A 60,948-nucleotide genomic window follows, 5' to 3' on the forward strand; every position below is an offset into this window, starting at 1 on the left:
TGGGCATGGGTGAGCTGGAGAGCCTGCTGGGCCATCTGGAAGCCATGTAATTGGGTAGGGCTCTCACACCCGTGTGACACAACTCTGAAAAAAGATTCAAACGGCAGGACACAGGAATAAGAGGGAGAGACAATGGCATCTGGAGGAATAGTGAACGGAAAATTACAGAAGAAACGATCTGGTTTCAAAATCTTATTTTTTTCTTTTTTGTTTTCTGCTTTATCCGACCGATCTTTGAATTTGGGTTGTTGATTTGGAGATTTAACGGGTTGCGACCTGACATTTTAGCTGAGCTCATATCGCCCACAGTTGAAAGGCTGGATACATTTGATGTGGCGCTTTCCCACTGGAGCGTGGAGGACGTGTTGGTGCATGGTTGCGTGAGCCAGTGCTCCGAATAACAAAATGGCTGCATTGTGTTGAAATGGCAGCATTCTGTATTTTTACGGCATGCATTGGCAAACCGATGTGATGCATTATTTAGAGCTGGTTTGAAATCAGTTCCTAATGAATGGGGGATAAAAAGGCACGTATTGACTTTGTGTTAACAGAGATATGATTGCTATGGTGATGATGGACCATGGATAAAGGGGTAAAAGTTCAACACAACGTTCATGCTTCCATGAAAGCAAATTAGCTCACATCTTGCCTTAATGGTACTTTCTGTTTGAGAGGCCTCACAATGGGATGCCCACTCAGAGTCGAAAAGATACGGAAGAGGTGATTATTAAAGACTCGTAGACAAGTAGTCATTAGGATGGAAATACCGCTTGACATGGAATGACAAGATGTGTGTGTGAATGAGCCTTGAAATGACAGACTCGGTTGGAGGTCTGCTGCTTGGTCAAAAAAAATCTAATCAAATCAAAATGTATTTGTATAGCCCCTTTCAAAAGCATAGTAGTTAGTACAATAGTAGTTACAGTACCTTTGGACAACTTCTCATAGTTATTTTCACTTGACCAAGGCAAGCAACAGGGGGGAGCAACTGAACATCAGAATTTATGTTAAGTTTTTTCAGTTGAAACTCAAACTTATTTTGTTGGCAGAATTGTTATTTGACCCGCTCCGAGAGTTTAATGATCTCATTTTATACCTTTGTTCCCAGCGTTGACTCACCACCGCCTGCATGAGCGTTGAAACAACCAGGTGTGCATTACTCATTAGACCCGGAGCTGCACAGGAACAGTGAGCCAGCATGTTCCCTCCCTCTCTCCTGACCTGGTCCATGCAGTTACCACAGAAGAAGGAAGAAAACATCCTCCCACGTATTTCCAGAAGTGATGCGTCAGAACAGGAAAAAAAATCCTGTCTGCTGCGCTGAAGCATCTCTCTCATGGTCTGTCGTGTCTATCCAGTGGTTCGGCGCCCACAGTGACCTTGTGGGGTTTCAATCGTAGACCGGGAAGGGGGAGAGACCTTGTTTAGATGAGAACTGATCAAAACATTTATAGGAATAAAGCCTGAGGGGGTGTTCAGGGCCCCATCCCAGCATTCTGTAGTAACAAGTGTTTTGTAAGCTTAGCTTTTCTGTCGTCATGTTGTGACTCGTTCACAGCCGGGTTGTTGATGTCCAGCAATGGTTTTCAGTTAAACATTTCCCTCTCTCTTTGTCTATGACAGCTACAAAGGTCTTATTGTAGAGCTGTGGATTGAATTGACATGTGCGATTCTGCGCTGGCTTTCACTGGCTTGTTAACTACATAGCATGTCTTTGTCATTTCAACTGGGAGCCAAGGAGGCTGTTAGGTGAGTGTTAAGTAACTGTTAGAAGCACAGCTGGGCACACCAGGATATAGCAGGCATTGACAGCACGACCTGCTAGGACAGCTGACGAACAAGAGCGTGTTGGCAGATGCCACTTCACGTGAACAACGGGCATGTGCATGTCTGAGAAGCGCTCCAGCAGCATCTGACACTCAGACACAGGACCTGTGAATGCTCTGGTCTCTCTATTAGACTGATGAGATGGGGGGAGAAGCAAGGATAATCTGTCCTCTGACGGAAATAAAACTTGTGGGAATCACTTTTTGTCCGTTTTGTTGAATACTTAATATAAAGGTGATATTCGGTTTTAGCCAGATGAACTGACTCCATAATAAACCAAAGCTAGGCCAGCCAGGGACAGGGGAAGCAGACCACTGTAAAGTAGAACAAGACAGCGTGGTTCTGAACATCTTAAAAAGAAGACAGGAACAATACTTTTTCATTTCACTGGGCATCGTTTTAAACCGGGCCATGGAAATAAGAATATTCGAAACAAGCAGAATGAACGTCAAATTGTAAAAAAAAAAAAATCTCCAATAATGTTATCTTTTCCAATGATTGGTTCTGTCTGGTTCTGACTTCACAGCCTTTCTCATTATGTTTGCAGTGTCAGAGTCAGTCCATCTGCGGTGCCTTATTTGATGAATAATGGCTGAGATGAGCTTGTAATCTCTGTCAGTACAATAGCAGAACCGATAGAAGGAGTAGTGAACCTTGTGTCGCTGAAATTATGTACGGATGCAGTTTCAGTAAAAAAACAACAACTTTAAACTTCCTTAAGCCATTAACCCCATAATTGCTACAGTAATATGGATGATGCTGCATTGATTAAGGTACAGACAGGACATACATCCCTACAGTGTCCCTCTTGACAAAGACATGCATCGAAAGTAAAACACATACATCACCTTCGGCTGCTTGCTTATATATGGGGTTTAACACAGTGTGAAGGGATAATGGAGGCTACTGTGCTACAGACTTATTTGTTCACAATCCAATTGTAGCCCCCTGCAGGAAATTGTGTTGCGCTACTACTGGTGATAAATGGAGGAATAATAGATAATATTCTGTTGGGTTTACCGTAGGTGTGTGTAATAGAGAAAGGGAGAGAACGTGATTAGAGGAAGAAATGGTGAGCCAGACAATAGAGATGGAGAATGAGAGAAGGGAGAGGGAGAGAGAGAGAGAGACAAAGAGGGGGGGGGGAGAGAGAGACAAAGAGAGTAAGAGAAAAAGAGGGAGAGAGAGAGGGAGAGAGTAGCATGTGCCTGGAGCTGTTGGTAGTCGTTAGGAGGTTGCAGGATCATTACGGACTCCAGGTGAGGTTTACTCAGGCTCAGCCAGCAGCTGCTCTCTCTGGCTCACTCATCTCTCTCTTTGTCTCTGTTTCTCTTTCTCTCACTCCATCTATCTCTGTGTCTGCTTTTCTCGTTCTGTTTCTCTCTCTCTCTCTCGTTTGTTCCCTCCGTCACTACCTTTCTCTCTATAAGTGTTTACCACGCAACAAAGTCCCATTGTTCAACCTATAACGTCCCCTTCTCTGTCTCCCCCCTCCTCCTTGTCTCTGCTGCAGCGTCTGCCTGGCTGGCCGGCACTCCCAACATGACTGAGAGTCGAAGGGAAGCCTTAGCGGCGGCCCCCATGCCCACCAGCGCCACCGCCGCCGGCGGCAACACCACCGAACTGACAGGGTTGGGCCCGGGCGAGAAGGACGAGGCCTTCTCCAAACTTAAGGACAAGTTCATGAACCAGCTTCAAACGATCCCACGTGAGTCACTGTGCCGACCCATTCTTCCAAGCCACAACAGCGCGGTGACTCAGCATCAGGTGCTTTGAACTATAGTGGAGAATAGCCCTTGGACATGTTCGTTGGCATAGAGTTGAGGACAAAAGGGGCAAGGCCATTGAACGGTACTGTTGAATATCAACTGTAGCTGTTTGAAGAGCGGGAATGAATAAATGCTCAGGGTCATTTCTCTTTATCCTTTACTTCTTTCTCACTCCCTCTCCCTCTCTCTGCCTTTTAATGTATAAACGAGAAAGCTAATGGATTTGCTTTCAGCTTTCTGTTTATGTGGACACTCAGAGCACTATCTTTCAATCAACACCCATCTTCCTCAGAGACGGTACAGTCCTGCCCAGCTGTCGACCTATCACTAATGTTCTGCCCTGCTGGATGGAGCATCTCTTTCGCCCGCAGCATCTGCGCCATACAAAAGAACACGAGTGTTCTCCCCTCTTTTGGAATAATGCTCGTCGCCCTTATCCAGTGACTGTGCCACTCAGCTGAGTCCTAAATATAGATGTATCCGTTGGTTCATGTGGAAGTAATTCCCATGTCAGGAAATGGCTTCTGTGAAAAGAGAGGCCCTGTTATTTATGTATTTTTTTTATTCCAATGACACCAGTTGTCAAATGACTGCTGTGCTAAGATTTATAAGCCAGCTAGTCTGATAAGTGATTTCAGTTTCTCCATCTGGGGAGGATCACTGACGGCAACAGTTTATTGTCTCTGGGAAATCAATCCCAAATTTCAGCTTCGATAGCCCATGGCTAGTGAGAGTGAACGATGCCCTTTGCTGCTCTGGCACCGGATCCACCCAGTACTCTGGACAAACCAGAGCAGTGTTGCAGAATGGCACTGGAGTCATCCTGGGTTGAGGTGGAATTAGCTGTGAGGAACAGACAGTATGGAAGTAACGATGTTGCTTTTGTGGAGGTGGAGTTGACTCGTGTTCCCGCTTTGAGTAATGAACCTGACTCTATATAGGGAGCCAGCAAGACTCACCCCCCCATCGCCCGTTGACAACCCCTTTCCCCTCCCCTCCCCACCCCCTCCTCTCCTCCCTTAGACACTGGATCTCACAGTATTGAGCTTTCCCCTCCCAAATGCCCACCCCACTGATCCAATGTCTGTGTTTGACGATTGCACACTAACAACCAAGTAATTAGGCTTTTACCATGTTTCACCTCTCTCCCTAATTATCACATTGTGTGATGTGGACAGCGGCTAAATAAGGGGTTGCTGGGTACGCCTCAGACAAAAATGCACACGGAGTGCGTCCCGAAAAAGCCGGTCCATTACAGTGGGGCTTAAATTACTGTTTTTGCTCAGGCTCTCAGTCAAAGGCAGTGAGTCTCACCCTGCACTGCTGCCAAGCTCGCAATGATGATGAATGCCTGAAGGACTGTCTTTGTGAGACTCCGAAAAAGCCATCGATCCTCCCTGTGAGTGCCGGGACAGAGCGTTGATGAAGGATGCGCGAGAGGGGGTGGGGACGTGCTCGCCCGAGACGGCCTGTCAGACCGTGGCAAATGATCCCCGCTGCGTTTATGCACTGCAGTCTGTCCTTACCTCGGTTGGTGTTGGGTGCGATGCATGGGTCTGTCATATCACGCCATCTTGTTTGAGGGTCTCTGGTGGGGTGTGATAATAAGGATCTAGAGATAAAGCTCTGAAGGCAAGATCGCTCCCTCTGCTCCGTCTGCAGGCTAAGGGCTCCTGAAGAGAAGATCACTTTAACAGAGTCTGGAAAACTGCTGGAGCTTCATTTTAGCTTCGACAAACTCCATTACCTTACCTCGTACTTCTTATGAATTTATGTCAGATATTTTGCCTCTGTGTATCATTTCTCATTTAGCTTATTCAGAACCCATTTCATCCCAGCAAGAGCCTATCAAAGTAAACATTTCATCTGAAAGCTCAGGACCATGAATCCCCTGACTTAATTATGACAAATCACATTCTGGCACGCACGCACGCACACACGGATACAGAGGACTGTGGTCTTGACTGCCTGGTCACTCCCCACTGTGACGTTGCCCTATTTCAAAGAGGTGTCCTCTCACAGAGGGATGGCATAATGAATTTGTCAGCACCCTTACTGAGCACCCCAGGACTCTACTTTCAATGACAATTAACCTCTCAGCACTGAGTCAGTTTAATCCATAACTCCAGGCCCACGCTAGTCATTACTCGAAATAACACTGACCTTATATTGACATTTTCAAAAAATGTGTTCTTGGAGTTTAATTTAGGCTTGTTGTTACAGAAACATACTTTGGTATTTCCAATTCTGTCGATTTTCCAGTGTGCTGCATTTTTCAGCTGTTTTTTATTTATTTTATTTCATGGTTGCACCACCCCTAAAGTTCAGCCAAAGATAGTAATCCTCCTTTTATTTGGTTATGTTTGATAGTGCTCACAAGAAGAAGGCAAACCTCATTAGTGAGGATTATTCTGGTAGATCGCTGGAGCCAAACTCAATCTCCCATATCTCCCTTTGGCTTCAGTTCCTCTTCCTCTCCCTTGCTTTGGGCTGAGAGAGAGTGCTTCCCATGATGCAACAGGAGGGACTGAAGAGACCCAAGCCAGCTCTCACATAGAGCCAACATCTGACAGACTGGAAGTGTGGACCTTAGAGGGAGTCCCATAGCTCCAGTCCCCCATACCCTGGCTCCCCTGCCCCATTATCCCTGCCCCATGCCCCACCCAACCCCCAGCCCAGGCTGGGCAGAGAGGTTCATGGCCGTAGGATGTGGATGCAAACAAACATCTCCAGTCCCCTCTCTGATCACATATGCATTGTACAAACGCCCTTCACAGCAGGATCAATATTCTTCACAGCTAGCAACAAGATGTTTGTTACATCCACCATTTCAGTGGGTTGATATCTAGTGGTTTCGCAAATGGTTATCAAAGCCCTAATGGAAGCCATTGTCCCATACAGTACCACGGGACCCACTGCTAGGGTTGTTGTTGTCTTTGCTTGAACACACCACAGCAGGAAAGGGCAAGGATGAGGTTCTACTCCCACTGGCATAACAAGATCTAAAGCAGAGGTTAATTGACCAACAGGGTGCTGTCACATTCTATTAGTGTGTTTTCCTCAGTATGGTGGACGTTACCTCACATCACAATCACACAGAACCCTCCTCTTTGAATTCTAACTGTGAATTTGAACTACAGCTCCCCAGTCGTGTAGCCTGCCATTTTCCCTCAAATTGTACCCCCAAAACAAAAACAAGATGGCCTTTTTCAACCTTACTCATTCTGATTGTTTTTCTTTTTCAAAAGCATTTGAGTATCTCTCTCGGGTTCTCTGTAGTAGGTAGAGTTGAAATTTTCAAGGCCCAGTCCACAACATACTGGAGAGTTTATTCTGCTAGAGGGCATTCTGTTTTAGGTAGCAAAGACAAGAACATATTCTCTTAAGTCTCTCTGTTACCCAGACCAGTGGATTTGGTGAAAGGAATATTGAGAATACAAGAAGACAAGGTGTTTGGTGCAAAAACCAAAGTCCTCCCTCACCCTCTCCATGTTGTGAGACTGTCTGGAAGGGATGCCTGGAAGGGATTTGGGGGATGCCAAAAATACCTCACTAGCCACCTTCCATCTTCAAATCAAATGGCTGCTCCCTGGCAAAGCTGGCTAGTTTCACCGGCGAGCAGAAGGACCCTGCTGTGTCCTTGAAGACAGCGGGACAAAGATGGCTGATCAGGCGCTCGTTGGTATGCACGAGTCAGCCTAGTAGGTGTCCCATTGTGTGCCTGATCGCTTTGGCTCCTTTTAACGCACCACACCGGAAAGCTTCACCGACGCTATAGAAGACGGTGTGATTAGGGGCTTTCGCAACCACGTGAACATGGGTTTCAGCAGCTACTGCAGAGAAACTTCCCTTTTTACGTTTGCCGTCGCGCGTGGCTGAACGAGAGATAACCACCGCTTAAAGTTGAAGTGCGACATGCTTGAGAGAGAGAGAGAGAGAGAGAGAGAGAGAGAGAGAGAGAGAGAGAGAGAGAGAGAGAGAGAGAGGAGAGAGAGAGAGAGAGAGAGAGAGAGAGAGAGAGAAGAGAGAGAGAGAGAGAGAGAGGGAGAGAGAGAGAGAGAGAGAGAGAGAGAGAAGAGAGAGAGAGAGAGAGAGAGAGAGAGAGAGGAGAGAGAGAGAGAGAGAGAGAGAGAGAGAGAGAGAGAGAGAGAGAGAGAGAGAGAGAGGAGAGAGAGAGAGAGAGAGAGAAGAGAGAAGAGAGAGAGAGAGAGAGAGAGAGGACAGTTACACAAGAACGTTACATTAGATGATGCTTTCATTGCTTTCTGGGACTCAGGATCTTTTAATTAAAGGGACACAAAACTGTCTCGTAGTCTCAGACCCATGCTTGATGGAGAAGATTAGGTTTGCAATATTTACAATTACATTCCACAGCATCAGGCTAAGCATCACTGCAATAGTTTTTTTCTAGAGTTGAGTTAAGAAGTTGAGTCACTGTGGCAAAATTGTATTTCATGACGCACCAAAGGGTTCTATCAGAGTGCAGTCTGCAGCACTCCAATAATGCCAGATTTGGCTAATATAAATCGGTCCATTTACTTAGACTTAAGCTGGGCCATCATCACGTTAGATAAATATCCCTTATCCAAGCTTTTATTTGGAAAAAATGTCAATGCCTCCCAGTTCCTTCAGTTGGACCGGTTGCTTATCGGCGCGGCTTTCAGGCAGCTTGAAATAAGAACCTGCCACATTTCCGACACTTCCATTAAAAGATAGTCTTCTCGCCAGTGTGTGGTAAAAATGGGCAGTCAAACAGGTGGAGTTATGGTGTGTGTGAAATGATGCTGTCTCAGCCCATTTCCTCTGCTGTGGCCAAGGTGAAAAGTTCAAACCAGTGACCTTGGGGTCAGCCTAGGATGTCAGGATCAAATAGGGACGTGGATGACCACCGGAGTATAATATGGTCAGAGAACATGGAGTTGTCAGTGTCTGGATATGCCTGAGGAAATATAGTTTTACTAGTTTTCAACTAGCTACCGTACATTTAATGAATGTTGCATGATCAAACAAAAAATGCAACTTTTTGACACTGTAAACTTTGTGCTGAAGCCCTGGATCTTTCAACACAGTGTCTATTCAAGCAAAAACCACGGTTCTCTGTGGCCAAGGCGAGCTCAAACCTTTCCAGGGGGACCACATCTAATTCCACACCAACCGGGCAAGGCCGAGGCTGGTACATCCTAAAGTTGTTTCAGAGCATCACTCATAGTTTTTCCTTGAAGGAGAGTGCTTATTGATAGAGTGCTTATTGATTTTGTCAACAGACCATTGATTTTCACCCTCCATCTCCGTGTAGATCTCGCAGAAGGAAGGGCCCCAGTCTAGTCTTGGCCCGCTAAAGCCCAGAGGACAAAAAAAACCACACTAATATACTTCTTCTTTGATGGTTCATTCTAGTGGCCCGTAGATATGAAGTCTTCAAAGCTGTACTGAAAGGAAGCAAAAATAAATGTGGATTTTAAAACAGAGCCACTAACCCTCAGTCTGCTGTTTTTTTTCTTCTCCATCTTTCTATACTATAGACAGATTCTTTGGCATTGTTAAGAGTGATTGCGGTTGGGTGAAATGTGGTTTGAGAGATCCCAGATTTCCTCTCAAAGTTGTACCTAACCCTAACCTCCATCCCACCTGTTGGGGAGACTGCTCCTCCGTCTCATCACAACATGGCAGATAATGGGAGCCCAAAAAGCCCCCGTCCACCAGGCTGTCTCACCGTTGCTCGTGGTAAATATTGACAAAACCAAACACGGTCCCAAAATTGGCTTGTTTGCAGATACGTCTGTGTCGCGTTCCGTCGCAAGAAGGTGTGGCTCACCAGGTGTTTGATGTTTTACGAGCAGAAGCTGTAATTAGAGCTTGTGAGTGGCGGAGGTGTCTGAGGTGGTGTTGCTCTCATTATGGACAGCACATCTGGGCTGCAGAACATCCCTCCTGATACTTACTTCTGGAGCCCAAATAGAGCTGACAGGCCCACTTTTGTGTGGTGTGGTGTGTATATATGCGCACATGTCCGTGTGTCTTCTTGTCCCGCATATACACACACGTACTGCCCGAGTCCTTTGTTTAGATAGGCGTCTCCACGTTTGGCAGCAGGCTGTTAGTGCCATGGCTGTGCTGGGGAGTGGAGCGCCTTCCTGTCTGATAGTGACAGTGTTAACTTCTGCTCCGAGCCGTCCTATTTAGTCCTGTCAGACCGTTACAGGACCTACAGTAAAACACTGTATTCTGAAGTCTCAGTAAGCCTCACCAGAAGATGATAGAATGAACGGGAGGAAAGGATTTGAGAGAAACCCGAGGCAAGCATGCATGGGGGAAATAAGCCTTGTACCTTTGGTGCAACACCAAATGTATAATTAGGGATGAATCTTAGGCTGCTATAGTGTAAGCCAGAGCACTTCAGAGAGGTGTGTCAAACCAATTAACACAGTCACTGGTGGTGAATCATTGACTCGACACAGTCATGGTACAGTTGATACCCTTCCAAACAGACCCTCCAAATGACTGCACCTCTCAAACCCAACGAGTGCCGTGTGCCAGTGATTGGCGTGAAAGTGTCAGTTGTCTGAGAATCTTTTGTTTAAATGGCAAGTGGAAAATGCCAGCATCTGTTATTTCCACTAAATTGGCTGAATGTGTTTGCTCAGACATCCAGACGTTCCTCCCAGCGTCGCTGCTTGTGTTCGAAGGCCAGTCGTAAGAGAGGCCTGGTTTGGACTGTCTAGAGTTACCCTAACGTTGATCAGAGCTGCATGCGTGCTGATCCTCAGTGGCAGTCCTCCAACCATGTCTGCGCTTGGTCTTTCACACCAATTAGAATCGATACAGCACATGGAGGGAGATTTTTTTGGCTGTTTTTCAGACCCCATCAGGGTCTTGTTCTGCAGCCTCTTGAGTACGGGAGTCAGTTGGCTGAGCGGTTAGAGAATCAGGCTAGTAATCAGAAGGTCGCTGGTTCGATTCCCGGCTGTGTCAAATTATGTTTGTCCTTGGGCTTACTGTAAGTCGCTCTGGATAAGAGCGTCTGCTAAATGACTAAATGTAAATGTAAGTGGTTGACCTCTAACCCCTGTTCCCTGTATGTCCCCTGTTTCCAGTGCCATCATGGGCCATAGTTTCCATCGCCTTTGTGGCGGTCATCCTGGTCCTCACCTGTTGTTTCTGTGTCTGCAAAAAGTGGATATTCAAGAAGAAGAACAAAAAGAAGGGCAAAGACAAGGGCAAGAACGCCATCAACATGATGGATGTCACCGACGGGGCAAAGACCGAGGTACTGTCTTTGAACTTCTGCCAACGAGCACCTTTAAGACACATTTACAGTTTTTGAGTTTAAAATGATGTTACTTGTTGAATACTGCAATGTTACGTATATCTTGATGGTACTATTTATAGTTTTTGTAGATTCAAGTATAGTGCTAGGATTGACAGGAATGTACACATTTTTAACATGTAGGCAAATGTAATTGACTGACACATACACTTACAGTGCAGTCCTTGGCATTACCAGTTGCTGCAAACACTTTATTACTGCGTATTTCCCAATGATCACATTTATACACGCACACACACACAACTTTGGTTGACACTGTCACGTCTAAGATGACACCTCACCATTTACTCTAATTACAGGACTGTGTGAGGAAGCCTGGTTTTTAGCATCGCAGAGAGACATTTTAAATCTCTCTCTCTTCCTTCTTTCATTTTTTTTTCTGTTATTAGTTCCTTTTTACTCAGTCTACTCTTTTAAAGATTACTAAGTATGGAATTCTATGGTATATTATGAAGTGGTATCAACCCAGAGAAATGACGTTGGCTAATCACAAGTGAAGGGGAGCATTTTTCGAGACCTCCCTTTCAATTTCTCAAAGATGATATGGCACACGAACACTTTAACCTCGGTTAGTAAACTAATTGCATAAACAACGATTCTCACTTCATCCCCCCCCTTAACGGAATAATTGACAATGTCTGTTTAATTTCCAGTCTGTCCACGCCAGCATCACTTACATTATGAAACACTAATGTTAAGTGAGAGAAGGTAGGCTGATTCAGTGGAATTTAGCAGCAGCAATAACTGTCTCACAATAACAAATATGTCCCCAGGTGTCTTTACATTTGACAGCTCTGAAAGGTTAATATGTGGACTTAACATATACTATTACCAATTATCAATTATCAATGTCAACTTTGTTGACACGTAATTGGTTAAGGTAGCTTCTTGTTCGGTTCAAGTGTTCACAAGGGATATCTAGACCTTAAAGAAGGTAAACCAGAGTTCTGACTAACCAGAGCCACCCAGTGAGGCTCTTGATGATTCAAAATTACTAAGACTACCTAAACAATAGCATAAGAAACGTTATAATGAAAAGTCCAGTGCTCGACAATATACACATTATCTATCTGGCAATTTAGCTATCCTTCAAAGGAAGCCATACAACAAAATACTTCCGTTTAATAAAATCACACCTCTTCTATTGGTCGTAGTCCCTGAAGGCAGAGCCAGCAGCTCCACAGGCAAGCAGTCATTTCTCCTGGTGTGCCCAGACTCTGGTGTTAACTCCTGTGTGTGGTTGTTTTAATTTGTTTCTCTTCCTTCTATGTCCTCCTTATCTGTGTTGTGTCTGATGACTGTTCGGGACTGTCATTGGCGGTAGGTTCCCAATTGCTGTTGGATCTTTATAAGCCTGCTACTCTGACGTTTCCTAGCCTCTTGACAACAACTTACTCCCGTAGAACCAAATATATGTAACTATGCATACAGTTCATGTATATCTACTGTATATATGTGTGTATTCCTGCATATGCACATATATATGTACGAAGGAAGCACTGGGTGCGCTTTGACAAGGTTGAACTACATTGATTTTTCACTCGATTGAGAGTCTTTGATGCCTTTCAATTCATCAATTTGCATTTTCGAAAGAGTGCCCATAAGCGAATGTAAAATGATTAAGCAGCTAGCTTCTACTAAATATTCTTTAATAACGCTCCAATAAGAGTACGCCTCAGTCTGAGCTTTGCACTTATTTATATCGACCTTGAGGCAAAGGCCTTATGCCATTTCCACCACGTAGAGCACAGTGTTTTGAATTAAGCTATAAAACATACTGATCAGACTTTCCATTCCAACATTTACCAAGACATGTAGGAACAGTAATTGCAGGCACCGTTCACGGTGCACTGCACCGTTCACTGCTTTTTACTTAATCATTTTACTCGCTGTCCTCTCCTTCTCTCTGTGTCCAAGCAACACTGATCATTAGAGCTAAGACAGGAATATGTCTGGGTGCACTTTCAGTGTGCTCACCCTTGCACAAGGAGACAGATGGGACAAAGCCAAAATGTACTTCAAAACAAATCAATGTTGTTCATCCTTTTTGCTTTTTTACACCAGCAACCTTACAAACTAATAGGGCAGGTTCCCATTGTCCTCCACCCCCTCCCCACAGCACCGACACCTAGTGTAACGCTGGCATGTTTGCTTATAGCTACCATCATCATGGGGGTTACACATGCAGCTGAAAGTTATGGTGGCAATGTGACTGTGTCTCCTAAAAGGGATGTGGAGACTTGAGAATGGGGGTTTACACAAAAGCACTGTTCTGTATCTACTGAGAATGCCCTGCATGCATAATGAAAAGAGAAAGTTTGAGAGTTTGGAAAGGCAACCGTTGACACTTGAATGATGAACCTTGAGAAGCTAGTTGTCTGCCTCTTCAATCGCATGCTTTATAATGACCAACTGACCCCGCCCCACTGAGGTCATGATCCACCGCCACCCTCCTCCTCCTAACCAGCCAGCGAAGGGCTACTTCTCTCTTCTTCTTCTTCTTCTCTACGCTCTTTTCTCACACCATTTTCTCTCCAGACATTTCCCAGTTGATTTGTTTCTTCCAGAAACTCAATCTGCTTGAAATAACATCACGGGAATAGTCTTGCAATGATCTCTCTCTCTCTCCCCTCTCTCTCTCTCTTTCTCTTGTCACTGTCCCTCTGTCGCTTTCCCCTCACCCTGTCTTACTTTCTCCAGCTCGTGCACTCCCTTTCTCTCCCTCCTATTTCTCATATTCTTCAAATGACTCCACTTTACTCTCCTGGTTTACTCTCCTTTTTTTCTCTCTGCTCAGTTTTTCAGAACCACATCATCAAGGGTCTTGACCTGAGCATAGTGCATTTCAGAGCATGTACTAGTCTTAACTGCTTTTGTGGTTTAGTGCTTGCTCCCCCCCCCCCCCCTCCTCCCAAACTAAAAAAGAAAGGCAGCTTTTCAGGAGCGGGGTTCTGCCAGCAAGCCTGCTGGCAGGCCGTGGGTCTGGGCCACAGTCGGGCGGGGCCCGGGCACTGACGCCTCCCGGAGACACTGACTCTTGGTGGGTGTGTCCTTCAGGCCTTGAAGGATGAGGATGATGCCGAGACAGGGCTGACCGATACGGAGAAAGAGGCGGAGCCCAAGGAGGACGAGAAACTGGGCAAATTACAATACTCGCTGGATTACAATTTCACTGAGAATACGGTAAGGGTCCGCTCTCCGAATCGCCCTGTGTGTGTCGTTGTTGAGAAAGGTCCTCCTTCGTAAGTATGGTCACCCGCCCCTCCTCTGTGGTGGTCCATCCCTTCTTCTGCCCCCTCCTCTGTGGTGGTCCATCCCTTCTTCTGCCCCCTCCTCTGTGGTGGTCCATCCCTTCTTATGCCCCCTCCTCTGTGGTGGTCCATCCCTTCTTCTGCCCCCTCCTCTGTGGTGGTCCATCCATTCATCTGCCCCCTCCTGAGACGGTTCTGGAGAGCAGGTTATGCATAACCCTGTTACAACATTGCTGCACACCACAAGAGGTTCACGGTAGGCGACTTTGTGTTCCTGTTCATCACTTCCTGTCCTCTTTTTGTAAGGACTAACTTGGGATTTGCAGATCTCTCCCCCCAAAAAATCGAATGTGCTCTTTCAGCCTCAACCAATCGCAGTCCCTGCTGAAACCCATCTGGGTTTTTTCACAGAGGCTGAGTTTTAAAAGTAGAGAGTCTACAGGAGCAGAACAACTTCCTGTTGGCAGATGTTCAGTGACAGATAATAGAGGCTGGGCATGAGCACGGGACTGGATCTCACTGGGCTAGCTAACTCTCTGCCATAAACAAACCTGACAGACTGGGATTACCTACTAACATGCTTCACGGACCCACAAACACAAACAAACAAACACACGCGCGCACACATACTCAAACAGACACAGACATATACAAACAAATATGCTCACGTGGTATCCTTCTCAAATCTGTTTCCTCAGTGGTGATGATAGCAATAATGATGATTACTGTGATAATTGTGAGTATGCTAGTAATCACAATATTATCATAAGATAATCATCACCAATCATAAAAGGCACCAAACATGGGACATTTTTCACAAGCTGACGTTCGCTGTCAAGCGATGGGAGAAACTAGTCGTTTTGTGTGTGTGTGTGTGGGGGGGGGGGGGGGGGGGGGGGACTGTCCAATCACATGTGAAGGACACCTGGAATGTCAGGCCCACCTCGCCCAGTCAGTGGACAGATTAATTCTAGCTGGAGAAGCGAACACATCGAACCTTCTTCCAGTCTGACGTACCTCCAGCTCAGTGACAGGATGAGAGTCAAATAAGAGCTCAAATGGTTTCGTAACACTTGATCAGGTTGCACAGGTTTTTAAATCACAGAGAAACGGAAGTGGGTCCACTTGAGGGAAATTGGCATAAGTGATTGTTTCACTCTAACAGTCTAGAGTGTGTGCATGTATTTGTGTGCGAGTGTGCATGCGTATGGATTTTGTTGTAACGTAATCTGCCCTCTTTAGCTGAATAGAGTAAAGTCTTGCTTGAATGATGAAGTGAGAGGGAGAGGGAGAGAGAGAGAGGAAAAATGAGGTGCAAGGTGAAAATTCAGTTTGTTTACTTTGGTTAACCAGCAGTGATGGGTGATGCGGCCAGTGACTCTTGAGACCAGGCTTTTAGTGCTAATGAGAGCTTGGGAAGGGAGCTCGCTACTGAGAGAGAGACAGAGAGAGACAGAGAGAGACAGAGAGAGAGAGAGAGAGAGAGAGAGAGAGAGAGAGAGAGAGAGAGAGAGAGAGAGAGAGAGAGAGAGAGAGAGAGAGAGAGAGAGAGAGAGAGAGAGAGAGAGAGAGAGAGAGAGAGAGAGAGAGAGAGAGAGAGAGAGAGAGAGAGGCAGAGGCAGAGGCAGAGGCAGAGGCAGAGGCAGAGGCAGAGGCAGAGGCAGAGGCAGAGGCAGAGGCAGAGGCAGAGGCAGAGGCAGAGGCAGAGGCAGAGGCAGAGGCAGAGGCAGAGGCAGAGGCAGAGGCAGAGGCAGAGGCAGAGGCAGAGGCAGAGGCAGAGGCAGAGGCAGAGGCAGAGGCAGAGGCAGAGGCAGAGGCAGAGCATTGGCCAATAACCCTCAGAGGAGTCTTCACGTGCCACACAAACACAAGCATAACACCGCTCCCTCTTCACCATTCCCCATCACGCCATTCATCAGCCTTTTAACAAGTCTAACGGGAGACTTTAAGCTTTCAGAAACAAGAGTCAATGGTCTGCATAACCATTTTAAACAGAAATAAATAACCCTCATATGATACTCTCAGAAAATCCTCTCTTCTCTACCTGAGCCTTTCTGTCATAGCCCAGCCATACAGGTGACCTCCAAAACAGGACCAGTATTAGGAAACCGTAAGAAAGATTACAGGAAAAGGGGAGGTGAGAGTTAGTTTTACATCCCCCTAAGGCATGGCAGCCACTTCTTTGAAGTGTGAGGTTTGTGTGCATGCATGCGTGTGTGTGTGACAGAGAGAGAGAGCGCGCTGTTGGAGTGGGGCCCATTGCAATAGGACAGGACAATGTGCCAGCGGCTGAATCACCAGCATGTCCACGCTGCCTGGTTCTCTGCCCCCCGGACCTCCCGTCTGTGTCCAATATCCCACAAACACAGCGGGGTCACGACCTGGTGCAGGCTGTGCTGTGCTCCCGCTCGTCTGTGAAACACACTTCATGTGTCGTCACTGTTTGTCCGCTGGCGAGCCTCTTGACGATTGGCTCAATTGCCTTTTTAGAGCCTATCCTGTTTTAATTGCGATAGTGTTCATAATTGTTCGGCACGCACATTTATTTGAAGTGTGTTCATTTTAAGATAAACGTTTTGTTTTTTGACAAACCGCCAATCGACACCCACCCGAGGACGATAAAGTTGAAGGTCGTCCTCCAACAAGCGAAAACAACGTTGACCTCCACTGTCCTCCTCTCTGTGATGATGAGGCATTATGGGTAATGCGGTTCACTGTAAATACACTGTGACACAACGCTGTAGCAAGACATGACACTGAGCCTCTGTTTATGGCTATGCTACAATCGAAGGGACATCACGCCAGGATGAATAGTCACACAGTCACAGATGTGAGTGCTGTCCCCCATCTGAGCTGGGCCAAACAAAACTCCAGTATCCCTTCACTGAGAATCAGAAATCAGAATCAGAATCAGAAAGGGATTTATTCGCCATGAAAGTTTGCACAGACAAGGAATTTGCTTTGGCAGGAAGGTGCATACAATAAACATATACCTAAAATTTAAATATGTGGACTAACTATACTAAGGGTACATAAACTAGCAGTACTAAGTGGGATAAATATAAGTTGCCGTACTAAGTGGGATAAATATAAGTTGCCGTGAGGACAGTGAAGGGATAGCCAGGGTAATTGTACATATTCTCATCGCTTGTTGGGCTATTTTACATGTTTTGGTGAGACCATTTTAGAGTTTTTATATCTGTCTGTGTACAGAATCTCTTAAAAGTATAGTGTCAGTGCAACCGTTTTGTGACAATGTTATGCATTCCCTGACAGTGCATTTTCGCACGAGACAGTCATAATCGAGAACGGTCCATGCTTTTCCCATGGTGCTCCCTGTGTGTGGCGTACTTGTGTGTAAACCGTGGGCAGAATGTGTGTGTGTGTGTGGAGTATTCAGCGTGGTCGTCTGTACCGTCCATCAACCCCCATCTCCGCCCTAACCCATCTCTTCAAGAAGACCTTTCTCTGCTGGACTCCCACCACCATCTCTCCTCTGTCAGGTTCCAGCATCTGTCAGTGCACCAAATCCACCCCTTTCCTTTATTGTGCCACATGGTCCACACAGGTCTCTGACAGCTGGAGGGCTCCATGGCTGAGTGGCCCTGTCGCCCTCCAGATTGCCAATTGATGGCAGCCTGATAGGATGTTGATTGACTGACTAGGCGGACCCCTAAGAGGCCTTGAAGGAGGCGTCCCCTGACTGGCAGGTCAATCAGCCTTCCAGGGCCTCCGCTGTGGTTATCAATTATCAGCCCTATGTGGGGGAGAGAGAGAGAAAGAGAAAGGTGGGGGAGAGAGAGAGAGACGCGCAGCTAGGTTGGACTCTCACTCTGAGTGACTCTCACATTCGCAAAAAGCCCGGGGAGTGTTATGGCGTGATGGAACATTAATATCACCCACACAACCATCAATTATTCATCATCTGAAGACTTATCTGGTGCCTAAAACGGTTTCTACAGAGACTCGAAACACGATACACTAGACAGATATCCAGTTTAAAGACGGATTCTTGTGCCACACACGCTCGCGCCAGTGACAGGACGGCATATACTATGACTCTCATAGCAAGAGTCCCTCAGTTCAGATGCTCGTCTCAAGATGGTGGTGGAATGACAGTGCAGGCTTTGCTGGCTGCTGTTAGCTGGGCTGGAGTGGTACTGACTCGTGTCTCCGCTCTCCCTCTTTTCATCTCCCACGCTCCTCTCAGCTCATGGTAGGGATCATCCAGGCTGCCGAGCTGCCTGCTATGGACATGGGAGGCACCTCTGACCCCTACGTCAAGGTCTACCTGCTACCGGACAAGAAGAAGAAGTTTGAGACCAAGGTCCACAGGAAGACCCTTAACCCTACCTTCAACGAGCAGTTTACCTTTAAGGTACAGTACAGTCTGAACACAAATACGGTGTGAATTATGTGTAGAGACATCTTGTATGCTAGGTATGTACAGTATACATATGTAGTACAGATTGTAGTTGCAATAGACTGTTTGTTAGTTCCACAGACAAACTAATTTGCATGCAGTGGTGGATTCTGTGAAGGTGTAGAGACAGCGACCAGCTGGCACATTAACAAGCTCCTGACAGACTGCCTCACATACAAACACACACAGACACACACACACCAAAGTGGTGTGATTTGGATTAACATAGGCAGATGCACCTTTCCGGCCTTGGCCTAGATTTGAGCAAACATTTCCCAGTCTTGAATGTGTGAATGTTACCCTGTGGTGGAAAAGTTTAGTCACTCAACCAGCGGGGGTAGAAATCCACAGATGTCTGTCTGCTGTGAGAAATAAGCAGCTTGTGGCAAGTTTTCTTTACGGTGCCAACTTTTCTTCTATTCCCGTCTCTGGAATACATTAAACGTGTAGACTATGAAGATGAAGGAATCCCAGTCCCACAGTTCCACAACCAGCCTGTAATTCCAAGTGTGCAGGTTATTGAAATGAAGGAGTCAGTAGAGTGGCTGTGAGATAGCGTCAAGGACAAACCCTGGGCGCTTATCTCTTCTCCAGCCAATCAAGCAGTTTGTCGCTGTGTTGTGACAAGTCCACATTGTATAATGAGTTTTGTCTTGAAAAATGTCTCAATTGGAGGCAATCAGGAAATCAAAATCCCAGACAGCATGCTCACAATCCCCCCAGCACACTCACACACACGCACATATCTTTTTCACCTTGCCCCGCAACACCAACACTCCAGAACATAAATACAGACCGAGGCACACACACCTGCTGGATCGTAATACACATGAACACACACACACTCACTGTCCCTGAATCTGCTCCAGATAAGGCAGTCTGTCAGTGACAGGGATGGAGGAAGCGTGTGTGATTGATTAGCTAGGCTCTACATTCTCAACCTCCCCAACACACTCTTCCTGCTCCCAAGTCCTTGACATGTAATTACCAGCACCTAGCAGGACTGCTCCGATTCACTGAGTCTATAAGGCTGGACACCCATTTGAACTACATGCTTACCAGTACAACTACCATTCGTCAGTATCAATAGTTAGTGTTTTATGCAGATTTATATTATATTATAAACTCATCAATTGATATCGGTTTATTCAGACACCGTGCACTCTCCTGTTTATTCCAGACCTGGACTTGAAACGTTTCAGCCAACCAGCCCTCTTCAGTGGTGTGACCAGTATGGCTTTTAACTCCCTCAGGTGCCCTATGTGGAGCTGGGAGGCAAGACTCTGGTGATGACCGTGTACGACTTTGACCGCTTCTCCAAGCACGACGCCATCGGCGACATCAAGGTGACCATGAACAAGGTGGACTTCAGCCATGTGACGGAGGAATGGAGGGATCTGCAGAGTGCTGAGAAGGAGGAGGTAAGGCCAGAGTGCTGAGAAGGAGGAGGTAAACGCACCATTTCAGATGCAATTGTTGTTGTTTTTCTGACAATAATCACATTATTGTGTTAAACACATGTTGTTGAGATGCCATTGCAGGTTGAGGGGCCATAGCCTGGGTAATCTCTCTCTTATGGAAATGTCATGTAATCAACCCTCCATGTGTTCCCTTCCACTAATAAGAGTATGGCTTCCAGCCTGCAGTTGGGGATATTCAATTTTCATGGTAAATGTCATGGCGTTATAGCATTTAAACATTGGTTGCTAGGAGAACTTGTTTTTTGTGCTCAGTTTATGTAAAGGTTAATTCTAACCCTTTCTGAGGCCTGATGCTGCCAGTTAGTTGAAGGGCAACAGTGAAGGTTGAGGCCTGTCCGTGTTGCGCTATACGCTGACTCCGTGTCAGACAGCATCCCTGTACAATTTCATGCAAGGCTTGAGACGTTGTAATACTGCCTTTAAAGCTAGAAAGTGCAATTGACTGTCTTTCGGTGAAATTGCCACTTTCACTGAAGAGTCGAGCCAGTGTTTCAACTTGCCGTGGTCAACTCTGAAATGTGGTCATTATGTAAGGACTTTATGTGTCACAGAATCCTTGCGCCATACCTAGGTGACCGTAAGGGACAGTAGTGCATGTGATATGGGAAAATCTTTGCTAAAAGTTGTGCTTGTTGATTCAGAGTCTTGGATAAAAGTGGGTAGGGTGATAGACAGACATACTTAACAACTTCGACCTGCTTCAATAGCTGCAAATTACAACCAACAAAGGTCATGCCAAACGCAGGCTCTCTCTGGGATGGCTAACAACAACTGAGACTCTATATCCATTCTGTAAATAGTCGTTGCAGTGGGTTCAGCTATTTCAAACACAGTCATATTTTCATGAAGCCAGTCCTTTGTAAACCTCAAAAGAGCTTGTACGCTTTGAGTTACTGGTATTTCCCTGACAAACTGTCCTCAAAATGGCATATTCTGTCAAGAATGGGGGGAAAAAAGATTCCACAGCAATGTCCCTTCAGTAAATGTGCTTTTCATCCTCGCAAAAGGAATTAAAATAATGGATATGTTATTCACCTGCGAACAACCTGTCTCTGTCATTCATCACGTCAGCCAAGCTCACCTCAGAGTATACATACAAACTGTGTTTACACAGTGAAGTCTACATCCTCAACCTGTCATACCAAACATGAACAGTTCAGCAGAGAAGAGGTTCTCCCAACTCAAAAGGCTGTGGTTGGCCTTTTTTAGTTATTCATGGAATATATTAGAGTGTGATTGGCGCTCCAGACATGCGTGATTAATATCGCAGTCTCTCTCTAGCTCTCAAGCCAGTCTCCCAGGAGTGTGTATTTATGTTGATTAAACTGAAGTTGCAGTCATTAAGGTGAGAGTCTATTTAGGCATTGTGAGGTTTTGTAGAGAGGTCTAGCTGCTGGACAGAATGGTGAAATGAATGGGACTTAATGATGACAGTCCTGGGTTGAAACACAGCCACTGACTGCCCCCTTCTACTACACACAATCCTGGCAACCCTATTACAATCCCCCCACATGCTATTAAGCTGCAGTGGGAAAATGGGATGTGATTATAACTGGATGAAAATCCTTACATATAAAACAAAAGTCGATATGCAGGCCTATTTAGGCAAAAGGTGATTTATAATGGTTGTTGTTAATGGCTGTTTTCAGTCAGTGGTAATGCTATTATATGAGAGAGTTATTGAGTGCTCGTCTGTTCCCCTTGTTACACTGAGTAATGCTAGAAATAGGTATCAGGTTCTGTTCCCAGTATGATTACTATCATTTATTTTGTTGCTGATGTGTGTGACACAATAGAATGATTGAAGTACTTGGTAATGGCTCTTTAGCGAGAAACAAACCTTATAACCTTGGCAAATTTCCAACCTCCATGTTGTCAAACTAAACAGTTCTAAGCTCACAGCATGTAGTGAAAGTTTCTGGAGACAGCATTGTATAAGTCCCTTGACAAAACACTTCAAAGTGATAATGGGTACTGGTCTTGATAATGCAGTTGATTTGAATTGAAAAAAATGATTTTTCAATCTATGATTAACCGGTCTGAAACCGTCATCTTCCTCTTTCTCTCACACAGCAAGAGAAACTTGGAGATATCTGTTTCTCTCTGCGATACGTCCCTACTGCTGGAAAGCTGACCGTGGTCATCCTGGAGGCTAAGAACCTGAAGAAGATGGATGTGGGAGGCTTGTCAGGTGAGCCAAGATGCTCCCAAGCCCCCCCCCCCCCCCCCCAACCTGTTTCAGCCCTTGAAGTCATTGGAGTCCTTTCTGTGTCTGTTGTTTCATTATAACAGAGCGTACTGCAGTTTAAACTATCGGTTTTATGTGGTACACATTGATGTACATTGTTTTCAATTGCTATCTTCACGACAGCCTCATATGTTGTGTCACAAAATGTACCTTTGGCTCCAAATCTCTCTGTCTTTCTCTGAGTTTCCCTATCCCTACCCAACCTGCAAAACATTGCAAAAGCAAGCCAACTTTGGGACTGGGTACATTGATAGGAAGAAGGCTTTTTCTCTTAGAACAACTCTATTGTATTGTCTTGCACAATTCCCTGTGGAGACACCAACACAACTAGGCTAGAGCCAGGCTCCCAGAAAGGATCATTTGTGTGGGAGGAAACAGACCACCACCTAGCAGACCTGCTGTTGTGTGGGAGAAAACACACATATGACCGCTAATGATCGCTGTGGGCCGTAATGATCACGCTGAGGCTTCTACGTCGAAGGAGGTCCCAGAGCTATCACTGAAAGAGCTTTGAAATTCCAGTGTCCCCATCTAGACTGACCCTATTTTTATTTTCAATTTTCAACACACAGGTCCCCTCTGGAAATTGAGCCAAGCACCATGGTAACCGAATGTGTCACTTGTTAGAGGGGTACAACTCACATGCATGTGTGTGTGTGAGTCTGCGTGTGTGTATGAATCTATCCAGCACTGCCTCAAATCAATGAGCACAGACTCAGGTCACTAGGGGGCTCAGGGGCTGACGATGACATGATGGACATCAGACCCCCCCCCTCAATGCTTCATCCGAAATCCTACACCGCCATTCAGGTTTCCCATGAAGCAACTCATTTTCTGTTGCGCAGGAAGCTTTTCATAGAACGTCAGGTCCAAATTGCAGTTCATTTCCTGTGGTTGAGAGTGAGACCCAATTCCTTAGCCAGTTGTGTGCGTGTCATTTCCTGTTGTGGAGAGAGGCTCAGCTCTATAGCTGGCTATGTGCGTGTCATTTCCTTGTACATTTGACTACTCCATTCATGCACCATGAATAGGATTGCACGTTAGTGATTCCTCTCTCCACCCATACACAGTTGCGCACACACATCAAAACACATACAACCATGTTCACGTGCTCACCAACTCACCCACCATGCACCCTCCAGTCCATTTCTCTGCCCGTCTCTAAGTACCCCCCCTCTACCCCCCCTCTCTTCCCCCTCTCTCTCCTCTTTTCTCCCTCTCCTGTTCTATTTCCCTCTCCGCCTCCTCTTTCCTCCTCTCCTCCTGTTCTCTCCCCTTCTCTTCTTTCCCTCCCCCCCCTCCTTCTCTCCCTTTATTTCCACTTCACCGCTTCAGACTTTCTCCACTGTAATTATCATGCACCTGGCTCCCTTCTCCCCACTCCTGAGAAGCCGGACCAGGCCCATCAGAGCCTGACCACCCCACGATAGCACTCTGCACATTAAGAGCCCAGGGTTTTCTCTCATCTGTCAGACAACCGCGGGTAGCCATTAGGCCTCCAAAAAACACTCATTTGCTGCTTTTTTATGCCGCTACCAGTAGCTTTCACCTGTGTCCATTTGCATGGCAGGATTGGCCACATCCTGAGCTGTCAGTCAAACTGACGAGCTAATACGAAGGCAGGCGGGGAGGTGGTTTGAGGACAAGACATTGACTTTGGAGCTAAAGGGGAAATAGACAGAAATAGAAACATGGATTGACATTTAGTGCTTGTGTGTGTGATAATCCATACTCCCTACTAATTTGAGCATGTTTGATGTATACAGTAGTGTGTGCTTAACAGGTCAGAGTTGAGTGATGTCAGGGATTTCAGCTTGACTGTATGGTAATAGTGGCGTGGGTTTCCAACACGTTTGCCTGGGAATTCTGATTACCATAGTAATAACATGGGGTGTACTGACTTACTAGGTGGATGTTTGGGGGTTCGTGTGAGAGAATGTGAATGTTGTATCAGACCTTGTGATGGTCATAGAATAAATTAATATTCATGTTTTGTGGTGAAATGTAAATTCTGACATTTCTCATGATTACCTTTGATACTTCTGATTTGATTGAAAAATCCATTGTTTTCTCTGTAGAGGCCATGTGGATTTTACTCTGTAGCTCTGTTTTAAAAGAAAGCCCAAAAATATATATTTTTATAATTTCTCAAAAGACGTTTATTTTACTTTACTTTACTTCTATGTTAATTAGATATATGTTTTTAGATATTTTATAATTTGGTAAATGGTCGTATAGTCTCGTTTGTCAAAAATCTAAACATACCAAAAATCCAAAAACTCACTAAGAAAACAAGTCGAAGAAGTCTGATTTATAGTGTGAGGACAAGGAAGTTATCCTGAAGTGCACAGTATGTGGTTTCTGGAGTCAACTTCAAAGCCCTAACAGATGGATGAACTAATAGGCATGTGTGTAATAACAACCATTTGAAACTATCTCTTCTCATGCCACAGACGGAGCTTGAAAGAGATTAATTGATGGACTGTGATGAGTAGTTTATATGGAGTTCCAGAAGGTCTGCATGAGTTAACTTCTAGAATCTTCCCTCTCCTGTTTGACTAGTGTAATTACAGCTCTGCTGATGAAACATACAGTAGGTGTTCTCATTAACAGAAGTATCATTTGTAATAATTTTTGTTTGGCCTTTAAAATATGTGCTGCAGTGTTGTTACTAAAACAACTAGAGCAATACTATAAATTCAAGCTTAAGCTTTGCTAACCATTCAGACCGTTACACAAACATACATATTATTTAATTGGACAGGCAGTCTCATTCTCAGTGTTGCATTGCACAGCACAAGATTGGTGCTAGTTCTGGTTAATGAGAGACTATCATGATAAACTATTAGACCATTGTTTCAAAGTCACCACTGCCTTGCAACTGCACAATTCATACTTTTCCTTAGTTTCTATAAACTCCGTTGAAAGTGACTCAGTGGATTAACTCCTATGTGACCATCACTACAGTGAGTTGCTTCAGGTTGAATGGAAACTTTACTTCACAAAGCCTCTTGAAAGGTTTACATGCAGCATTGTGATAGTAGTTTACCATTAAATGTATGGTATGGGCCTTAAAGGTACATAGGGGGCCTATAGAAAATATCCCTTTAAATAAGAACATAACAAAGCTAATGTATATGACAACCCTTGACTCTTAACTCACTCTCGCTCTGACATGTACTGTTGTCAACCCACATTATGGGTTGTGAGGTCCATTAAGGCAGTACCACATAGTACCTGTATTATCAAAGGCAAGTACTGTATCAGTCCTGTACTCCTGCAGTAGTACTCTAAGCTCTAAGTGTAAGATAAAGAGGTGTAGTGGTGGGGCTTTGGATGAGGACAGGGACACTAATGGGGATATTGTCTGTGGCGTGGCAGCCTCTCGGATATGGAGGCTGCTTATAGCAGGGTAATGGCCCTCGGTGGGGAGGTTATCATATCACACAGGCCTGGGTCAGTAATGAAGCCGAACTACTGCTCGCTCACACACAGGCGCACGTGCGCAAACAAACACACCCATGGAAGCACAAACACACGCACACCATCAGCATGCTTCTCATCTGTGGCATTTTTTGTTGTTTTTGTTTGGCAGGCTTTGCTCCTGCCTGGCTGGTTAAAAGAGAGCTTCTGGACTCTGAGCTATTACAGATAACATTACTGGACATAGTGAAGGGCAAGGGGTCTGTTGGGCCATTACACCACAGGACTAATGAGTAGGAAAGCTATTTGGAGGTGATTAGTGGATGTCAAACTTTGTTGTTCTGTGTGGGCAATGCGTGGGTGCACATCGTCTTTGTCAATGACTCTTTTTTTTTCTTCAAGTGTGTGTGTGTGTACGTGGCCTTTTGTATGAGCGTTTGTGTGTGTCATGTCGGATCCAAAGCAGTGAGACTGAGATGACAGTTGGGCTTGGGTGCCCCTCCTCCATAGCTCATCTAAGATGCTGGGATGGGAAACTAAGATGACAGCTGAGCTATATATAACCTGGTTGTGTTGATGTTCATTCAGACTCAGCCAGATCCTTCACCCTCGACTCTGGAGTAGACACAGTTAACACTCTTCCTTTACCAAGAAGGCTTTTGGTTTGTATGATGATAAATCGCTCAAAAGATTTTATTATGACTGACATTGATAGCCTGTCCCGTCATTCACTGTCCTTATAAGCAGTAATTAGCGATCAATAATTAGCAACAACCTTCAAAACTATTTTTGGTGAGATTTGAGGTGGATGTGTCAGACAGGCTTGGTTTGAAATACAGGAACTGTTTGTCTGGAAATGTGTTACATTATATGTTTGTAGAGAGGCTCTGCTTTAGGCCGCTACACAGATTTATCATATGAGACAGGTTCTGGTATTGGCCCATTCACACCTGCACCTGACAATCTTTTTGCTACTTCCTGTTCACTGGCATTATCCACTGGCATCGCATTTCTCCATAACACCTTGGCCCAGAGCGAGGAACAAGTGACATACTCTTGCCTCCATGGCACACCCTCTCTCAAACACACAAACAAGAAAAGCGTTAGCTGTTAGTGATGCACCCATTGCAACAGCGGCAAAGCCACTCATCCACAAAATAGAGATTACAGTCGTCTGTGATGAATCGGCAAAATTAGCCGGATATGAGTTGTGCTGAGCTTCTTCAATAACACAATAATACCCAGTCTCCCTCATCTACCAGCTGCAAAGATAACAGGTGCCTGGATAGCGCTGTCACGATGCAATGATGTTTTTCCAGCGGCAAATGGATAGGTTATCAGTGATCGACCCAGCGGTTTGTTGTGGTGTGTGTTCAGTCTCAGTCCCTGAGGAGAGGAGGGAACTCTTTTCAGAGTTGAGAGGCGGCTGGAGTTAGAGTCAGACAAGTGTTCCGAGGTGGGCGACAGTCTGAATTTGAAGCAGTGGGAGATCAGAGACGTTTGGAGATAGAGATGGACGAAGTGATCCTCAGGGCCTGTCTCTTGTTTGGTGTCTTTTTTTTCTCTTCTAGATGGAGCTCTGTCACTGCCCAACTTGCTGCTTGTGTGTATCTCTGAGATCTCTGTCCTGCCTCTGTCTCCCCTTAGTTGTCCACTCATCTAAACATGCATGAGGAAACATAGATATATTTTATAAGTTTGCCCAGCAGTTGTTCATGAACAAACATATATATATATTGTATAAGTTTTCCCAGCAGTTGTTCATGAGGAAAAATATATATATTTTATAAGTTTGCCCAGCAGTTGTTCATGAGGAAACATATATTTATTTTATAAGTTTGCCCAGCAGTTGTTCATGCATTGATGGAGGTCAGACCAAAGTCTCAAGGTTGTTTTTTTTTATACAAGAGACAGTTCAAACACAAACTCTGGGGGATCAAATTGAATTGTTGGTGACAGGGATGAAACCTAAGGGGCAGTTGATGGAAGAAAGAGATTAAACAAGTGATAATGTGCCTGTGTGATGCACAATGTCCGACCATGGAGAAGATTCTCATTTAGATACAATTCCGCCCATTCTCTTCCCACACACTCATACGCATTTACACACGCACACATACACACACACACACATAGACGGTCTCCTGTTTGCTTTGTCATCATACAGCTCTCCATCCCAGTGGGAGATTAATAAAAGTCACAATGGACACCAGCTTCAGGAGAAACCTCCCTTTATCTTTCTATCTCCCACTCCATCTTTCCCTCACTTTATCGCTCCATTTCTCTTCTTACAATTCCTTTCTCTCACACTCTCTCTTTCTCTCGGTCTTTCTTTTTTTCTTTTCTCTCCATCTTTCTTTCTCTGTCGCTCTTTCGCTCTCTCTCATACTCGCTTTCTTTCCCTCTTTTTTTCTTTAACTTTCTCTTTCTCTCCGCAATTCTGATTTCTCTCCCTATGTGCACATAAGTCTAGGATGAACAGAAAACATTGCAATCAACAATTTTTGGATTGCAGATTAAGGTAGTTAAGCTTGTCCAATATTTGCTGTATCTAAAAATCCCACAGATTGTAAAGTGGACATAGCCTTCTCAGTACTTCCCAGGAGCACAACACATGAAACCTATAAAGACAGTTAGCGCCTGGAAACCCTCAATAAATATAGGTTATAAGTAGGAATATTTTAAAAGCGAGAGACATTTTTTAAGGACTGAAGCCACACTGATGCTTAGCTCTCCATCAAGAAGCATACTATTGGATTTCCATCACAATGCACTGTTCTGTCCAGTTACAATCTTCTTTATTTAATTTTTTCATACTGTTCATACATAGCTTTTTCTAAGAATGCATCCTGTATCCAACTGGTCACTGGTCTCTCGGCTCTCTCCTCCTTGCTTATGATTAGAATTCAGAGGGAGTAAACAAATCACAGAACATTAGCCCAACATCTTGATTGCTAATGATAAACCTATAAGATTGATGGTTGGGTTTGTGTCTCTTTGAAGGACCCTCGACCTGATTACCAGAGAGAGCAGGAGAGCGTGTGTGTGTGTGTGTGTGTGTGTGAGTGTGTGAGTGTGTGTGTGTGTGTGTGTGTGTGTGTGTGTGTGTGTGTGTGTGTGTGTGTGTGTGTGTGTGGCAGGGTAAACAGGGCGAGAAGGGTTGGTCACAGCTGGCTGTCCTTTCATCTCAAGGGGCTTGAGAAGACATTTTCGGGAAATTAAAATGTGTTGCTTAGGGAAACACAGAGACGTAAACATAATCCATTTTGCCGCACAGTCCCAAATCTTTCCCTTAATTATTTCCACACTAACAAACAGTAGTTTCTATCACCATGTGAAGAAAAACAGCTGTTTTTACTTTGTGTATGGTCTTGTGTATCTGAAATACCATCTGGATACACAAACTTTAGTTTGTTATTTAATTTTAGTTGTTTGTCAGTAAAGCAATCTGCAAACTCTTGCTTTAGAAGTTAATAGCAGTTTTCCGCCAAGTTTTTGTAACCTGACCCTCTATTTTCTCCTCAGACCCATATGTTAAAATTCACCTGATGCAGAACGGCAAGAGGCTGAAGAAAAAGAAGACGACAATCAAGAAGAACACCCTGAACCCATACTACAACGAGTCCTTCAGCTTTGAAGTACCATTTGAACAAATCCAGGTAAATTGGACCAGTATCCCCATGGCCTTATATCACTCAGTTACAGTTATTACAATGTGCCATTAGAGCATACTATAAACTAATGCTGGTTCAGTTCAATGGAACATCTGATAAGCCTGTAAAAGTTGCTTAATCTTCTAGAAGAGCTCAATTTATAATCTTAATCAATTATTTTTGATTGTGCTCTTCGGAAGCATGGCACCACGGTACAGACAATACAATGATTTCAGATGAAGTGACGAGGACGTTTTCATTAGTCCCATGATCATTCCTTTCATAATTTCCATTGTAATTAAAAGCATTATCACTAAAAAAAATTGCAATTTGACAAGACAATTGTTCAGAGTAGTGGTGAGGCAATTTTCCACACATCAATGACTACAGTGAATGCTGAAGGCACACTACAACTTGTCTATAAACACTCAAAAGCTCTTCATAACAAATTAAAATCCATATTATGTTTTGATCGCAATTCAGTACCGGCTATAGAAAATGTCCAGTACTATGACACTTCAATGAATTAACCACAATTGAAAACAAAGAACATGGAAAGAAAGAAAAAAACTATTATATAAAGACAATTACAGAAGGTAAAGTTCATGGACATTATGCTGAAAGGAAATAACTAAATGGTGTCAGTGCCTGGGGTATAAAGAAGGTAATTGCCTAAAATTGATTTTGCACTTCACACCTCGGAAACCACAAGTTTGGTTCTACGAGCCTTTGATTCAATTATGGAGACGAACCTTAGCTATTCTGTGTGAATGCCAGTTGGAACCTCCCAATTGGACAGAAAGAGGACACTGTGTTCTACTATTCGTTCCATCCTTTAAAGGGATTGTTCACCCCAATTCAAAGTATCTAAGATGTTTTTAATGACTCACTCAGTAAGTAATTACCACCCCTTTAAAAGCCCACCTAACCCCACCTCAATCTGGGGACCTTGTTCAGTGTTTCATTACATGGCATATTAGGCGTGCCTCAATGAACACTGTCTCCTCACACACATAGGAGATGGGCCAATTCTTACGCGTTGTACTGCTTCTAAACTTATTCAGAGATCTGTTTATGCACATATTCATATTTCCTGCCAATGCTCGACACATACGTCTTCCTGCTCTGCCACGACACTTTGAATGAACACATGCTGAGGCTGAAAGGTTGACCTCTGAGTAAGCTGACAATCTGTTGTATGTTTGGCTTTGCCATGATTCAGACTTGCTCTTACATGGCATTTATCGCTAATGAACATTCCATGTCCGCCTCAACGTCTAAAAGCTACCTTAGTGAGTAAGCAGGCAAATACATTCGATTCAGGACCATTTGACAGATAGACGGCACAGTCCAATTGCTCACAATAATTGTACTTTTAGACATAGCGCACCTCTGACTTCAACTTTGAAAGACAGTTAATGTGTTTGTTTGAAGAGATGAAGCTTGGAGAGCAGTACGACGTCTGGAGCGAAGCCATTGAACACTGTTGACAAAAGTGTTCCCCACCCCTCCCCCTCTCTCCCTTTCCAGAAAGTGCAAGTTGTTGTAACTGTTCTGGACTATGACAAGATCGGCAAGAACGATGCCATCGGCAAGGTCTTTGTGGGCCTCAATAGCTCGGGCACGGAGCTCCGCCACTGGTCGGATATGCTGGCCAATCCCAGGAGACCCATCGCCCAGTGGCACGTCCTGAAGCCAGAGGAGGAGGTGGACGCCCAGCTCTCCACCAAGAAATAGGCAGGGCCCCTTTCAGCACCTGTCCTGTAGTGTTCCTTAGCCAGTATATGTAAATACCTCAGTGATACATGGGTCCATCCAATGTCAATCCTCCCCTTGTCATGAAACCCCCAAACCCAAATAATACCCAGCTTCATACTGACTCGTCTTATCGGCCCTCTTTTCTAATTGTTAACGGTTCTTTAAAAACATGGCCCTAGGCCCCTTAGAATTCCTGTCCTCCCTCCTCCCCCCTACTACCGCCTCTGTTTTAACTTGTGTTTCTATGTCAGGTTCTGCCCCCCTCCCAAACCCCCCTCCCCCTTTCTCTCTCAACCCAAACTGTGTTGCTCATCTTCATGCCCTTGAGCCCCCTAACCAAATGCCCCCTTCTTTTAAGCAATATGATCTGTATAGATAGCGCATGACTGAAAGAATTTATTGTACCACAGTTGTATATATCAGTATGCAGACAAAAATGATTTCTAGTTTGTGTTTGTATGTTGTTACCCATTTCCTAATCTGTGTATATCTTGATGTTTTTAATAAGATATCTATTTTAAATTATGTAAATGCAGATATAGAGGAGAGCCGATATTATATATTACAGGAATTTAAAATTCAACCTTATTGCATTCCAGTAAAAAATATCAAAATGCTAGTGGAAGTATACTCACAGTATAAAGGACCGTGTCTGACTTTATGTTTACTAATGAAACATCACAGGAGAAAAGAATATGAATATAAGCATAAAAAACACAAAATACTCGGCCATTAACTACTATGGTTCCTTGGGAATTATATGCTGCTGACAATTATACAAGCACATGATTTCTTAACTTTTTGTACTAATATCTCTATCAAAGGACCTATGTGTTATTGCAGAATAATGAGAATTTTTCAAGTTGATGCAAACCGATTAGCCTTCCTTTTATTATCATTTGGGCAAGACTAAGCATCATGATGTGGTCTGTTTCTTTCAAGTGAAATACAGTAGGTCCTGATTTTAAAGGCCATCTTTTGCATAAAAGATCTGTACTTTCTTTAGTTTCCTGGCAAGTGGTCCTTTTTAAACCCAAAGTTTATTTAATCAACCCCCCCCATCCCTGCAACTGCCCCCCTCTCCCCCTATAAAAAGCACCAAGCTGTAGCCATTGTGTCCTTAGCTTGTTTAACAATATGTTGTTAACTGCTTATACTTTCAACAGCCTAGTTGCTGGAAATTACGTTCAGGCTTTTGAGTACAGTCTCCAAGATGGAACAAAGACTTTAGACTCTAGCTTTAAAGATGACTATTTTTTAGATCAATTCAGCATCTGAATATTTTTAGTAAACTGCATGATTTTTTTTACAATATTTGCTATAGACTGGGCTGGGGTGAGATCTACCTGTACCAGGGGACGTCTAATGAGATTCCCCTGCCTTCAATTAGAGAGAAAAAGTAACTTAAAGAGAGTACCGGGTCAGTATACAGTTTTTGTACTGTATATTAATGGACGTGAAGTCGGTTTCTAAACACTGCCATTTTCAGGGAGGTTACAGTTGTAAGCAATCCCTCTCTCCATGCATACTCCCACTAAAAAGTGGTTGTAGCTTTGGTTTTATGGGAACAATGTCTTTGGCTGCGATGGTGCCCTGAACAGCATTCTTTGCTTTGCGTTGCCTTCACAAAGTGACAATAGAGCTAGCCATGTTTTACTGCCAATCTTACATTTTATGTGGCTACTGTTTTGCACTGGATGTCTTTGAACCGATAATTGCTTGTTGACTTCTTTACACCATTTTTGGACTATGTTGACTGGCTTTATTTCAGGATTTTTCATCCCAGGGGAACTTCTGTCCGATAGTTCTTCTGGTTCTTGGTATTTGCTTAAAGGTACATGAGAGCAACATATCTTCCTTGAGTCGATAGTAGTTAAGCCAGTTTTATATGTTTTGGCGCAGGAAAACATCAAGAGGAAAATGGGATTTGAAAAACAACAACCGTACAAGTTTATTGTCTGCCTCAATGATTATATTAGTCCTTCACTACGGGTCCAGAACAGGAAGAATAAATAAGAAGTTTGAATCCATGAAATCCATCAAGTCTCTTATCTTGGAGGAACCTCTTGCATATACTCAATGCTAGCTTCAGGAGAAGTTTCTAAATGTTTTCAATGTTATTGTGTAGTTGATAGCACTATTATGAAAAAGCTATTTGTCATTCCATATGAGTCTCTGAAGACTGCTTTGTGTATCACTGTGACTGCCGTGTGTGCTTAGAGATGTAGGCTTATCAGTAGGTAGCAATCCAGTTTGTTCTGTAGTGATGTTGTGATGCCATTTCCCTTCTACATGCAGAGAGAGAGAGAAAGAGAGCATCGTCAGTTTTAACATCTCTGGGCTGGCTGGCTGATCGATGCAGCTGTACACAGACTATTTTGATGTTTTGAGAGCGAGGACGTGTCGTGTCGCTCCACACAGCATTTTGTTGAGCACTGTGCAATACTTGTATGTTCATCCCATAGTGTTATGTGGGTGGTGTTGCCCGAGGAAAAAAAAAAACTACAGAGGAATACGAAGAGGAGATTCCTCTCCAGTAAAATGGTTAGGACGCAGCACATGTAGATTCTGTGTAGGTTGTAGCTTGACATGATCCTCTGTTTAGGGTTCCTCGCTTTTGTTCTGGTTAATTTTGTCCTTTGTACACAGTTCCAGCATGAGAATTATCAGGAAGCAAGAAAGAAAAAATACGAAAAATTTAAATCTGCTCATAAATTACATTCATCTACCCCCTTCCCCTTCAAAACGTATCATGTACATAAATGCAAAAAAATATGAAAACAAGTATATAGATATAACCTGAACATGTACTGGATCATCATGATCCACATATGTATACAGTATCACATAACACTTGCGTCCTTTTCTCTCATTTGTTGACTTCCCTATTGACAACCCTTTTATATTTGAGATGAAAACTCTGAATGTACAGTATGGACTGTGTGTTGGTGTTAATTACTTTTACTGTGAGAGTAGATGTATTTGGCTCTTATTCAGTCGTTGAAAGAAAATGTTGATTTGTGTGTTTCTTTTTTCAATATGCTTAATTTATTTTACCGCCCTACAGGGTCACAACTACCCCTGACAACTATTCCAAATAGATGAACATACTTGTAGGTACCTAATCCCATAGCAATGTGTCTTGAACTGAGGGACTGTGTTTATTTAATTTAACAAAAGAATACTTTACCTGATCAATTATAGAACGGCATGTTGGAATGAAACAATGGAGAAATGTGTCTAAAAACGACAGTACACAGGTGTAATGATTACCATAGAAGGAGCATTATAGTAAAATCAGTCAAATTATACTGTACGTAAAATAATTGTAAACTCACACCCACTAGGGATCTCAGTGGAAATACAGCATTGCAGAGTGCATGAGATTTTAAGGTGTAGGCCTATACCAAAAGAAAAGCCATTACTTGCATTATACTGCAATGTTGCTCTTACTGATCCCTACCACAGCATGCCAACAACCCCCCCAACACGTCTTATTGAGGACTTTTAAAATCACATTTGCTGTGTTACCAGGGACCTATTCACATTGATTCTCTCAAACAACAATGACAAAAGCCACACTAACCTATAAGACAAAGCTGTGTAAAGTATTAGAATCTGATGCTGTAGAAAGATCCTAGTTGCCTTTGTGTATATCAACTGCCTGCTTGAGTATTTTGTGTGTGGAAATTTTCTCTGTAATCTTGTAGAACTGTTTGGGGTGTATTTCCTGCCATATCGTTCGCAGTGACTGCGAGCTGACAGTTACATTGCTGTGTATACCTTCATTTTTGACGAGGTGTTTTACAGTTTTGTTTCACTTTGTGTAGTGATTCACTCTGTGGAGTTTTCTGACTGTTGTTATATAACTTCATATACACAAATGATCAATAAAAATGTTTTATTTCCTGTTGATACAGAACCTTATCGAGTCTCTTATTTTTATTTCTAATTTCACTATGCCAAAAGACTCTTTCAATTAGTATGATGAAAGATTAACACAGTCTATACCACAATCTTACCCAGTGTCTTACTGGGTGTTCTCCAAACTTTATTACAGAGATAAACCGCCATAATTCAATCAAAAGTACATCATGTATAGACCTGGATAAAACAAAAGAGATCCATGTGAAAAACCGTGTTGAGGGGCTGACTATAAAGTCCTTGCGCGTTTCAATGACAGACAGTCTTTGCTGCCATCTACAGGATCGCATAGAACAGAACACAACTGATTGTCTTACTAACAGTCATTATCATAGACTACTAGTGGGCAAACGTCTCAACATTCAGAAAAACAAAATACATTTAACAGTAGATTGTCACTTATATAAAACAGGAAAGCCTAAGTAGGCCTTTACCAGTCGTTGCTTTCAATAAGCAATTGTACAATCACTAAACATCGTTTAATGAAATTCCATTCCATTAATACTTTTACTTTTATTTTGAAAAATGAAAAGTAGGTTCACCGGAAAGGGGTTTTCTTTGCGCTTCTATGACAGCTCACGCATTCTTGCAGAGCAGCTTTCTAACAAGCAATTAAGGTGCCAACATGTGGTCTTTCATCTGCGGTGTAAGTATAATATATTTATTTGAAACCATCAAAATGTCAACACCTTATGTGGTAACGACAGTTAAAAGTTAATTTAACCAGCTTGCTGCTGGTTGAGGTTAGGGAGTTTCTTGACTAGCTAAATACATAGCTGTTGAAATGTTTGGATGCCTTTCCACTAACTACTTTTGTTTTATATAGACGTCAGATAGACATGTACATAGAGATCATAGTTGGCCCACAGGACGCAATAATATTGGCTTTCTATCAAGCAAACTAGCTGCTAATGTGAGTTTCGTTTCCAGTAGCTAGCGATGGCGCACCTCTATCCAGAGATGGTGAGCTCATCATCTAGCTAAGTTCAGTAAGCAATCAAGCACTAAATCTTTGTGTAGGTTGTGGAGGTTATTAACTTGATCTCCATCAGTCAAACGTATTTTAAAGTCGTTTTGGTTTAGTTACAAGAAAACACCTAAAAAGCCTTAAATAGGGGAATGTGGCACCACCATGACATCGCTACTATCAGATATGGTGCGTAGCAGGACGCGGTCCAATGAGAGTTCCCCAGCATTGCAAGACTAGCTCCACCTACAGGCCGTATCTGCTCTCTAATTTAAATGAATAAATGTAAATGAATAAATGTAAATGTTATTTATCTGCCCCTCTCTGAATTTGGATGGTCACCCCAAGATCAAGACAACCATGTAAACAATGACTCGTGTACATGTTTTAGCACTCCTTGTAAAGCCCTACTGGTAACTTCACACACACTAACTTATTTTCTTCTTTGATAGCTTTATCGCCGCTTCATCGAATTCATCTTCAGCTTCCTCACCCGAAAGAGGGCTGCTATAACCCTAGAGGACCCTAACATAAAATATGCTTTGCGATTACTGGATAAAGAGGTAAAAATAGATACACACACACACAATGTTATACGGTACAGACTGATGGGTGTTTCCATTTGCTATGTTGAGTTGTGTGCTCAACATTTACCTGTGTTGGTCTTTTAGCTATACAGTAGGGTCCAAAAGTCTGAAATCATATTGAGCATTTAATGGGAAGACGTGAGAACCTAGCATTCTGTGACAGCACAAGAAGCTCTTTGGATCCTTGTAAAATCATGCTGGGATCATATTAAGTTATGCACAAACTTATGGAGTCCATGCTTGCTGTCATTGATTACACATTAAGCAAAAGGGGCACATGTACCACATACTAAGATATACAAACATGTATATAAATCTTTCAACTTTTCACTCAAATTGTTTCATTTGTGACGAAGAAAAATTTATTATATTAGAAACAAATGGAAAACAGAATTGTCTTAACTTGTGACTTTTGAACCCAGCTGTATGGACAATCTGTACCCTTATCCTAAAAGTATATTTTTATTGAAATAGAAATATTTGACTGACGGAGATATTTGAATGACAGATCATCAGCCATGACACGAGGAAATTCCGTTTTGCCCTGCCTTCTCCAGACAATGTCCTCGGTCTTCCCATTGGTGAGCATGAGTAAATAATAATAACAATAATGTATTCATATAGGGGGATTTGAACTTGCAGCTTCTTCATCAGCAATCTATTGGGATACATCGTGCTATATGTATCTCAATAAATACACTGCAGGCCTAAACAGCTGCTACAGCAGCACATCATACACATTGTATTACCAGGGTATCTACCTTGTTTTCTGATTGTGTGTTTCATTGCCAGGACAACACATATACCTGTCGGCAAAGGTAGATGGAAAGCTGGTGGTTAGGCCGTACACACCAGTGTCTAGCGATGATGACAAGGGCTTTGTAGACTTGGTTGTCAAGGTACAGTGAAGAGATCTCAGAAAAAAAAACGAATCTCTTTCAGTGCAAGGCATTATGTGAGTACTAATTGACCCTGGTATTCTCCAATTCATAATCTTCAGATTTACTTCAAGAACGTCAATCCCAAGTTTCTTGAAGGGGGCAAGATGTCTCAGTACCTGGAGAGCCTCCAGCTCAATGAAACCATCGACTTCCGAGGGCCTAGCGGTCTGTTGATCTACAATGGCAAAGGTGACAATCTTGATGATTTGAACGATCACATACAACATAACCAGCTTTCAGTTGAGGCTTCAGTGAAAGTGTTTGTTACTGTTCAAGTAATATATGTATATATATATATATATGTTATAGTTCATAATGGATTCAGTTAGTTGACACTTTCCTCCAAAGAGATGTACAGAGATGAGTTGAACTTGGGACCTCTTAATATGCAGTCAAATGTTCAACCCCTGAAATATAACAATTTGCACAACTACTTTTCTTGTGAAATCTAACTCCAGTATTTCCACAGGAGAGTTTGCCATTCAGCCAGAGAAAAAAACACCGGCTGTAATCAAAAAGGCCAAGCACGTGGGCATGATCGCAGGAGGAACTGGTATGGGATTTCATTGGGTCTAGTCTTCATGAATGAGACATTCACATAAGATGCAGTGGAGGCATGATTTGGCATATCTGTACTATCTCAGGGATCACCCCCATGTTGCAGATCATCACAGCTGTGATGAAGGATAGCGAGGACACTACTGTGTGTCACCTGCTCTTTGCCAACCAGGTGAGCATTATGTCACATCTAAGATGGCGTGCGCCTGGGCTCATAAGGTCATAGTGTTGGTGTCCTCAGGGATGAGGATCTGACAGCGCAGCATGAACTGTATGACCAAATATAGTTCCAACACAACTGCTGCTATAAACAGTAGGGGTAGGAATCTTTTGGTACTTCAAGATTCAAATCGATTCAATTAAAAATCAATTAATGATTTTTTTTTAAATCAAATTTTGATTCAATTTATGTTTACATTAAATAATAACATATATATTACTTAACTGATATCAGTTAGATGAATTATCAATTGGTTTGAGCAATATTTGAACCAGGGGTACTGTGTTTGGCAGTAGACTCGATGGTACACATGCTTACCTACTGAGCCACAGAGGGTTCCTGCAAAGTTTAAAGATGGTGTATTTGCCCTTATGACACTTCTAAATGCCAAAGGACAAAGTACATTTTGTTTCTGCTAATGCCAAGTTATAAAACAGAATACTCTGCCTTCTAATCATACTTATAAAACATTTGACATTTGTGAATCGATGTGAATCGCTGAAGAATGAATCGATTTTTTTTCTCCCACCTCTTCTCTCCTGTGTGCTTGCAGACAGAGAAAGACATCCTGCTTCGGCCTGAGTTGGAGGAGATCCAGGCTAACCACTCTCAGCGTTTCAAGCTGTGGTTCACGCTGGATAGGGCCCCAGAGAGTGAGCAACAAACACTTCTCTACGCAACAGGGAACCGCTTGGCGACAGTTTGTTGTTAAGAAATATCTCCCGTTATCCTCCCTCGTAATTGTTGTACCCTTCTGACTTTGAACTCTGGACTGTTTCAGACTGGGATTACAGCGAAGGCTTCATCAGTGAGGACATGGTGAGAACCCATCTTCCTGCACCTGCAGACGACACCCTCATCCTCATGTGCGGCCCCCCTCCGATGATCCAGTTTGCCGGCAACCCTAACCTTGACAAGGTGGGCCACTCCAGCAGCAGAAGGTTCACTTTCTAGAGTCCACACGCTGGAGAGCAGGGAGTCCAGGGAAGGGAGTCCAGGGAAGGGAGTCCAGGGAAGGGAGTCCAGGCCCAGGTCTGGATCCTGTTCCAAAGCATTTAAAGCGCACTTGCAGCACACTTGCATCACTTTTGGACCATTTGCTAGGTCAGTTTATATTATCACTGAATCAGTGTGGTGTACAATTTAATCTGCTGTTTTCTCATGTGAAGTGGAGGATTGGAGCATCTAAAGCATTGTCTGATGAGTGGTCTCTACCCTTACATTTGTATCCCTGACTGAACGTTATTATGGCTGGCAGGGAAAGTTTTGAAAGGTACAGTATGTGCACGGTTTGTAATGTCAATTCATGTTGAGTGCCTTATTGTTATCTTTAAATATGGTTTGATAAGCACTGCACTATGCCATGGCTCATTGCCTTTTATTCCTCATGCAAGCTGTTCTAGTGATCATGTCAAAGGTCATTGCATTGGTTCACTGCATAAAGAAGCTACTTCGAAGGTTAATGTTTGTTAATGGGTTGATTGCTTATGTAGCCTTTACAGCTTTTGATTATGCACTATGTTCAGTAAACATTTGATTGCTTATGAAATTTGCATAATCATTGTAACACTTAAAAGAACAAAAAAGCCATTACAGGCAGACTTTTACATTTAACTTTATTAACAATATTACAAAATACATAAACAGTACATGGTACATAAGAATCATTGATACGTGGTTAAGGATAACATCACTATTGTGGGTGAACACTAAAATATAGGATTGTCAAGTTAATTTATGGTGTACAACAGGTCAGATGTGGGATATAGAAAAAATATGTTGATCTGTTCATCAAGTAACACAGCAGATGGAGGGGATTAGGATGTACAAACAGACTGGAATGTGTGGACATCAGCTGGGATGCCATGGCAGTGTCCCACAAGACATTTCACAAAGGTTACACAGAGGCTAATGGGAAAGAGGGGAGAGCATTCTAAAAATAAGTTGGACATATTGTAATACTAGTGGATCTTCAGAGGTATCAAAACATACAGTAAGTACTCTTAAGTTCATGTGGATATCATGCAAACGCAGGTTTGTGAAGTCATGCAGTACATTTGGACAATCTCAATAAATACATGTTTGGTTTTTTTGACTTGAGAAAGTCCCAAATGAAGCATTGGTTATGTTTGTCAGAGTGTGTGTTCAGTCACCGTGGTGGTAGAGCTAGTACAGTTTGTTCCATGTCACAGCGCTCGGTTGGCATCGGGGCGGAAGGTCACCCCCCCCTCCCTCACACGTTCGAGTCCTCGTCTGTCACGCTAGCCTCGGGGGAGATCTCCGTAAAGAACTCCTCATCCTTCAGCATGCTCTGCAACACGCAACACACCACATGCAACACACGCCTTGATTCAAAACGTGCTCGTCTCGTCTGAGGACTCCTGGAGAGCTGGGGTTTTACTGCAGAGCTCCGCTGTGACGCTCTCCTCAGGTATAGAGGGAGATCGTGTTGTGGCATTTTAATGATTTCTTACCGTCAGGTTGTTGATGCCCTCGGAGAAGGCTCCTATCTGCCTCACCGTCCCCTCAGAGTCCTCCATCTGCAGACACAAGCAGCACATTCAACAACACTTCACCTCCACGGTAAACAATACAAATAAAATGTTCGTTGAGTCCAAGTTTATTGAAATGTCCTGGCACGGTCTCAGAAGAAGCAACTGTGGCCTGTCGCCCCTACTGAAGGATTTCACTTGTTGTGAGGGGAGGATGTGTGTTTGTTCAGTATTCCGTCTGCATACGACATTTAAAATTGTTGATGCCTGCCTTCTGCTCTCAGACACTTCTGATACGACACTTTCTGAGACGAGCAGAAGGCGGAGACTCAAGTTTCTGCTCCCCTTTTGGGGGAAAACACCTCTTCTCACACCCTCGTTTCAGAAACACGGTCCAAGTCCTCTTGGAGACGCCTGATGGAAACATGGTTCGCACACAGACCTGTTCCAGGACGCAGAGGTCATCCTCGTAGATCCTCAGCCCCCTCTGGAAGCTGCTGTTCTTGGGCATCTCCACGTCCATGGGGCAGACGTACTCGTCGCTGTCCTCCTGGCGTTTCTTTCGCAGGGTCCCGAAGCTGCCGAACGACAGTCTTCTGGGCTGGGGGGGGGGGAACGCTTTGTTTATTCTATTGCCTGGGACTAGGGGTGAACACATTACCATGGAAACCCATCATGCCCGTATTTTAATTGGCTGTACAATGTTAATAATATAAAAGGAAAGATGAAGCAGCCATCTGTTCAAAGCAGTGGAGCACATCCAGGACTTGCACAGGCGTTAGCCCTCAACTAGCACTCGCTGTGACTCCTTCCACCCGAGGGTCAGACAGGCCCACAGGACTAACCTCGCTCAGCCTGCTTACCTTGACCTTGGCGGTGGCGGTGAGCACGGTGTAGTCTGGGTGCTCCAGGCACTCCTGCTTCAGCCTCTGGGCCTCGGAGCCGATGAGCAGCTGGAAGTGCGTGGCCAGGTGGCGCCTCAGCAGGGTCTTGTTGGGGGGGATGTTCAGCAGGAGTGCCAGGGTCTCCACATTGAATCTGGGCTCCAGCACCTGAGGCGGAGCACACAGGGTCACGGGAAACGTGAGGCTGGTTCTATTCTGTGTTGCTGCCGCCATCATTCAACACTATTTTCAGCTTTTTCTTCAGTCCTACAGAATTAGACTAGTTCTGTAGTCTTTGGCTGCAGCTACTTTAATTCAAAATATACATTGGGTTTCTTATTCTGTCCTAGACCTGCTTTCATTCAAAACAGTATATTCCATTTCTTCTGTCCTGTCTCGCTGTGTTACCATGAGCCCCCCGTGCACGCCGCTGCCCCGCAGGTTGGGGGCGTACTCAGCTAGGTCCACAGAGCGCAGCCACTCCATCACCCTGTGATTGGTCCACTGGGAGATCTCAGCAGGCGTGATGTTGTTCTAGACAGAAGAACGACAAGGGGGGGGGGACGACATGTAGTCTATATAATACAGTGTAGTCACTGTACACAAATGTAAAGGAAAATATGGTTATAATAACAATGACAAATATTTAGTTCCATTATGTCAGACCTCGTCGGAGGGGCGTCGTCGGAGGCAGTTTGGCTCGTAGAAGTTGAGGCGGAGGACCTGGATGGCTCTCTTGATGCTGAGGTGGTGGAACACACTGCCCACCTTCAGAGACAGCAGGTCATCCTGGAGAGGGAGGTCAGAGGTCATGGTCACAACTGGGAGAAAAACATGCATTGAAAGCAGGCATCGAGGATGTGCTTTGGAGAGGGATACAAATGGTACAAGATGATGGAGGGATGGACTCACCACAGTCATGTAGTGCAGCATGCGCCCATCAACGCGTCCCTCCTCAAACTGGCTCTTATACTGAGGTAGGCCTATGTCATCAAGCCACCCTGAGGGGAAAAAGGTTGCCCAATGTTGACATAACACAGTGCAAAGACGCTTCAGCAGCAATGATATGTACAACACATCCATGCACTTTTACATTCACTAAACGTCCTATAGGGTTTGTTTGATGGTCAAAATCCTACTGAAACTCAAGTTAAGGCGTTCACTCACTGGTCACCCAGTTGTGGTCCAGAAGGCCCTTGAGGTCGTCCTCCTCCGAGCCCAGGGACTGCAGGGCCAGCAGCAGCTTCTTCCTGTGAAGGGGGTGTTTGAGTCCCAGCTCCTAGAGGGACGAGTCAGACAAGATCACACATCCAGATGGACATTACATAGAGACTGCTAACACATACTATACTAACATGCTCAGGTTACACCGTTTCTACGGTGTGTAGCATGGACACTGACCCCCCTCAGGTTCCCCAGGGCTTAGCATGCCTCCCAGCTCCCCTCCCCCCCCAGGCAGGGCCCCCCCAGACTGCCATACCTTCTCCAGGTCATGCTGCGAGGCCTGAAGCAGGGTGTGTCCTGACCGGATCCATCCCTGGGCCTGGGCCATGTGCAGACCCAGACCCTGCTCCTGCAGCCACACGCACACCTGCTCTTTAGTCCACCGAGCAAATGGCACCTCCACGTCACTGGGGGTTCAGGGCGACAGGTCAGTACCAGCTACCAAGTGTGACGCTGACAAACACCTTCGCCCATGCATCTTGTCGGATCATCCGGCGGGAGGCTCCACCTACTTGGCGGCATGGTGCAGGTCACGTGACCATCCGAGACGGGGGCCCGCGGTGGCCCTGACCCCTCCCCTCTTGAACTCCGTCTCTGCCTCGTCCAGGTTGAAGGAGGTGGAATGACTTCTCCTCAGCCTGTGTGGAGAAGAAACATACATAAGTACAACATAAGAAATATCATGTATAAATAGTGAAGCTAAGCCAAGGTGTACCTGCTCAAGTACCATTACTAGTATGGTCAAATGTTGAGGAATCAAGAAGGGAAAAAAAAAAGTGAAGGAAACTGTCTCACCTGCCAAAGAACTTCTTGAGACCTCTGGCCTTCTTCTTGCTCTCGGGCGAGGCAGGTAGGTTGTGGTTGCCCCCTCCCCCCTGGGTCGTCCGGGACGGAGCCCCCGCCAGGTCCAGGTGTTCCGTGCCCTTTCTCTCCGTCTCCGCTGTAAAAACACACCATCAGAACCACAGCAACACCTGGCACCTCCCACCACCACGGGGAACAGCACAGGCTGCCAATAGGGTTCCAGGACTACAACCAAGATGGCCACCACCACCACGATAAAGATGATTTTAGGACAACTCTCATGGCCACCGCCACCACTATCAACATGATTTTAGTACTACAACTCTGATGGCCACCACCACTACCGCACAACACACCAAGCCAGCCACACATAAGCGCCACGACTCCATCCGCACATGCAAAGGATGGATCGAAGAAACTTCTCACTGACATTGAGAGCATTTCTAGACTGTAGACTCAGAACTTAAAGGACAAACGCAGCATTAGGCAGCGTCATTGCAGATGGTGTCGCGTCATGGATAAGGGACAGCTGGATATGATTTAGTGAAGGCAGAGTTCAGGCATAGGACTAGTCACACAAGCACAACTGTCTACAAAGGACAACTGTCCACTTGTTTAATACAAGTAAAAAACTGAAATAAAGAGTAAGAAAGTAAAGAAAATCTTTACAAAGGAAAGTTGTTATGCTTAGATTCTAACACAGAAGTGTGACCATACAACCTGATAATCATATATACAGTTAAAAATGACAGTATTTAATTTGCCTTGGCCATGGGTAGTCAGGTTGATAGTCTCACTGCTGTGTCAGTATCCCTGCACACATCCAGCTGTGTCATCCTGAGCTGCCAGTCTGCACGCCTGGCCCTTCGGTAGACACCAGGGGGCGCTACCACACTACTGTACCTAACGTTGGTGCACTGGCACTGCGACTGCGGTCTTCACATCATACAGTAGCAACCATGGAAGGTGTGTGTGAGAGAGAGGACAGAATGGAAGGAGAACACAATGTGATGATGGAGATAGATGGACACGCAGACAGAAAGACAACAACAAAAAACGACAAAACTGACGCACACATATAAACACACATGAAATGTGTGACAACAGCATGGTGACACAGTACAACAGATTTTGTACCGAGTATGAGACGTAATCCTTGACGCAACATCCTGACAGACAACAGACTTGGCGGAGACACTCACCCAGGTTAGGGCTGCTAGCGGTTCTCTTGCCTCCACGCATCTTGAAGAAGCCTCGCCCAAAAGACGAGCGGGCCTTCTTGGACCCAAAGCTCTCATCCCCTGAGGTGTTTGGTTTGGAAAGCGAGCTGGATGAGGGACTAGACTCCTTGGTTATGCTCTGCAAACACAGAAAACAGACCTGCAGCTTGAGTCTTCACTGCTGCTCCTTTTCTCAGTTCTCTTGCTTTCTCAGCCACGTGTAATTGAACCAGCTGCCTCAATTAACAACTCTGATTGAACATGATGCAGTTCCACCATTCAACCTTTAGGTGGCACCAGCGTAATTATAACCATCCGACCCAGTACTGAGGAATTCGTTCTGAATGCTGATCCATTCTGACAATCATTCATCCAGAGATGAAGAGAGCACTCAGTCGAGTGGAGGGGCTCAGTGACTCAGTTTTCCATGCAAGGGATAGATGATATCTTATGACATGCCTTCTGCATGACTAGACCGTGCATGTTTCATTTCCTGTTTTAAACACGGGAGTTCAAGTGGTCTGTGATAAAAGCTCTAGTGTGAATGTCAGTGTGGTTAAATGCGACTGCTACAATTCTGTCCAAAATATCAAATATTGTCACAGTGTTACACAGGAAGCCTTAGTTAAGGTTACACAATCTAGGTAACTCACTATCCTGTAATCTTGTTTTTTTTATTTTTTTTTAGCAGACGCTCTTTTCCAGTGCGACTTACAGTAAGTACAGGGCCATACCCCCCGAGGCAAGTAGGGTGAAGTGCCTTGCCCAAGGACACAATGTCATTTTGCACAGCCGGGAATCGAACTGGCAACCTTCTGATTACTAGCCCACTTCCCTAACCGCTCAGCCACCTGACTCCCTCTGGGTGTAATCTGGGTGTGCTTCAGTCTTACCTGCTCAGTACTGCTGGTTATGTGGCTGGTACTACTCGACTGATGGACGTCTAGGGGGCTGGAGGAGAGGGACAGTTGGTTGAGTCTGAGACAAGTTTAGATAGTGTACAGAGTGAATGAGACCCAGAATCAACACGGGGTGTGGAGAGCGTGGGAGCGAAGGGGAGTGCAGCCCCGGGCCAGGCGTTACCTTTCTGGGGTCAGGGCCTCTGTGTGGTTCTCCTGCTCATAATCGGAGAGCTCTGTGATACAGGGGACGACCTGCGCCACATTCAAAAGATCCGAAAAGGAGAAATAATCAGTGCATGGCTCCATTACCGAATGTGCTCATTTCGCAAAACATAGCAGAGAATCTCATTCACTTTCCCTGCTAAAGTAATATCCAAAAGGCAGGACCTCTTGAACTCCAACATTCCAGTGAGAAATTCTGGGATTTTTTTGGAGGGGAGGGGTGGGGGCTAAAATGAGGTTTTGGCCAGGAAGCCCAGAGTCTGGGGTGCATCCTGTGTGTGGGTTGTTTCAACGTGGGGGTGTTTACCTCGCCAGGCCTCCTTCCTGCCTCCGCACACTCCTGCAATGCCAGCATGGCCCTGTCCATTTCCATGGCGACGTGAATGGATGGCGATGCGTCATCTGGGATGTCGTCGTAATCGTTTTCATTCAACTTATCTGTGTGTGTGTGTGCGTGTGTGGGAGGAGGGGAACACGTGTTGATTGTTACACAAACCTGGTGACCATGGTGCCCCAACACGCCTGTTCAAGCTTCTCATAATCAAATCTCTGACTAACACCCAACCTATATCGCAGCTCACCTGTCACCAGGTCCTGGACCATCTTGTAGCGTGTGACTGACTCCTGAAGCTCCTCAATCCTCTGCTCCTATAGACAACATTATAGGAAGGAATCTATCAATTGGATAGATCATAGAAAACTCACTCCTCTCAGAAAACAAATGCTGCATGTTTAGTCTAAAATACAGCTACGGGGATACAATTTCAAAAGGAACTCGTAGTGCAGTTGACCTTCTCAGCATTGGCTGTCATGAGGGACTCCAGCGCCCTCTTCATCCTCATCATCTCTGCATCTGGAAGACAGGAGCATTCCTCTCAGTGAGCGAGCACATTCCTCATTCCTGAGCCATGTGGCTGAGAGCTGCACAAACCCTCCACGGCCGTCTCATCTTACTGTAAGTATAGCTCAGGATACTGTATTTACAACATCTTTCAAGCGCCTCAATCTTCTCAAACTCAAAAAGCATTCCTGTAGAATAGCAGGTGATAAGGCTGTCAGCCGAGGGCTGAGGGGGTGAAAGATCATGTATAAACGTGTGGTATGGAGCCTGCAGACAGATATGGTGGACAGGGTGGGAGGCACAAACAGCCCCTTGTATGAACCTCACAGGGGTTATGGATCACTGCAAATCTCTGTGTGTGATTACTGTATGTCAAAAGAGGTATTCCCCCCACTTTTAGGGGAAAATTTCCCTACTTATACAGTATTTCGATGAAGGTATACATAATTGCTTAAAAACAGCAGTTAGTCACAGAAGAGGTTTAATGGAAGCGGCAGTAATGTTGGAATGTGATGAGCTTCTTGCCACATCACATTCTTCTTCACAACCGCACTGTAATATAATAACCAAAACATCCACAATGTATGAAGATCCCAGAAGACAGATCCTATCCTTCAGGGCCACCCTTCCCTTCCCTTCCCTTCCCTTCCCTTCCCTTCCCTTCCCTTCCCTTCCCTTCCCTTCCCTTCCCTTCCCTTCCCTTCCCTTCCCTTCCCTTCCCTTCCCTTCCCTTCCCTTCCCTTCCCTTCCCTTCCCTTCCCTTCCCTTCCCTTCCCTTCCCTTCCCTTCCCTTCCCTTCCCTTCCCTTCCCTTCCCTTCCCTTCCCTTCCCTTCCCTTCCCTTCCCTTCCCTTCCCTTCCCTTCCCTTCCCTTCCCTTCCCTTCCCTTCCCTTCCCTTCCCTTCCCTTCCCTTCCCTTCCCTTCCCTTCCCTTCCCTTCCCTTCCCTTCCCTTCCCTTCCCTTCCCTTCCCTTCCCTTCCCTTCCCTTCCCTTCCCTTCCCTTCCCTTCCCTTCCCTTCCCTTCCCTTCCCTTCCCTTCCCTTCCCTTCCCTTCCCTTCCCTTCCCTTCCCTTCCCTTCCCTTCCCTTCCCTTCCCTTCCCTTCCCTTCCCTTCCCTTCCCTTCCCTTCCCTTCCCTTCCCTTCCCTTCCCTTCCCTTCCCTTCCCTTCCCTTCCCTTCCCTTCCCTTCCCTTCCCTTCCCTTCCCTTCCCTTCCCTTCCCTTCCCTTCCCTTCCCTTCCCTTCCCTTCCCTTCCCTTCCCTTCCCTTCCCTTCCCTTCCCTTCCCTTCCCTTCCCTTCCCTTCCCTTCCCTTCCCTTCCCTTCCCTTCCCTTCCCTTCCCTTCCCTTCCCTTCCCTTCCCTTCCCTTCCCTTCCCTTCCCTTCCCTTCCCTTCCCTTCCCTTCCCTTCCCTTCCCTTCCCTTCCCTTCCCTTCCCTTCCCTTCCCTTCCCTTCCCTTCCCTTCCCTTCCCTTCCCTTCCCTTCCCTTCCCTTCCCTTCCCTTCCCTTCCCTTCCCTTCCCTTCCCTTCCCTCCCTTCCCTTCCCTCCTCCTCCTCCTCCTCCTCCTCCTCCTCCTCCTCCTCCTCCTCCTCCTCCTCCTCCTCCTCCTCCTCCTCCTCCTCCTCCTCCTCCTCCTCCTCCTCCTCCTCCTCCTCCTCCTCCTCCTCCTCCTCCTCCTCCTCCTCCTCCTCCTCCTCCTCCTCCTCCTCCTCCTCCTCCTCCTCCTCCTCCTCCTCCTCCTCCTCCTCCTCCTCCTCCTCCTCCTCCTCCTCCTCCTCCTCCTCCTCCTCCTCCTCCTCCTCCTCCTCCTCCTCCTCCTCCTCCTCCTCCTCCTCCTCCTCCTCCTCCTCCTCCTCCTCCTCCTCCTCCTCCTCCTCCTCCTCCTCCTCCTCCTCCTCCTCCTCCTCCTCCTCCTCCTCCTCCTCCTCCTCCTCCTCCTCCTCCTCCTCCTCCTCCTCCTCACACACACACACACACACACACACACACACACACCACACACACACACACACACACACACACACACACACCACACACACACACACACACACACCACACACACACACACACACACACACACACACACACACACACACACACACACACACACACACACACACACACACACACACACACACACACACACACACACACACACACACACCACACACACACACACACACACAACACACACACACACACACACACACACACACACACACACACACACACACACACACACACACACACACACACACACACACACACACACACACACTCACACACACACACACACACACACAAACCTCTGTCCCCTCCATCTGTCCTGTCCAGACTCAGGACCCCCGGCATGCCCTCGTCCCTCAGTGTCCTCAGCGCCTCCTCCCTGCCTCCAGCAGCACCTGCAGACCCTGCAGCTCGTCCTGTGGGACCAGACAACACCTCGGTGACCATCCTGACCCACACCCCTCTGCTGGACATCCAGCTGGCTTGAGGCACCATTAAAACCCTGGGAGTGACCAGGAAAGCAAAAGGTACAAAAACACCAGGTGATCGTTTCAGACTTGCACATCTGCTGGACATTCCACTGCAAACGTGTCCCAGGTGGACCTGACTGGACCTCTTTAAAAAGGGTCATCCATAAACTGGACCCTGTCTGCTCGCTTCATTTAGCCTGGAGGACTGAGATCCTTTGTGAAACTACGATAACATCCACAGCAACAGTACGCATGCCAAGGCGGGAGAGCAGAGAGGATTAGTTTGTTGTGAAAACTTCTACTTAGCTTACATGGTGGAAGTGAGAGGCAGAGAGCAGAGAGGGAAGGCAACAGAAAGGGATTGTTTAGTAGTCCTTGGGGAAAGGCCAAGAGAGGAAGTTCTTTGGCTGGAGACTGAAGCTCTCCTCCCCAGCGACAGTGAAGCTGATAAGGCTCCACGTCCAGGGCCGGACCCGAAGGGCGGAGGGGATGAGAGCAGAAAAGGGGGGGAAATAAGTCTGAAAGAAAGAACATTACGTGGGTAAAGAGGGAAAGGGATGGTGAAGAGGTTTCAGACTTCCACAATTACACAGTGCTTTATGCGAGATGAACCAGTGGAAAACAAAATGTAATTAGAAAGCACCACTGGCCAAGCCATCATGGTTGATCAAATGTGACCAGATGGCCTTCTACTGTCCTAGCAGCCCTGGGTGACCTCCAGTGGTGCCATACTCACTTGGGTACACTTGAGTTTCTTCTCACACCTCAGTCTTTCATTCTCCATATCGGTCACCCTGAACCGCAGATCTGCCACTTCCTGGTACAGGCCCTGAGGAGGAAGCAGAGTGGAGTTACCCAGGCACTTAAAAAGGCACTTTTTTTCAATATGCGGATATAGTATGCGAATAGTTTTGTTGTGTGAGGGAGAAGGGAGAACAACAAAAACAAGATAAATAATAAATATCTATTGGTTGGTGGAAGAGGTGAGTGACTGCTTGTGTAAAGAATCTGTAGACAAGTTACGGTCTTCAAAAAACTGTCACAGCAAATAAGCCTGTTAATGCTTTCCTTCCATTCAGGGATATCGCTGGGTGGTGCACCTTGGAGCAATTACCACGTAAACAGACCCTCTATGTATTATAATTTATGTAATTGAAGCAGCGAGCCGATTTAAACTGTATATTTAAACAAACCTAACGGCCGCAGTGCAGCACGGCAGATATTACAGAAATACATTACACTCTGGGGGCGGGGGGTGATTTATAGCTGAATTAGACCCAGCTGGGGACAAAAGAAGCATTAAATCTGTGCTAGACGCTGCCTTTCCACCCGAGCCTGCACCCTGCAGCTTACTGTGTCTGAAACCCACACACTGGGAAGGGAATATCCTCCCAGCACTGGCCCAGGCGTGCATGGAGATGGAGAGAGTGGAAATCCTGACTCTCTGCCTCTTAGGAGATGAGAGAGAGGGATGGAGAGATGGGGGAAGAGAGAGAGCGTGTGAGAGAGAAAGCAAGAGAGAGAAGGGAGGGCAGGAAAGAGGGAGCAGGACTTTATGAGGTGAAATGGTCTGCAGGAGGAGGTGGGTGTTTTTGAACGCTCTGTCCCTGTCGGCTAAATCCACCCGCTAGTGCATTATGTATTGTAGAGCAGGGGAGCTCAAATGGCACAAAATAGCCTGCGTGTATTGTCAGCTACAAAAAAATTGACACAAAAAAAATAACATTTGCCTCCTTCAAGTAATAGCAAAACCATTTTGTGTGTGCATCTGCGTACCTCACTATCCCTTTTCTCTCTTTCCATAGCAACCAGCTTCAGTTTCAGACTGGAGACCTCAGTCATCAGCTCCAGCTTGTGTGTCTCAAGGGCTGTCCTTCTCAACACCTCCTGCAGCAACACACAGGACACGCAACCACAGAAAGACACCACGCCAGAGCTCAAAACAGACGCTTATACCCATGAAACATACTTTTCTAAATGCGGTCATTTTACGGCAAGCCGTGATTCAGATCATTTTAAGGGCATTCAGATGAGGTCCCTCATATAATTAACAGCTGAACAACAGTCCTTCCTGCTGTTGTGGACCTCCCCACCTGTTGCAGCAGTTCCTCTGTGGCATTGAGCTTCTCTCTGTGTTCATCCAGACACATGTCCAGGTCTCGGATCTTCTCCCCCTGCACTTCCACCTGGTCCGTCAGCACGCTCACCTGCGCGGAAGGACCGACATCCACCATGCAACACACGACCACGTCATTACAGACAAAACAGAGTCAATAGAACCTGAAAGTTAGACTGGTCAAGAGGAACAAGAGAGAGCTCCTCTTGGTACATTCGGTTGTTGTATTTCCTATCCGCTTCCTGTTTACTAGCCGGGGCTGGTCACACACCTGCAGAACGAGACATTCCTTGTCGCTCTCCAGGCGAGAGAGGCGCTCCTGGTAGACGGCATCTAGGGAACCCACTGAACCGTGCCCGTTAGTCTGGAAGACACACACACAGGCATCAGACACACACACACACACACACAGGACTAATATACAATCAGATCTCACTCATTCACGCACAAACAAACAGCAACCATGCACTTCCTGGAAACAATCCTACATGTTAACAATATACAGTATATTGAAGGTGCTTTAGCTGCCTAATGACCTTGGCCATTATAGACCAACTATTAGCATCTTTCCTTTTCCAAGACACACACACAGACATAAGCAGTTTCACAACAATGATTTCCCAAGAACAGGATCCGGTGGATGCCCTCCTGTTCATGGCCTTCTAGGTGAAGGCAGAGAGAGGGATACCACGTGAACCAGGATAGAGGAATGACATGTGAAGGTCAATCAGCCCCCTCACATGCAAGTGATTTGTGTTTGAAGTGGAAATCAAATCAGAACTCTTCTCGTATTTCACACGTGGAGAGAGCAGGAGTCTCACAAAATGAAAAGAAAAACGAAAGGGAGGGGGGGGGGGGGGGGGAGACTCACAAACACTTAAACTCACGATGAATCATCAGCGGTTTAGTGGATGGAAACCTTTTTTCAAGCACGACTCGGCTGCACAGACACTCGATCAGTCACAAAGCATGCCGTAACACAATACTCACACACTCAATGCCGTCCGGCGGGGGAGACAGAGGTTAGGACTGAGAGACACAAGGCAGATCCCAGCAGAGCCATGTGCAGCCAAAAACAACTAAAACTCTCAAAGTCTGTGGCAGTAACATATCATTGGTGGACGACTGAAACCAATCATTTCTGATGTTATTGCTGTACGTCTGTGGAAGATAAGACTGGTAGCCACTCTTTTTAAAACGCAAAAATCTAACTACATGGTATCATATATTATAATTATAATATCAGTTGCTAATTTGGCACAAAGCATAAGCACAGTACAATTACAACCCTTATTGACAAGTAGACCACGTTTCCTCGTGGTGACTGGTGTCGGACAGAGCGAGGACTCCCCCCTTACCATTCGCCCCTGCAACCACCCCACGAGTCCCTCCGCCGTGGCGTGGGGCACCTGGCAGCGCAGGCCCTCCCTCTCGTCCGCATCCATCAGCTCTAGCGCCCCCCGCAGGTCCTCCAGCAGATGCAGCGCCCGCAGGCTGCCCAGGAAGGGAGAGGTGGGCGACTGGCAGTCAAACAAACCGTTGGAGTAGTCCATGGCCTTGGATCCTGGGAGGAGGGGAGAGTGGAAGGGAGAGGGGGGTGGAGGTGAGGACAATGCAGACATCCACACACCTGCGCAAACCCCTTCAATCATGTGGAATAATTGACATCACCGGACACCATTAGCTCAGGTCAAACGGGTTTCAGAATGTGTGTTATTATATTTAATGGCATTCATTCTAAAAACAACAAAGACCAACCAAGTATCAATCCGTCAGTCAGCGCTCGCAGCCCAAGCCTGTCTACTGGACCAGTGCTCCCTGCTTTCATCTGAGACACCATCTGTCAACCTTTCTAAATGTCAACCTTCATAAAGATGTAGGACTCAAAATAAATAATAAATAGATGGGAAAATAAACATGTGCAGAATTCTATAAATATGCACAGAGGACGGTCTTCACTCCAGCGGCAGAGCAGAGTTAGAACACTGGTTTCTGTGGTAACAGGAGGGGGGTGAGGGGGCCGGGGGGGGGGGAGTAACGTGACCAGCCATCTTTCTTCCATTGGAAAGGTTGATGCTATAATTAAACAAGTCAGCGGAAAAGCAGGGGACGTCTCAAACCTGATTGTTTCTGCTTATCTGGACATGGAAACCAAACCAATGCCTCTACACAGAAATGTCAGAATATCTCAACCAGAGAAGTATGGCTTGAATACCGTATTCACCATTTTCTGCTGCCAGTGGAACAATGGAAAATCTAGTGGAAGTCTGAAGGCAGGGGAAGAGGTTGTGGGGGTGGATACTATGGTCTAATAACATCCTGTAAAACACTCACATTGAGCAGTCTTCCTAAGGCAGTCGTTAAGAAGAAGCAGCATCAGTATATTAGATATATAGGTGGAATATTAGTGAGAAACTACAAACCAGCACTGTTTTACTGTTTCACTGTTAAGTATTGGAGAGGGATTTGTCCGACAGATAACCGAGTGTGTGCAGCTTAGGCGTGCAGAAGTCTCTTACCTGCTATGATCCCATCCATTTGCTCCAAGGCCGCTGCCAACATCTCGCTGGCATCGGACATCATCTTCACCCCACTGTGGCCATGAAAGGAGAACAGATGGGAGCGTTAGTTTCATTGTCACACAGGAGCAGAGAGACACCAGTGCATATTGCCTCTATTTTCCTCTGACTACTGACTGCACTCTTGCTAAGAAATACAGACACCAGGGTACAGCTTGCAACCTATTTCGAAACTCGTGCAAAGAGGGTACATTAGAACAGAATAAATGGTATCACTAGCCAAGTACAAAGCAGGTTATTAGGGTAGTCCCACGCAGGCAGTCCCAGACACAGAGTGGGCTGAGACTAGACTCACCCTGTCAGCAGATCGCCCTCAACAACACCACAGAGTGAACTAAACTAAAACACACAACACTGTGTTTGTGAGAGATTCTGAACTTTCAAGGTCAGAGTACAGCTTCGCTGATCAGAGCCTTCTTGGGACTTCCTGTGGTGTCCCAGAGCTGCAGTCTCGGTCCGTAACCTGGAGATAATAGGCCTGGTGCTGAAGTCAGTGGAGCAACCCTTGGATTTTCCCGTCTGTTTGAGATGGAACAGGATGTGGTGGATTCCCATGTCTTGGGTGATCAAGTGTAATTACAGTTCATGGCAGAGTGAATCTGAAGAGTGAAGGATTCCCTGTCTTTGTAATTAATACTGGGCTTTGATAAGGAAGTCCAACAGGAAATTTGAGACTAATTTGTCTGGTATTTTTGTCTGGGGCATTGTGGCAGACTAGAATACTGTTATTTATTCTCAGTTTTTAGACTAGTAGGAAACATTCCTGACTATATACTATTCTGATATTAGAAGCATTAGTTAATGGCAAATTGAATAAGGCCTTATACATATTACTATGGTATATTCATACATACTGTTTATATAAATCAATCAATTCGAAACGTTAGCAACACAATGTATTCACCTGTAAAGATAGTGTTCATACATACATTTTAATTAAGCTGTGTCGACTAGGTATCACTTGTTTTCATCTAGGTGCCTAGTTTCACTGCAAACAGCATTATATAACACCTTTCAAATGCCAGCTCCACAGGCCACATTTCGTTTCAATCCCTTGGCAACCAGTTTGTTCCCCTTTGGAAATTAAACACCACAGCTAAGAGCATATCACATAATGTTAATCTATTACACGTTTTTTCTCGTTCAGACAAAACAGGTCTAGCTGAGCAGGTAGGAACAACACCAGTCAGGCAATAATGAAAAACAAGAGAAGACTAATGAAAAACAAGGATGAACTTAGTCAGTAGTGACAGTACAAGTCAAACAAAGATTAGCTTGATGACATGTTCCTGATAACACCAGACCCCCTCACCATCACCCCCCTCCTCCTCTGGTAGCCGTTTCCCACCCAGGGCATGCTGGTCAGTGACCCAGCAGTTGTGGGATGGGGATTGTGGGTCTTATCAGGAATAATGTTGCTATTCTCCCTGCGATCCTCCTCCCACCGCATGACGGTATGACTGGAATGCCAGCCTTCCAAAACAACGCTGGACAGCGTCCTACCCAACCCTCTGGATGCCAGATCCACTTGGAGATGTCACATGCCTCCATTCACTAGACATTTATTCAAATCACTACACTAGTTTACATCAAGCTCATTAAATCAACAAAAAGCGTGAGAATGCCCAAAGAATCTGAGATTTTTTTCCATGATGGAACCCAGAGTCAAACCAATTGGACAGGTCAGGGCCCTACATGGAGGAGAAATACCCCTCCATGGAGTGGGGGGGTGGGGGGTTGCCTCACTTCCATTTTCCCCCTGGGTCAGTCACACTCAGCATGGTAGAAAAACAATAAGACCAGAAGGGCATCATTACAGCATGGACTCCATTAGAGGCTGAGGGAGCCTGAGTGTTCATGAATCAAGTCTTTTGTGTGCCCGTGTTCAGTCATGGGCCCTTGGGCAACATCGGTTAAGGTTTCCTCTGAAATACTGCCTTGCTCACGTAGCTGTGCCATTACCCTGCCCCATAAACACATCTCTAATTGAGCCAGCTGTGGAGCTGCAACTGAGGAAGGAGTTACGAATGTGGAAGTTAGAAACAATGCCAGGATTATTAAAGAACCAACCGCAACACTGTGTTGGATGGAATACTATGTACTTGTGAAACCAGACCATTTTTCAGTTACGAAGACAAATCGGACGATAAAGCATTACTAGAAGGTACCACAGCTGCAGAGACAAGGCAACCTATTTTGAAACGCAGGGTGGACGTGTGCCACAGGGGTCCTCCTTAGGAACAAGTGGGGTTTTCCTTCTCGTTCGGTTCTCCCACCTGATAGAAACCCGGCCCAGTCTCTCACTAGGGAAGCTTTGTTTGGTCAGCTGCTTGTCCCACTCCCTGAAGGGAAAACTGAAAACTTGGCTGCTTTTCCAACCGGAACAGCGGTTTTTGGAATCCAAACATTTTAGTTCTCTTCTTGGGATGCCGAAATAGAGGCTAGAGCCGTATGAATGACGAGCAGCATCAAGTAGGTTTGAATTTTAGACTTTATTTAGCCTACTTCAGTAGGCCTGATGCTTCTATGAAAAACAATAGTAGAAGTATTTGAGATGTTTGTTACTACAGATAAGTGGGGAGTGGTGAGGTCTCAATGTCATTAGATATCACATTACTTCTTAACCCCTTTTTCCATTAGATTCCTCCAGTGTCTCCCAACTTAAAAGAGGTCACAGTGCCCATGGGACCAATACAATAGAATTAGTTGTTTTGGTCACATGGAGTCAATCTTAAGTTAAGGCATGATGCTGGTTTTCATGTAAATGGTGTTTGTACTGAATCAATTTATTAAATTAACAAATCAAAGTCATCAAGTGGGCACATACACTTTCAAGGTAATGCTATTTGAAATACCCATTTTAATCTAGGTCAAATGGCACAGAAAAACAATACTGGAAATTGGCAGTGAAATAATTAAATTCCTTCACATAAACTCAATGAGCCAGTAAAATATAGCCTAGCTTTATGATGTCAGATGGAGCAAAGACTTTCCATTTTAGTTACATCACCCAGACACTGGAAGGTTCATCCAAAATCAGTTGGAAACCACAGTCTCCACAATGGAAGCCTCATGGTTATCTACCCAGTCTCCCAAAGCAGTCGGACAGTTTTAGCTGTTCCTAAGTCAGTAGGTTCAGTAGTATCCACCCGTCACTCTGGAGCCGTTTAAGGTGTTGTGTGAGATATTGGTCTTGTGCCTGGCTCGGGCTCCTCCAGAACCTGCATGAGTACAACCGGGGTGAGGGGGAGGATCGCTTTACTCCCTTGGATTTCCTCCAGATGTGGTCCAACTAGGGGCAGTAATACTGGCACACACACCACTTATCCCTCAAGCTTGCGAAAATAACTAAATCTTACAGACAGCTTATCATTCACATAGAAAAAGCCTTTGTGAGCATAAACCATTTTGGAAAACAAGCAGGTAGGAGATCCAAACATCAAAAGAGGTTTAATACACTAGACAAAACAATAAAGGAAGAATTTTTTGGGGGGAAAAATATAAAAAGTGTGTGTAGGAGTTCCTATGGTTTTATTTACATAGTTTGACATCAACCAGATGTAGGAATATGGAGGGGGAGGAGTGTCTCAGTCAGAAAACACACAGCCTGACCCACTGATGAGGTGCACACACACAGCCACTTTTTGAGCACACTCAAGTTGCACAGACTCAAGCAACTATTCACTTACTCACTCTCACATCACGTTCCATTGGCAGCACAGCAGCAGAGATCCAGCCTCTCTACAGACGTGTCCTTCAGAAGCAGACAAGCTCACACATTTGTCTCCCCAATGTGAAACAAGCTCATAAACCACTGCCCCAAGCGTATACTTAAAACACCCCATGCAATACAACTCATCTTTGTGGCCTAGTATGTTTGTGTCTGTGTGAGGTGGCCAAGGTGGACCTTGTTGTCACGGTCTGTGAGGGGTCCAGTTCCAATAGAGACGTCCCCCCTGCCTGTGGCCACTAGTCTCTCTCCTCTGTAGCTGTGGCCAGAGCCAGTCACAGCATACAAAACAGCCCTTTGTCCTCTACAGAGTCACATGGTAAGCAAGGGATAGTCATCCCAAGGTGCCAGCGTTGTTCCACGTGCCTGGGCTGGATCCCAGACAAAAACAGAGAAAAGGCATGGCGTGTGCGGCACAAGGACTGAACAATGTTGTTGTAGACAAGAGAGCACTGAAGGGGGGGGGGGGGGATTGTCTGAGATCTGGCTGCTACTACAGAACGGACTGGCTTTGTGCAAAAGGGGCTATCTGTATCTTTTGTGCCTCTGTATGAGTCTCAGTGTAAGGTTGAATTGTAGATTTTCTGGGCATTTTAATGAGCTTTGCTGTAGGATTTAAGAAAATGCATTGTATCACTTCCCATGCAATAGTTAAACACAGTGTTGACTCTGCAGTTCGGTTCAAATGCCCCGCATGATTGAATGAACAAACTAAAACAATCAGTAGAGGCTTCTTGTTTAAAGGCTGGCAAACGCAACCTCACACAAAACAACCTTCACCTTGTTCTGGACAGGAAGTACTTCCTGACACGTGTTGAGAAATGTCTTCCTTTCTGTCAGTGCCTCTTTTCCCAGCTACTCCTGGTTTTTCTCAGACAGTATTCCTTTGTTGAAACAGGAACAACTTTCTTGGTGTGAGGAATTTTCACAATTTGCATTTTATATGGCTATTACTATGCAAAAGTGGAAGCAAGAATTCCAAATTTGCCATGGAACAAAGAAGTTTCACATGAAAATGTCAAGTGCTTGGGTCATTTCAACTCCAACATCACCAAAACAATATATTCAGTGTGCCCATTAAGGGTTACGCCCAGAAGCCATCCTGCTTCTCAAAATACTGCACCGCAGAAGTAGGCTACTACAGCAGAAGTAGGCTACTACTGCAGAAGTATGTATGGAATGCATGGTAAAATCAACAGAAAGTTGGGCAGTATGGTGAATTTGCCTCACAGCAAAAACACTATGTGAACTACATTTCTTGCACACAGTATTTTATGATGTTGTACAGAATGACTTTCCAGCCTGAGCACTGAACACAGTCTGACCACATTCTGACTGACAACATGCCCAGCAAACTAAGCCCTTTAACAATGAGAAATGTCAGCATAACATTGTGTATAAAGGTTGGGTTTTCATGAGTGTTCTGAATTCGGAAGCTCTTACTTCAAAGAAAACATTAAGACAAGGTGACATGCATTCAACTTGGCTGGAGATCATAATATTAATATTATTTTCAATATCAGAAGCATTTGCTGTTAAATCTCTGAATCTGACTTAACAAAACATAATTCAGTTTATAGCAGGTGGGGTGAAAAACGATACCCTTTAACTCAAGAAACTTTGCTTGTCTTGCAGGTGGCAGTTGCATATAGCCACTCAAAACAAACAAACAAGTGTAGTCAGAGTGAACCTGAGTCTTTGTCTTTTGCTATGCTAAAACCCATTCTCGAGACCGGGAAACTTTAAACCCAAACACCTCCAACGTCATTATGTCTAATAACTCCTTTGCGAACAGTACAATGGTTACATTTAGACGCAAGTATCCGTATGCATCACTCAAGGAACAAAACTGCAACAATGAATCCATGCGTGTTCCAGGATACAAAGACATCAAAGCCTTAGACACGAACCACCGTGTCTCACTGATTACTGACAGCTGTGCAGTCAAGTATTGTATGAGCACAATGGTTGCAAAGTTAAGACTTCGATTCTTTTCATCTGTTTAAACTAAAAAGCTATTACTGTAACCGCCACAAGAAATCCCCACACCTTAACATGCAGGTAACTAATGGTAGGTCTGTTCAAATCTAAAATAATGGCCAGTGTCTCAAGTTTTGAAACTAGAACTTTTGACATGCAACACTTACCTGACAATCGAATAACCTCAAAAAAGCAGGATCCTATAAAGGCCGACCTTCCTGGTAATCCAAAGGTTAACTTTTCAGCGATCACTTGCGCCGTACGTAACACCTTTCCAATGAAGTTGCATAGCGAATTCCCAACTTCCAGAACTTTGAGGAATACTGGGATTGTTCGGGTTGAAAGCTCTCTGCGCATGCGTTGACTCAGGCCAATCACAAACCCCCATGGTTGTTAGCCAACCTAAAATCGAAATTCCGATCATTTGATCACTGCCTCCAAAACCTGAAAAATAAGCATGTGGTTTATGGACATGTTAACTGGAATTAACATGTAGATGTATTTGATGTAATAATCTCATGTTAATGTCAGATATGATGGTTGAGGAACCATCTATTTAGCAACAGATGCAGTGTCAAGGCTCATTCTGGTTTATGAGAAGGGAAGGGTGTCCTTGGTACAGTACGGCATTTTGTCTACTTTGACAGTTAAAGAGCACCAGCTGTCACCAATTACTGTTGAGATCCTTCATGTAAAATTATGTGAGTATGTAGATTTAAAATTCCAACTGACTTCACATAATTTTTACACTTAGACTTAGATGACACTTAAGGTTACATAACATGAATAAAGTAATATTGTGTTATAAATTATTGTATTAATCTATATACTGCAGAAGATTTTACATTTTACATTTTACAACCAATCCTTGATTTAAGTCTACTGTATATGTTATCCAATATGTCACAGAGAAACACATTCCTAATGTGATTAATTCCACATGTTGATCACCTTGCAGAGGGGGTGGGTCCAGTTTAACTTTGGGCAAACAGTCAAATACATTTCCTGTTAACTATCAGCACAGCCTTTGGCTGGATAACATCCTTGTTGGAAATTCTCAAAAATCTGGAATTTGGCAAAATATTTTTAATACTTCTTCCTGAGACTCTTCCTGGAATTA

At 45.0% G+C, this 60,948-nt stretch overlaps 3 protein-coding genes across 4 annotated transcripts; 2 read left to right on the top strand and 1 right to left on the bottom strand.

Moving 5' to 3' along the window:
* The first annotated feature begins 3,368 nt into the window (after positions 1-3,368).
* syt1a (synaptotagmin Ia) lies at positions 3,369-31,838 on the top strand. 2 transcript variants are annotated; one of them, XM_067254359.1, is made up of 8 exons: positions 3,369-3,535; positions 10,691-10,863; positions 13,981-14,106; positions 18,385-18,552; positions 19,851-20,018; positions 22,152-22,269; positions 29,275-29,408; positions 30,933-31,838. In XM_067254359.1, exons 1-8 carry the CDS (start codon positions 3,370-3,372, stop codon positions 31,137-31,139), a joined length of 1,260 nt encoding a protein of 419 aa, XP_067110460.1. In that variant the 5' UTR covers position 3,369; the 3' UTR covers positions 31,140-31,838. The 2 variants fall into 2 exon arrangements, with proteins under 2 accessions (XP_067110460.1, XP_067110461.1); XM_067254360.1 differs by having other exon boundaries at positions 13,990-14,106.
* A 3,794-nt stretch (positions 31,839-35,632) lies between these two features.
* On the top strand, positions 35,633-39,718 carry LOC136959886 (NADH-cytochrome b5 reductase 3-like). Its single transcript, XM_067254105.1, has 9 exons — positions 35,633-35,730; positions 36,504-36,614; positions 37,147-37,219; positions 37,431-37,537; positions 37,639-37,768; positions 38,049-38,132; positions 38,224-38,309; positions 38,911-39,010; positions 39,139-39,718. Exons 1-9 carry the CDS (start codon positions 35,710-35,712, stop codon positions 39,309-39,311), a joined length of 885 nt encoding a protein of 294 aa, XP_067110206.1. The 5' UTR covers positions 35,633-35,709; the 3' UTR covers positions 39,312-39,718.
* A 243-nt stretch (positions 39,719-39,961) lies between these two features.
* LOC136959885 (liprin-beta-1-like) lies at positions 39,962-60,135 on the bottom strand. The gene is given in 26 exon segments (XM_067254104.1): positions 39,962-40,668; positions 40,832-40,897; positions 41,292-41,450; positions 41,713-41,901; positions 42,142-42,267; positions 42,400-42,522; positions 42,646-42,734; positions 42,901-43,012; positions 43,214-43,364; positions 43,470-43,595; positions 43,753-43,897; positions 44,964-45,120; positions 45,875-45,932; positions 46,065-46,135; positions 46,413-46,543; positions 46,687-46,753; positions 46,897-46,958; positions 49,253-49,336; positions 49,339-49,369; positions 50,160-50,252; positions 51,200-51,310; positions 51,517-51,630; positions 51,811-51,903; positions 52,898-53,103; positions 54,059-54,132; positions 59,996-60,135. Coding segments are annotated over 25 exon segments (2,706 nt in total). The 5' UTR covers positions 54,123-54,132; positions 59,996-60,135; the 3' UTR covers positions 39,962-40,590.
* Between the last annotated feature and the right edge of the window lie 813 nt (positions 60,136-60,948).

The sequence above is a fragment of the Osmerus mordax genome, chromosome 17 (genome assembly GCF_038355195.1).
Source record: "Osmerus mordax isolate fOsmMor3 chromosome 17, fOsmMor3.pri, whole genome shotgun sequence".
Taxonomy (NCBI): domain Eukaryota; kingdom Metazoa; phylum Chordata; class Actinopteri; order Osmeriformes; family Osmeridae; genus Osmerus; species Osmerus mordax.

Coding starts and splice junctions, on each gene's coding strand:
- LOC136959886 (XM_067254105.1), top strand. CDS start 35,710: ATGTGGTCTTTCATCTGCGGT. Junction 37,220..37,430: donor TGTCCTCGGTCTTCCCATTG/GTGAGCATGAGT, acceptor TTTCATTGCCAG/GACAACACATATACCTGTCG. Junction 37,769..38,048: donor GTTGATCTACAATGGCAAAG/GTGACAATCTTG, acceptor GTATTTCCACAG/GAGAGTTTGCCATTCAGCCA.
- syt1a (XM_067254359.1), top strand. CDS start 3,370: ATGACTGAGAGTCGAAGGGAAGCCTTAGCGGCGGCCCCCATGCCCACC. Junction 10,864..13,980: donor CCGACGGGGCAAAGACCGAG/GTACTGTCTTTG, acceptor TGTGTCCTTCAG/GCCTTGAAGGATGAGGATGA. Junction 29,409..30,932: donor TACCATTTGAACAAATCCAG/GTAAATTGGACC, acceptor CTCCCTTTCCAG/AAAGTGCAAGTTGTTGTAAC.